The 72,089-nt window shown below is 40.1% G+C and overlaps 1 long non-coding RNA gene across 1 annotated transcript; it reads left to right on the top strand.

Annotated features, from left to right (window-relative positions):
- Positions 1–41,769: 41,769 nt before the first annotated feature.
- On the top strand, positions 41,770–50,387 carry LOC119474949. The gene is made up of 3 exons (XR_005203688.1): positions 41,770–41,847; positions 43,437–43,438; positions 50,317–50,387. It is a non-coding gene; the product is annotated as an uncharacterized LOC119474949 (long non-coding RNA).
- The last annotated feature ends 21,702 nt before the right edge of the window (positions 50,388–72,089 follow it).

Here is a 72,089-nt window from a genome sequence, read left to right as displayed (position 1 = left end):
TTATTTATTTATTTTAGAACAATGAACAATGCCACATCTTCATTTCGATGCGTGTTACACCAACTAGTGAGAATGCTTACTTTTTTCTTGGAGTCTGTTTGCTTCAGTCTTTTCTGCATCATTACATAGCGCCAAATTTCCATGATATCATGTATGCAGCCATCAAATTAATATATGACCCTTTTCAGGGTATTTTCATCAGCTGGAAACATTAAACACGAGACATGTTAGCTAACTAGCTAGCTAGCTACAGCAAGAAAAAATATGCCAACTAAAGTTTTCATTCGGTTGGCAAAATCAGTGGTTAACTGATAAAAATGAGAGGCCTGTGTTTGTCTGCATCCGTCTAAAGTAGAGATCCATTGGTTCAAAAATGAGCGCAAATTTCAAGTTGTAAATTGGCCTCAGTTATCATTGAAAACTACATGTGTGCAATGTCAGAAACTACAAATACAAGAAAATTAATTTCATAATTACAGACTTAGCCGTCACAGAGACCTTGTTTATCAGAACTGTACTACGTTGCTGTTCCAATCTCAAAAGGAACCGTTGGCTGAGGAATTTCTGCAAACGCTCCACAGCCTCTCCATCATCCAAATGTTATTTGCTGCTGGTATTGGGACCATAAAACCTTTGACCCCTAATCACACTTTTCAATCGACTCCATCAATCAGGTGAGCTAATAACGCCACAACAGATTGCTGTGTTGTTATTATTCATTTTCCCGATGTAAATTAGATTTGAACCCTATATAGCTCCCGAGGGAGAATGAGCCCTAGCTGGCAGCAGCCATTTGCTATAATGCTCCACCTGTGTCCTCCATCGCATAGAGAATGTGTAATCATATTTTGTGAGACAACCACATCAGGAAGCCATTCCAGACACATGCGATCCTAACTGCAAAGAACGGCAAAGTTCAAAGTCACGGTGCCCTTTTACAATTGTCTGTGAACACTGAACTGCTGTATAAGTGAAAAGTAGCAGGGGAAGAAAATAAGCACCAAGGAGAACAGGAAGAGATGTTTTAAGAGGGATTAGAGTGAGCAGAGGTGAATGGAGGTTACTCAGTGAGACTGACGTAATACTTGTTGACAAAAAATAATCCTTAACCTACAATGGATGAGGGGTACAGACGCTACTGTTCTGGCTGAAGAGGAAAGGTCAGTCCACCATTGGGGAGCCATTATGTTGCAGAGTGGAGGCCAAATCAAGAGGGCTTTACAGGGAAAGAGGATCTAGGAGTGGTAGAACCAAGTTCATGTTTTGTTTGAGTGTTGTGTGGGAGTTATACTATGAAGGCCTTTGTACCCTTTTTTTGTGCGACTAATTCACACGTCAATATATTTTTTCAAACTTCAGTGCCTTCACACAGAACACGACTATAACCAGGTCTCCACCAAAAGTTTCCGTGACTTTTAGTCCCTTGAACTATATTTTAAGGAACTATAAGGTTCCTTCAGCCCACTGCTGTCTGCATTTTCACCGTGCTCTACAGACCTGCAAAGGATAGGCAAATTAGTCCACGGACGTATGAAAAAGCAACATGACATAGGACAAGGGTTGCTCGTGGTCACAGCAGTAAACACACTCTGCAGTTCAGTGTGTCCGCCTGTTTCATCTAAAAAAACATGTTAAACCTTTGAAAAAATAAACGTAGGTTGTCTCACTGCGACAATGCTATTTACTTCTGCATATATTTACTGATGCACGTTGGATGGAATGAATGAAAGCAGAGGAGGAAAATTAATCAATCAAGCAATCAACGACGGTCAACCCTGCAAACTCCACCCCAAACGTTCTGGTACTTTCAGAAAGTACTACACCCCGACCAGGGCCTTTCTTGGGGGTAAAAAAGGAGCCATAACATGTCCCCAGAACTTAAATTAGACCCTGGTCCCTGCGGTTGAAACGCAATGAGTTCCTCAAAATATTCTTAGTTTAGGGGGAAAGTTCCTGCGGTGGAAATGGGGCTTAACATGCAGCAAAATAGCATTTTTGGGAACAAGGCTGATTTTTTTCTGAGCTTTTGCAACACGAAAGGAGTATTTTGCATTTTCATGTTGTTTATTTGTCGCGCCCTCAGTGTATAAAAGCCTTTATTTACTTACCCCGTTACACAGGGTGAGTCAGTTTTTTGAGTCACTTTATTGTTCTGTTCTGTGGCCTTTTGAATGGGCTACTACCTCATTAACACTAGGCTATATTTGTAATGTTTAGCTTCTTTGTAAAGAGGTATTTTAGTTTAGAAAGTAGGTACTTTGAAAAGGATAAGTTTTGTACAGTACAGCTACCATTATCTTAAACAAACTGCGGCACACAAGTGATTTAATGCATTCATGAGACATGCTAACATCACTCGGTTGCTTGTAACAGCAAGTCATAATGATTTAAAACGATGTACACCTTTGAAAGAAGTAACACATTCTCCTTACGAGTGGCACATTTAATTCATCAGCAACTGTTACAGTGAGTTTTAACATTTACAGTTCTAGTCAAGGTCGTAAATTCCATATGAGAGACGTTTACAGTTGATTAAGATGTTAAATTCAAATCAATTAAATTTTATTCATAGCACATTTCATATCATAATGACTTAAGGCATCATGAGCTGATTATGAATTTATTCGTGGTATAGTGAGGAGACCTTTAGTTGATGATCTAAGGGCTCTGACTGGTGTGTATTCAGTGAGCATGTCAACAACGTAGGAAGGAGCTAAGACATTCGTAGATTTAAAAACAGTAAGAAATATTTTTAAATCAATTCTTTGTTTTACTAGGAGCAAGTGAAGAGAAGTTAAAATAGGAGTGATGTGTTCAAACCTTTGGTTTTGTTTTTTTAGTGCTCTGGCTGCACCTTCAGTTTTTACCGTACGCTCACAGCAAATTGCTTTAAAGCAGTAGAGAGCGATTTGCAGCCTTTTTTTTGCCCTGCATGGATTTTACCTCTCAGTGATGAAGCCTTTTAGACACCACTCAGAGCCGAATAAAGTCCCGCCGTGACACCTCAGCATTTTGGGGTATATTTATTTATTCATGATAATTCCCATAAAACGATGATAGGGGTGATCTACAATCAAAGATAAGCTAATGGTAAGAGAAATTTGAATATACTTACGTTGGGAATAGCAGTCTGAATTTTTTGTCAACCATTTTTTATATAACATTATAGTTGTGAAGTGCTGCCACCCTGTGTAAAAGGCAGATGAGGTGGTTTGGCAGTGGAAAGCTTTAAAAAAAAGGATGTTGAAGAACCAGGTTGATAAGCAGGAGTAGTGCAAAGGGCAAAAACAAAACCCTGGAAATTCAATAAAACTAAATTAAACAGAAGAAAAAGAACAACAAACAAAAGAAAGGTGCAGCCTCACGGCAAGCTGCCAAGTCCTTTTTCCTCCAGTGAATGGCATTTTACTTTCTCAGCCTCTCCTAATTGGAGCCTACCACCTGCCCAGGTAAGTATAGGGTGAGTTAAACAAGCATCCAAATTCACACAGAATAATGAACATACCATTAATACACAATCTCCCCTCCCTGCTCAGAGGACACAATGAGGCAAACCTGTTTGCACTCTCCTTGATTGAGCTGCTGAGCAGCTGATCTACTGCAACATCCAGGCAAGAAATCCTATGAGCCCATAAAATAAACAAACTAAACAAGTTTGTGTCATTTATACACCTTAATTGTTAATGTCTCAAATTAAAGCAGCAGTAGGTAGAATTGTAGCAGATTAAAAAAAGTATTTTTTATAAAATGGTCACTATATCCTGACAGTAGTACTTGAGACAGGTAATCTGAAAAAAATAATGTTCCTCGGGTGTCCTCCGGTGCTCCTAACGGCATCTGCAAGATTTCACAGACCAGAGGAAAACAACCAATCAGAGCAGAGCTGGAGCCTGCCGTCTCTGAGCAGCTGTCAATCAGTCATGATGGTTAAACTAGGCAGCACTGATCAAACATGAATCAATATTCTGTTAGTGTAATGCCTATTTCTCGCATAAAATGTCTACAGAAACATCTTGTAGTGTACTGTTTAACTATAAAATGAGAGTTTGTGACCCGGCCGCCATGTTGAGATCAGTTAAGGAAATACCAAGCACTGCCCACCAGGCTAATAAGCTAAGCTAAGCAGCAGCAGCTTGACTTGATGTGTCACAATCATATCAGAGTTTCTATTGGCCCAGAGCTAACATGGGTCGCAGTAATGGACACAATATGCTTGTTTTATTGGCGCAATGGTCAACATCTGTAGATATGCACTTTTTAATGATACAGCACAATTTAATAATTTGTATAAATGTATATAAATGCAAGAAATAGCATTTATATTACTTTTTTTTACCCCTACAGGCTTGATTCCAGAAACAAAGTGCAGCACAATTAAATTAGATTAATATGAGAATAATACGCAATATTTAACAAAAAAAGTTGTGTTATATTTGCTAGTTTTTTAGGGACTTTTATTGAACAACTTATTGTATTTGTTCTAGTTGCCTTCTCCCACATTACCCAATTGCTGCACAGTATAAAAGCTGTGCACCGGTTCCGTAGCAGTTTCAGAACCCAAGTGTCTGTTTTGGCATTTATTCAATTACAACCACGAAAAACAAGGAGGCTAAAAAAACGTGTTCTGTCTGTCTGTCGATCTTCTCTGCTCTGTTTCAGTTCTACGGACAGCGCTGCACCTACGCGCACACACAAGGTATTGAATCCACGCAAATAGGTACCAGAACACAGGCAGTCAAAAACCGAAAGGAACAGGATCCGCAACAAATTAAGCCCTGCATTGGCCGTTAAGCAGCCACGGTGCAACTGAACAAAGTTTAGTGTGAAACTTGAGCAGAACAACAGTGTCTGTGGTCCTGGAGGGAAGTGGCAGTAGAGCTTTAACCTATAAGTTAGAGATGTGAGGGTGCAAATCCTTTTGCAGCCTTGTACACCAGCACAGGGGTTTAGGAATTGAGCAGCCATGGGCCACCATTGGAGGGAGCATAAAGAGGAGAGCGAGATAAGATAATCTGTGGGGGAAGAAGGGAGGGGGTCCTGCAAAGGTCTCAATAAGCCGCGGGTCAGTGTTTCAGGGGGCAGTTGCACTTTAGATTTAAGATGGCTAAAGCTTGAGGTGCAGCACACAGAGTGTCTGATGATTAGATTTTCCCTACTTTAAGCTTTGTAGGGCGGCTATAAGTCACACCGTGGTAAAAGAAAGGAGTGTTGAGCGTTGTTGCTATAACTATAGAATGAAAAATTGGGGATGACACTGGATGGGGATAAACGTTGCGGATGCAGGATCCATTTTAACGAAAGTAGGGAAGGGGGTTTAGCCTGGAGGGGCTCCAGTGAAACAGATGTGCAGACATTTACCACAGCAGTCGATGCAACAATGCTTTCTACCATGAGCTTAGTGGGGATTCACACAGAAGCCCAGTTCGAGTGTCAATAGGATAATTTACTAACCCACGGTGGTGACAATGGAGAACATCAGGGTGTGCCATCATCAATCTGCAGGACCATTAAACAGGCAGCACCATTCAGCAGTCACCTAAGGTAAATGTTACTAGGTTGAGTGTGTGAATGCGGGCATCACAGATGCTTTATTGAATTAGACCCATGGCACCTCCACTATAGGCTCAGCAGTGATTTCTGGCAACACAAAAACACTGTTGTGCAGTCTGAAGCCAGTGCTGATGTAGAGGCTGTTGTTGATATTGGCATAGCTGATCAAAGTGGGTTTGGGGGGGTGGGGTGGGGGGCTTGTTCAGTCTTAGGGAGGTGTTGATATTGAGAGTCAGGTGGTTCAGCAGATCAACAGCAATGGTCCGGAGAGGGACTGGGCAGATGGGCCTGCTGGTTTAAGTAGGCTATATTAAATCCTTAAACCCGCATTAATAGATTTATTTGGTCACTTAGGGGTAGTAGAGCAAGCTGTACACACAACATTGACATAATCCCCTTATCAAGTCGCTGTGGCTGAAGTGTTAGCAAACAGTTGCCTACTTACACATCACACAGTTACAGAGCACCATTATCATTCATTTGGAGTTGGTGATTGTAGTGAATGTAAGTCCAATATTCACTCTCTTTTAGCTCTGTTTTTGGTCTCCACCAACTCCAAAGGGAAATATCTGTCTCTTTAGCTGCTGAATGCTCCACTACATTCACCAGCTAATCGCTAACTTTGTGTGTCTACTGTTTTGTGCTGGGCAGGTAGTGTATGGTTGGTTTATCAGAGCTTTTTGGGTGAGAACCAAACTGAAAGAAGCTAAAACGCTCTGTAGAGTTTAGGGAAGCTGCAAAATCAAACGATATTATGTGGGTTTGTCACTAAGAGCGATCCCTTTCATAATACACAGTAATTTTTTTTTCTAACACGTTCTCATCCTAATTTGTCACATACCTTCGCTATGTCACGCCGCTTGGCGTCACTTTATTTTCGGCATCAAAACCACTATAGTTAGGTTTAGGAAAGAAATACATGGTTGGGCTTGAAACTACTACGTTTGTAAAGTGAAAATTACACTGAGCGTTGTGAACACGGGACACCAACAGCAGTCTCCTGGATGAAAGCCTTGAGTAGGCTTCGAGCACTCTATACAACATCATCAAACAATACAATGTGTTGGCCAATCAAAAACAAGTGTATTTCATCCTCTAACTGGTACCCGTTGCAACATGCACACACCGACACATGCATTTGCATTCTGTACATCTGCTTAAAAGGATTACACCTCAGCAAATATGCAAGCGAGGAGGTGATGTAACATGAAGGAGAAGGTATGCAGTTCCAACTGTGGAACTGGAATAAACTTTACTTCTACTTGCATAGTAAAACAGTTCCTGTAATGTAACCTGCAGCACGCTAATGCAGTGCAGAGGCCAACAGAAACAGCTAGTCCATTTGTATTCATAAACATAAAAATAAAGGGTGGTAATGATTGCTGATGTTGAAAGGCTAAATGCAGCGTCTTTATGTGAGGTTAGATAAACAAGCTTTGGAGGCAGAGCTAGAGGGTAGCTGGGAGAAGCAGCTTTGAATGCCATTAAACCTCTCACACACTTAGTGATGAAAACAAAGGGACAAAGAGGGTATAGAAGAGTCAGATGCAGAAGATCGAGTGGGAAAAGACTGATAGCAGGAGAGAATGAAGGACTGAAAGAGAGAGAGGTCAGCCGATGAGCCGGGCTTCTGCCATTTTCTCTCAAGTGTTCGCAGCCCTGTGAGTTCAGTTCACAAAGCTTCAGACTCTCGGGGCAGGTAGGGACAGATGGAAAGGTCTAGAGGAACAGACGGAGGAGAGGTAGAAAAGACAGGGAGCAAATGTTATGCCCCGTGGTGATGGCATGAAGGTAGACAGTAAAGAAGAGATATTAGAGGTGGGGTTGGCGATGAAAATCCGGTGCTAGCGAGAAACTAAAAGCACCGAGAAGTAACACCACTAATTTAAACTGTTTTTACACTCAGACGTGCTCTGTCATAAGAGATTACTGCATGCCCACTGCCAAGCAAATTCATTATTTTGCTTATTTTATGAGTTTATGATCTCTGTGTTTTCATTCAGACACAACATAAATTGGTTTTGCTCAGAAACAAAATAATGTGCTCATTATTAGTTTTTGATTGCTCGCTTCCCGCCGAGGAAAAAAATCACATCTCTTTGCCAGTTGCTTTTTGATTGTTTGGGGGATTGCTTCATTTGTGCCAGGAATTTGATTTGATAAAGCTTTTTTTTTTTTCTTCATTTTTAATTTTTGACAATATAAATTAAGACTCAAACTAACACAATATCATGATGCTGTTAGGAATAATGCCCCAAACACATCAATAGAGATCTGGGCACATATTTATCAAGTGTCTCAAAATCAAGTTAGGACTATTAATGACGCTTCCTACACTGACTTTCAGCAAGGGGGACTACTTACTTTTGGAAGAGAGTGTGACATCGCTGCTCTACAACACTCAAATTAGAAATTATGATGTGGTATTGTAGTTTTCTGAAATTTTCGCGTTCAATAACAACGTCTTTGTTGCTTTTGACGTGTCATGTGTATGCCATGTAGTCTGTACTGTCACATAGTTAAAGTGTTGTTAAGTTATTTTATGTTGCGCTAGTGACGTTTTTGACTTGTTTTCCATACTTATGTTACGTTTACGTATGTACTTTACTTATTTTACATACTTATTTGAAGCCCAACCATGATGTTTTTCCTTAGCCTAACTAAGTGGTTTTGTTGCCTATACATAACCACAACTGTTTCATGGAAAGAAGTAGGGTGGGGAATTGTTTTGCATTTAGTTTTGTTTTATTTATTTATCATGTTTTAATATGTTAAATTCTTTAAAATGTTCCTCTTTGAAATTATTGTACATTTATACAGTATATCTTATTTTAACGTCAAGTTTTAAAAAATGTTCCTGTTTCCTGTTTTAATATGTATAATATATAAGCGGTTTAAAGTGTTCATATTTGTTTGTAATCTTTGTAACAAATTATATATACATATGTTTATCATATTTTTGCTTGGGTGGATTGACATTTATAGTATGTTATATTTGAGTAAAAAGAATCCTTTAGCCATTATTTTGTTGTCTATTAGACATGTATATATGTATATGATGGCTAGGCTATACTTGGGTTATGGTTAGACGTCTACTAAACCTTTACCTTTACCAACATTTAGCTGTGTTTTAGCCTAGTTGGAAGATAGACGGCAATTAGATGAATATTAGACAATTCCGTCCATAGACCAGTTGGTAACCATAATAGTTGTCAGCACACCCAGTTCAATTTGAGCAAGAAGTGAATCCTATAACCATTTTTTTTTGTATCTATTAGACATATATATGTAGTTGTTCAATAGCCGTGTAATTGATTGAATATTTTTCCATGGAAATGTAATTGAGAATGCAATTTAGTTGTATGGGAATGTAATTTTGGAAGAGACAGGGGTTGGGATATCCACTGCCTACACTGGAACCCCAGAAATATAGCCTCTTGCCCCCAGAGGCTTATATGTCGTCAGACAGATAGCCGATTGGTTAGGAGAGTGGAACACCTCTGGGGCTCTCCTGAATATCAGCAGAGATAGGAGTGATTTGCTAAATTAGGAAACTTGATGGAATGCTTTTAGCTACGGGCCTAAAAGTGACTGAACTATACTCCGAGAAACCTTATAAATATGGGCCCAGATTAATTTAGTAATAAATCTAATGTTCAAGGAATATCACTATATAGTTTAAACAAGAGTGAGTGATCCAAATCTACTTACACTGTGGTCATATAGCTGGATATTTCATTTGGCGACATGTATCCAAGTAACATGTACAGTATATGTAATATACAGGCAATGCTTCTAAACATTAAAGAAAGTTCTTCAATCAGAGCTACAGCCTCTGTCCTGTACATTCAGCAATTTTCCACCTAGGAATATTCAGCCGCCACCTTTATTTCTGCTGAAGTGCTTCCTTGTGACAGAAAGTTTTAATAAAAGCACTGGAGAGATTTCAAGGCTTTGGGACTGAGTCACCACTATGACAAGATAAAGAAATCCCGCTACAAAAGTGCTGAATTATGTACATGCTCAGATTCTGAACGCCTCTCTTCATAACCCTTGAGCCCCACCGCAGCACATCTGTGACAGATACACTTGCGATGCAACAAGCCCCCTCGGGTGGGGGGGTTGGGTTGGAGGAAAGGGGAAGTTGCGGTGCTTACAGGGACAGTTGAGTCATGAGGGACAACCAATGGGGCGAGACACCCGTCTTCCACCAACTATTAGCGCGCAGATAGATGGCAGAGTTGGGGCGAGGGTTTGTGGGTAATATGGGATGATGTGTGAGGGGGATGCCAAGGTGTTTAACCCTTTTCTTTAGAAGGATCGGTTCTTTTCCCAACCCGCTGGGTGAATAGAAGGACGTATACATCATAACGTTGCTTTTGGCCCTGTAGGGAATACAGGCTCTTTTGATACTGGCTCATGGCTTGAAACTGTGTGTTTGCATTACCGGGAGATTTCTTGTGTCCCTGTGTGCTTGTCTTTTGGTTTGAGTCTATAGTAGCATCATGGAATACAAATGGCAGTTATCATTCCACCTACCTCAGACCCCACCCAAGTACACACACACCCTTCACACACACACACACACACACACAGTTACAGAACACCATGTCTAATGGTCCAAAGCTAAAAATCATCAGAATCAGAATGACTCCTGCACTAATGTGAAAGGGTTTCACTTTTGGGGACCTCATTTTTTGTCCCCATATCTTCAGAGGTCCCCACAACGTGACTCTGTAAACAAAGCGTTGTCCCCATAATGTGATAAATACCAACTCACACACACACACGCACACACAAAAACACCATAGCTGTACTCTCTCTACATTGCTACCTACTGTACCTGGCCCTGAACCGGCAGGCTGCTTTTCCCCACACACCGGGATTAACCACACTTCCTCTGCCCTGAGGGCCTAAAGAAATCGCCGGAGGGGAACTGTGAACTCAGTCCGCAATTTACTCTGCTACGTTTCCCCACAGCTGCCACATGCTGCCTGTAGCAAATGACCAAAGGTCTTGAGGAATGAGCGGGAGAAAAACATTCCTCTTGGTCTCATTCTCTACCTTGTTTTTTCTCACATGTGCATACCTAAGCTTGGACAAATTTTGTCACATGCCCAGCCATCACTCTTTATCTCTCGGTGTCCCCAAGTGTGTCTGTCAGTGCAGAGTGTTAGCTTAGTAACAAAGGCAAAATAAATACCTGAGGCTTGTTGAACTGTTTGTAGTGCGGTGGCTGCAGGTGGTGGAAGTCACAGGGGGCTGCAGAGATGGATGGATGCACAGGTGCGAGGTAGGCCTCCGTGAGCTTGGGAGGAAACCACAGCTTTTTATTATTTTTCTTTACTAAACCTTCTGTCACCTTGTATGAAAGATTAGAGCTGTGTAAATGATGCAGAAAAGATGTCTGGCGAAGACACAGACAGCCAGGGTATGATAAAGAAGAAAATCTGTCAGCACCAAATATTTTATTTTTTTAAAAAATGTTTGAAGAGCTAAATTGGGGTCCAAACCATAAACTGTATATAAAGAGTGGACGTAGTCTCTGTGATGTCACCCACTGGTTGGTGGACTACAGTCTTGAAGCCTATAATTCATCATTTTGGCCATTGCCATCTTGGTTTGTGGCTGTCGCCATCTTGTTTTTTTGCAACCAGAAGTGATAGGAGAGGGTGAAGCTAGGTACAACTGAATAGGACATTTTTAGGCAACCAAAATGTTACAATTAACTTTCATGAACTGAAAACACACTGTGAAAGGGTTATCATTTTTAAGACGAAAACAACCCACAGACCCCAGACCCGACCCGACCCAATGCAGTGGTAGCAACTGGGCACTAACAAGGTAGCCATGCCCTAAAGCATACCCTGCTTTATGGTTTACTTGACTCTAAATGGGACCATAATTTACTAAATGAACATCATTCTGTATTGAAGAAGACTTGAAACTAGCGATTGAGACCATAAACTCATTTTTACAAAGTTTACTAAAATAAATATAAACAAGAAGTAGGGTCATTTTCTCATAGATTTTTATACAATCTTTTTGCAACCAGAGGAGTCGCTGCCTGCTGGCTATTAGATGGAATGCAAGTTTAAGGCACTTCTGCATTGACTTCACTTTTCAGAACCGGAGGTTGCTTCCTGGTCCAATCCAAAGCCAATACTTTATTTGATATCCAATGCAGCGATTTTTGGCCACACTAATGGCTTGATTGTAGGGATGGCATTTTCGGTAGGTCAGTCGGTCAGTCAGTTCGTCGGCCCATCACTTTGGTAATGACTGAAATGTTTCAACAATTATAAGATGAATTGCCATGATATTTTTACAGACATTCATGGTCCCCAGAGGATGACGCCAACTGACTTTGTCAATCTCCAGACTTTTTCTGTTGCACAACCAGCAGGTCAAAGTTTTCACTTATCCAGTAAGATATCTACTGATGGATTGGCACAAAAGCGCAGGCAGTAATGGTTTCCAGATAATTTATTTTCATGACTTTAATGTTCCTCTGACTTTTCTTCTAGCGCCACCAATACGTTGACTTTTATTGTGGGTTTGAGATGAATGTCTTACGTATTAAGTGGATTGCTATCAAATTCGATTAAGACATTTTTGTTCCCCTGATTTTTATTCTAGCGCCATCATCAAAATTTTAATTTATCCAGTACTTTATGACAACTAATGACATTCCCACCAGCCTCGGCTGTTATTTTGTGTTTAGCGCTAATTGGCAAATGTGAGCATGCTAAGACACTAAACTAAAACGTTGAACATAGTAAACGTTACACCTGCTGAACCTCAGCATGACAGAATTATCATCATGATCATTTCTTTCATTTTTTGTCACTTTATGCAAATCAGATGAACTGTGACTGGGCTCATCTACAGCTTTAGTCTCAGTAAATACTGCACTAAATTGAAAAATGATGGTAATTAGCAACAGGCTTGGTAAATATCTCCCTTCATCTTGTTAATACAAAATGGGCTTCTTTCAGTCTCAGTTTCAGTTAACCTCACATACACAGGGGACATTTAAAAATACACCCAATTTGAATTGAAGAATAATTTAATATTCACATATATCTCAACAATTCTTGATAAACCTTTGTCTCTAAAATATAAGTAACCTAAATTCCTATTCAGCCCTTTTATTCGGACAGAATGTAAAAGAAAAAAAAGTCCATAATTAGATGCTTTGGCTCACTGTGTTAACACAGGACCTGACAGGATTTGATTAAATTAGGAACAGTTTCAGTGCAGAGAGAATTTGTCAGGTACCCACAGGGGAAATTTATTTTCACCATCTCACCTGGTTGAATCGTGCACCTTCCTGTATCATAAATGATTCCACATTGACTATACCAGATTAAGGCGAGACACTACAGGTAAAAACATTGTTTTTTCATACACTGGTCAATTCTGAGGTTTTGGGCTATTTTGCTTTCATGACATGTCTTCTTTCAGACTATAGTGGAAAGACAGCATCTATTAATGTAAGTAATCAACTGGGGAAGTTTCACTCTGATATCTATTAGTTTTCTGTATCCAAAATCCCCTCTGTAAAAACCTTTGAATCTAATATATCAACAAACTGAAAGAAGAATTTTGAACCTGTCTTTATCCAATGTTCAGATTTAGGTTGTGGAAATGTATGCAAATTAGCACATATTTATATATAAGAGAGTACCTCATTTGCATATTTAAACTTAACAAAAAAAATAATCTGTAGTACAAACAAAAATGTCTTAATGTAAGTAATCAACTGGGGAAGTTTCATGGTGATATCTATTAGTTAATCTATATTTATTAGTTCAAATCTTCACCTTATTCACCTTTGTCTACCTTTAATGTTCATGAGCAGTGTGATCACAAGTGGGGTGAAGTTTTGTGACAATCCTTAGGAGCTCAGACATGGAGAATGTCCACAAAAACATGTACAATTCAGTGGCATAATTTAATTTCAAGATTTTATTAATTCAAGGCTCTTTACATTTCTTTGACATGAGGAACTACTGTATATAAGTAACTTACTCTACTAGTCACAATTATGCAGAAGTATTGATGTATGAGGGCATATAAAACAGTCAAACAGTGAACACATAATTCTTACCGATCGCAACCATAACAGAAAAAGATAAGATACATTTTGCTGTCCTGGGAATTATTGATGAAGTAAAGATTTTCACCTTGGGCTTGTTTTTTTGTCATCAATAACAAGCAGTGTAAATTATAGTCTACAAGTTGTTGCTATAGTGATGAAAGAGTCACTCACTGTCATGCTCTGCTAAGCCAGGGAAATCACTACCAGATATAATTGTGGACCAAGCGGAGTGCGGGTCCATACATTTATCTTCAAAAAATACTTAATCGATTACCTAAATGCTGCATGAGATAAATTCTCTTTTGGGCATGGCTGCAGGTATAATCCTCTGAAAGAACATTAGGATTTTAATCCCTGGAAATGTGCTCCGGGGAAATGAGGTTGCCTCTCGGTAAGATTTAGATTGTAGATTGGTATGCTATGTAATGTAATTTCCTTTGATTTGGTCCAGATGATTGCCTCTTAGAATGGGACCATTATTGGCTGGAGGAACTTCCATGTGATTAAATTATTCATTCTGAAACAAACTCACATAACCTTTTGTAAGCAGGCAACCTATATAAAATGAGAGTTATAGCAGCCAAGATATAAAATGAGACCAGAGTAGAATCCCCAGATGGAGGGAAGATAAGCAACCCTTATAGAGTCCTGAAGGCCATCGAGATCATTATTTCTTTTCAGGACAAACGAGTTGTCTCATCAAAGCTATTTTCAATCTGAAAGTGATGAAAAAGCTGGTAATTACAATTATGCCATCCTCAGAGAGACTTCTCGCACTAATCAGACTGAGAAGAGCCCTGAGTGGACTCCTCTTGTCCATCAACAACGGCAGCTTAACGAGCCAGAGGTTCCACTGAAGAAGCACATCTGCCGGCATGTTTTGGATGTGGTAATGGTCCGGTAGAGAGGAGCTGGCACAGGGGAGACTGCAGACGGGAGTTTTAGTTACACACACAGTTCTCACATGCAACTGCTGCACAGGCCGAAATAACTTTATTGTTTGAGTTAAAAATAAAGAGCCAGAGCCAGAAATGGACAAACAGAGGAGGAGGGATTGTCACAAGTACATTGAACTATCAGTTGAAGGGTTGTCCATATCAATTACGGTACTAAAAAAGTTAAGCAACACATTTGACACATCTTTAGATTGTTAATAGCTGACATTGCAGAAAATACCCTTCATGTGAAAGACAAATGGGAGTTAGAATTAAATGTAATCATTGAGGACAGGACCTGGGAGGATATCTGTATAAGTAGCCACAAAGGTATTAACAGTCATCTATGGAAAGAATTTGATTGGAAGATAAAAAAATGTAGTTTTGGAGACTGGAGATCATTCACATACCTTCTGGGACTTTCCAGTACTGCAGGGATTTTTGGCAAGATATAAAAAAAGGAGATACAAAAATAATGAAAATTGCTATCCCAATGGATCCTGTGTTGTTTTTACTTGGAGAACCATCCCAAAATGTAAAGGGTAAAGACATTTTTCTACAAAGATAGACTCCAGTTATGACATACTGGACTAAATACATGTTAGGATGAGGACAGATGTACTCTGAAAAAAGAAAAAAATGAAAAAGAAAAAGAAAAAGCCATTTGTCAAGGAATGTTCAACATTGTCATATGTTGTCTAATACTGACTTCAATTCAATGAAACTTGAATAAAGTAAAAAAAAAAAAAAAAGATGGATGACATGACAGCTAAAACCAAAACATCTGGATTGCCCCCTGGTGGCTGGCTACAGTATAGGTCATAAATCCTGCCCCCTCCATGTTAGTGGATGGGACATGGGCCAAACTAAAAAGTCAAAGTACACGTCAAATACATTTTTCCCAAAGAAGGTTTCTGTCAACTTAGGTAGTTCTTATCATGATGTATGCTCAAGTGTTAATTTTTCTGACAAGTTTGGTTTTAATTCAACACATTCTCACTCCCGGCTCGACAAATACCGCCGCTTGGTCAGTGCCCCTCGGCATCAGAGACCGACGCAATGTGTACCCCTCTTGCGTTACTTTTGGACGGACCAGGGACAGCATGTCAATATAAGCTTGTTATATGCATAGTGTCCTTTTAAAATAAACTTCAGTTTTCACAGGAAGTTAGGTCCTGTAATCGCCACCTTAACTGAATAATTTATTTACATATAGCCTTGCTTCCATTTTTTCTAGTGGCCATTCGCGGTAAAGAATTGTCTGTATTACTGTTCACATGACACATCAAACTGCAAACAAGACCCATTATGACTCATCCCATTGTGAATTTTCGATCCATGGAGATTTTATATTCGTAAAACTTTCCTCGTGCCAAGAAAAGCGATTGTAAAATCTGTGACATGAGTGATCTGAAGTCTATGGGCCAAATGGGAACTCGCGGGCTGGGCCAAGGAGAGAAACCTACTGTGCATATTCAGCGGGCTGCATACCCCGGAGGTAAACCCAGATGCGCCAGGCGAGCTTATCGGTCTAATTAGGCGCCATCTACGGATCCGATATCCAGTTCTTAGAATTAGGGATGTCAAAGTTAATACAGTAAATGCATAAATGCAAATTTGCTTTAACGCCACTAATTTCTTTAATGTATTAACGCAAATTGTGATTTTTAGGTTGTAGTGGGCTCAGTTTTAAAGATAGAGTGAAGCTAGAAAACCTAAAGAATCCATTGGTATCAACCATGTTATACTAGCTTGTCGCGGAGGAGGCTAAATAACGCTCCAAACTCACGCTAAATTTTGGCGAGGATAAACTGTCATTGCCATTTTCAAAGGGGCCCCGTGACCTCTGACCTCAAGATATGTGAATGTAAATGGGTTCTATGTGTACCCACGAGTCTCCCCTTTACATTATGATAATCATATGCAGTTTGGGGCAAGTCATAGTTATGACTTGTTATGATTTGAATATATTTTTTATGCTAAATGCAGTACCTGTGAGGGTTTCTGGACAATATTTGTCATTGTTTTGTGTTGTTAATTAATTTCCAGTAATAAATATCTACATACATTTACATAAAGCAGCATATTTGCCCACTCCAATGTTGATAAGAGTATGACATACTTAACAAATCTCCCTTTAAGGTACATTTTGAACGGATAAAAAAATGTGCGATTAATTTGCGATTAATCGTGATTAACTATGGACCATCAAACGATTAATCGCGATTAAATATTTTATAGATCGACAGCCCTACTTACAGTACATCCATGGGCTAGATTCCTGAAGTTCTCTCAGATGAGTTAGGAAAAGCCTGCGTAGAGCAGTGGAAGGAGAGAAAAGACAAAACTGCATAAAAATAAAGACGTTGCCCAGAAACTGCTGAGGCACATTGCAAGACTGCAAAAATGTTGCAGGTCTTCAGCTCAGCACAGCCTGGATGAAGCTGGAAGGATGACACATGTCAGAGTTAATTCTTTGTCGCTGACTCAAATGGAATATGTGGCTGTTCTTTGTTATATGCACCTTTATTCAATACAATTCCCACCTCCTTAATTGATTTGCCCATTGTATGATGCTTTGCTATGGACATTGGCTTGTTTACCACAATGGGCAGATCAATGCTTGCTATAAGGGCAATCTGTATGTGTTAAACAGGTGCCAAAGCTAGGATATGTCTTTAGGCCCATGCTATTTATTGATTTAATGATATTTTACATGGACTAGAAAATACATCATTTTAGAAAAGAACATTTGAATGTGCTGGCTTTAGCTGAAAGTGCCCTTAAGCAACAGTAGGTGACGAACTACGCTTTCAACTAACTATGTAAACCCATCCGCGGCGTTATTCGAAGGTAAGAGCAACTGATGTAGTATTAATAGCGTGAGAGTCCGCCAAGGGCGGGCAGGATTGGAGGTGGATGGGTCAAACAAACACAAGACTGGTGTTCGTGTCCCGTCTGAAACTAAAAGTAGCGTTCACTTATTTTGTCTCGTCAGTCTTTAGTCACCTGACTTGGCGGTATCGTCAGTTCCGTTAGTCAGGTCCGCAAGAGGGGTACCCCATGTGTCGCTCTCTGATGCCGAGGGGCGCTGACAATCTGGCGGTATTTGACAAGTTGGGAGTGAGACTGTGTTGCAAAATGTAGTTATGAAATCTAGTTGTCTAGTGTAACACTAGTCAGGTGGTCTGCCAGTTGAACACTATTAACTTTTTAGACGAACCAATCGGAACTTAGTAGGCAGGATTAATGAATCTTCCTACATAGCTAGCAAGCCCCAGGGCACAAGTGTCTCTTGATACAAATTAACCTTGTAAGTGATTGGTATTTGCTATCTTCGCAGCTGAACTTGCCAAAGAACCTAGGGAGATGGATTTTTCAAATAAAGTTTGAATAGTAAAAATCTGTTCAGCCACTGTGGAGATATCAATGTCAAAAGTCAAGGAAATGGTCTTGTGGGTGTATTGAGGAGTGTAACATCAGTAAGCTATAAGCTGTGGGTGATTTCAACATATTGACCCAGCGAAACATACACTGAACATTTGACCTATAGGGAATAGCATTGCTGAGAACATGAAACCGTTTGAAAGGTCTCCTTAATGTGTCATATTAAGAGGATACGGAGCTGGGGAACACATAACCCTGGGAAAATAGATATGGTCCCTAGCTAGTCAACAGAAATAACGATTCTTAAATCGACATATTTCTTTGATCTTTGTAAAAACTTTAACAGCTCTTAGTAACCTCTACTGCAGCTTCTGTGTGAACTGAAAAGGAATGGGATGGAGACGTTGGCCTACTTGCTACTCCTGCATAACAAAACAAAATAACCCAACACAAAATCGGCGAACATGAACACAATGTCAGGCTGAATTCATGAAGTGAAACTATAGATGGTATATAATAAGTGGGCGTAGTCATCGTTACCCCCATTGGTTTGCGGACTGCCGTTTTGAAGCCTCAAGTTTGGCATTTTGACCGTCGCCATCTTGGCTTTTGGAACCAGAAGCCGGATGAGACACGAGAGGGTGGAGCTACAACGTAACGCTGAATAAAACAATTTTAGGCGACCGAAATGTTACAATTAACTTTCATTAACTGAAAACACACTGTGAAAGAGTTAAAGTTCTAAGACGAAAACACGGACAACTCCCAGACCTGCGACCTGTCAATCACAAGCTACACCCTAAATAATACCCTGCTTTATGGTCTATCTGACTCTAAATGGGACCATAATTTACTAAATGAACATCATGCTGCATTGAAGAAGACTTCAAACTAGAGATTGAGACCATAAACTCTTGTTGACAATGTTTACTGAGGTAATAAATCAAGTGAGAAGTAGGCTCATTTTCTCATAGACTTCTATACAATCAGACTTCTTTTTGCAACCAGAGGAGTTGCCCCCTGCTGGCCATTTGAAAGAATGCAGGTTTAAGGCACTTCCACATTGGCTTCACTTTTCAGACCAGGAGGTTGCCCCTTGAGTGAAACAAAATAGCAATTCAGTCATACTGATTTCCCCCATTTACCCTTCATGGAGGCTTTTATGTTTATTGTTCGGCATGTTTTCTCAAAACTCAAAAAGGAAGTGATGATTTTCCTGTTTGTTTTAATAAATAAAATAAGAACAAGGTAATTAGATTGAGTAGTGATAATTACTGGAGAGAGGATAGCGTGCCACCTAGAGAAACTTAAAGCAGTGTCCCAGTGGTTAGTATACCTGTCGAAATGTGGTCAAAAGGTTTATCTCTGCAAGTGGCAAGGGTATTTTTAAAGTATCCATAAGATCCTGACACCTACAGTCATTTATTGCCCCCTTGACCAGCTCAATTACTTTGGAAAAATGTAATGCTTTCATTTAAAAGGCTTAATGAGGACGACGGGCAGACAGGGCTCATCGCTTCTCTTATCCATTAATTCAAGTTTCTGAGGCCTGGATTATTTACAGTTTTTTTATTAGGTAGGACATCCTATTCTGTGCAGTACTCTTGTGATAAATCTGACTGAATGGTACTGTATGTGATAAAGACCCATTTTGCTATGTGTCGGATTCTGCTGTGAAATTATATTTACATCACAATTTCATTCTCGAAACAGTGTTTTCTCTGAATCTCAAGCTATCACTGCCATATATAACACTCCTTTTTTTATGTTACACATTTCTTGCCTGCTTTCAGGTTTTTGCTGACTTGCTCCTATCTGAGTCTTGAAGGATGTATTCAGTTAAAGTTTAGAGTTACATCACCACTTCTCCTGGCATTTTTCATCTTTAGGGAGGCATTTATTTGACACGGTGGTGTCAACCTCGGAGCTTTCTGTTACAGTGGCAATAAGATAGAGAATGTGCGTGTATGTGTGTGTGTGTGTTTTCTTGAGACAAGGGGAGGGAGGCGGAGAGAAGGAGCACCCTTCCACCTCATCTCTCTCCCCCTCCCACACACCCATCTTCTCTCCTCCCACGCCATCCGTTCCATTACAATGATAATAGGATTTGGAGGGCTGCATTATTGCTGCTGTCTGAGCCGGGCCTTGTGATATCCCTGTCCGCACCGCTCCTCCTGACTTGCATGTTAGTCTCCTGATTCATACCCTATTCGCAGAGGCCTCCATTAAAGACTGAGGGGAGTCGTTTGGTTCAGGGTTGTTATAGCCCTCTGCTATATGGACTGCTGAGTTTTATTCTTGGCACACTGACCACCAGTCAAAAAAAAAAGCTGGTCTGAGCTACAGGGGACTCCTGTTTAATGGCTGCTCTGCTGCTGCAGCTCCCCAGCGAGGCATATTTGTTCAGATGGAGGTTATGTTTATGGCCATTCATAAGGGCAATTTTGAGCAGCCGTAATTTCCAGCGAACAGTGCTGCCTTTAGAATTTTGCACTCATTTTTAACAACTGAGAAGTGGAGCGGAATGGCCAAGGTCAGAACTGAAGCCAAATCCCAGCTGAAGTCAATATACAGTATGGTGACTAGTGATAACATGGCAACAGCAGAGAGCAGCCTCACAGTTTGCTGCGTTACAACATGTGCCTCTTCTTATATTTAGACAGAGCCATGTATTTTTCATGTTACTTAAAGGTTTATTTTTTTTTTAATTTAATTTACAAGGTTGACTTCTTTTCTGTTATGCAGTACTTGCAAAAAGGTAAACGAAAAAAGAAAGAAAAGGGAAAAAAAAGAAAAAAGAACATAACATTGGCTGTGTTCAAAATCACTTCACATACTTGTCGTACTAACGTAAAATTGAGTATGTAGTGCATTGACACTGCATTGTATGTGGATTTTGTGTATGTGAACAATGCCCTGATGTGTACATATAGTCTGGTAATAGTCAATACTGTATATATTGTTCCTATTTTTTATATTTCCCCTTGTTTATATTTTTCCTATTTTTATATTTCCTTCTATTTATATTGTTCATATTTTGTTTCACTTTTGTTTTGCTTTTTGCACCGTGTTGTATCTTGCTTTTTGTTTTTTACCGATGCTTCTTGTTTTTTGCACTATCCCCTTTGCTGCTATACACTTCAAAATCCCCCCCGTGGGACTAATAAAGGAATATCTTATCTTATCTTATCTTATACTACATTAGCAAGAATTTTTGAGTATGCAACGTGAGCTTACTTGGGCGTGTCTGGAAGGTAATCCGCAAATTGCAAAAAAATGTGCAAAAACCCTTGTCAGACTTGCTGCCCGACGACCTATCCTAACCTTAACTATTCAAGGTCAATGCCTAACTTCAACCATCTTGCGAGAGTTTCCCAATTTATGGGTTACCTTTTTGACACAACCAACTTACTGCACATACTTAACTGCCCCACAATGCATTGAGTCTGGGTGCCTTGAGACCGGGTGTCAAGTCTTGGGAAATGTTGAGACAGGCTGAAGGCTGTTGTGTCACTGAAGTGACTTAAGTTGTAATATGTCTTCAGGCAAGAAAGTAACCATTTAGATTCCCAATACATGCTCAGTCTATCCAAATAACTGTTTGGAAAATTTGCTGCAACGTTGTTGGAGATGTGATGGAGCCACTGGCGTGGTGCCTTGAGAGCGGCCCAGCTGTCATGAGATACATCTTGATTGAGTATACTTCAGTGTTGACAATCTGCTGGTAAAATCATACTTATTGTTCATTAAGAAGAACAAATCCAGTGAAGCTGTAATTTGGCACTATAGAGTTCTGCAGGGAGGACATATTTTTGTAGGCCAACCAGGAAGTTAACATCGCCCTGGGTTCCCTCAACAAAGAGCCAATGGGACTTTTCCATTGGGTTTTGGATTATTGCATAAAATAAGTTCTGTGGCAAACACAAGTTTTCTGATACTTACATGTTTTGTTCAGCAAGATAATCTTCACAAATGAACACCACTTTTATGATTTTTGAAGTGTGAATGCAATTGCAAGAAGTAAAAAGCCAGCGTTAGGCTGTTTATTCGTCATACCCCTGGTGTGTAGCTAAGGACCTTTACCGTGGAAGATTTTATCATGAACATTTTCCAGGTTGTTTTATTGTCCAGCCCTAGTTGTTGTTGGATATGTCCATCAGGACCAGTTGGTGGATCGACTGACGAATCAACAAACTGAATAGTGTGCCTAAAATTAAATGAACAGACAGAGATTTTTTCCTCTTCAAGCTGGATGTAACAACACTAGAACAGCAGTGGCTCTAAAGCTACACTTTCATTGTGGCGGGGATCGCACTGTTGAAGAATGTCATGTTGCACTCCAGCTAACAAGTAAAGGGGTAAATCATCTGCACAGAACAAATATTGTTGCTCTTAAACCTCTCTTCTTCTTCTTCTTCTCCCAGTCACTGTGTAGTGGCCTTTGGCACTTCTAGCTATGCTCACCAGGCTACTTCCTGTCCACGCCATAGCTAGATCAATCACTGCTGGCCTTACACTCAGAAAACAGCATCTGTGGCTTGTCTGCTGTGAGAGGAATGGACTGTTTTTTTTAGGGCTCACTGCCAGCTCACAAGCCCTTCCTAAAAACGGTTTCCAACTGGATATTTTTTATAATTAACTCAGTGGCAATTTAATTCTCATTGTGGGGAAAAGGGAAATATATTTATATTCAGGTATTCAGGCTTTCATGTCATCCTTGAAGGGTCTGTTCCTTTCTCCAGCTCCCCATGGCAGCCACCTATTTACACACAGAACATTGGTGGTAGCTGTCACTGTACTCTACTGTACTGTACAGTGTGTCAAGTCTATAATATCCTGCAGCAGGATTGTACATTTTGCCCTTTCTCACTTTCTCAGGCAATAATGAGCAGACTGCAGCTCAACAACGCTTCACAGAACCTAACCCTGCTCGTCCAATATAACGGATCTCATGAAGTTAATCAACTGGCTCCTTTATTGTGACACAATAAGGCAACTCTGAACGCCAATCCGGTTTCAGACCTCGGCCACAAACTCAATTTTCAGTATTTTCAAACTTAACTAGGCTTAGTTTGACTTTATAGACAGCTGGTGCTCTGAAACAGAAGAATAAATTGTTTTACAATTTCCATTTTTGCACCTTACAATTTATCCTTCAGTGGAGACACTAATGGTACGTGTCCACAGGGGCCTTTTTTCTACATGAGGTGTCGCGCCACATCCCAGCATTGGACGCTTGATGCTCGTGCCACTAAGTAGGCAGCTGATTGAATGAACGCTTTAACTCGTGGGCTGCTGCTCCTGCAATTCAAACCAGACCAACATGGCGGCTCGTTTGGAAACTTCTTTCTCCAACACATTCTCGCTCCCAACTCGTCAAATACCACCGCTAGGTCAGTTCCCCTCGGCATCGAATACCGACGTACGGGATACCCCTGCTTGCATTACTTTTGGACGGACCAGGGATGGCGTGTCAAAATACGCTCGTTACATGTCTAGTGTCCTTTCAAATAAAACTTCCGTTTTCACAGGAAGTTAGGTTTAGACAGTTCGACAGTCACATTATTTTGTTCTAATTTCTATTTTTGTAAATAGTTGCGTAATGATGTCGCATATATGCAGATCAGCATGTGACATTGTCTAGTAACAACTACCAACTTTTCGAGCAGGCTTTAGCTATTTCATTGAAAATAGTTGGTAAAAAAACGGAAAAAATGGCTCTCACAGTGCTATTTCAATCAATACAATTATCCCTCAGTGCAGACAACAAAGGACTCCCTTTCGTCCGACCTGTGAGGGAATATTCAAGTAAGCCTAATGTGGCACTTGTTAAAGCTTCTCCAAATGGTTCCAGACAAAAAAAGAAAGACATTGAGTGTGGCACAAAAAAAGAAGAAGAAACAAATAGCCAGACTCCCAGGAGGTAACATTCTGTTTTCTCTACAAACATGCTGCTAAAGAATAAATTGTTTCCAGTACAAGTGGTGCTGCTTTGTGCTAATACATTCTCGCTGAAAATCATGGCGAGACCTATTTCCCTTGTGATAATGGTGATGCTGACATAGTGTTCCCTCTTGAACCTGTAAAATGCTCTTCTCACGTTATAAAACACATTCCAGAAGCACTGCATTTTTAAACCAAAATCAGGTATAGTCAAACTCTCATGTGAATCAGTGAGAAATGTAGCCATGTGCAGCCATAATGAGGGTTAATATAGCTTTGTTTTAAGATTCCCCAGTGGAATCCAATTATGTTGCCTTCTCTGAGCACATACAGTTTTTTTTATATTTTCTCTCAGATGAAATACAGGATATATACTGGGTCTTGGAAACCTTTGCAGCACATCATCAGTTCAGCAGTGCAGTGGAAAGATGTGACACAAGCAGGTGTGATTGTTAAGATAAATGCGGAGAGAAAAGGGCAAGAACACAGAAGGTAAGGGAGAGTGGTGGGCTGAAGAGTGTTACCCCTCAGGTGACAGTATAAATAAAAGACAGGACAGAAAGCCTACATGGTGGCAAAGGTTGGAGATAGAAACTGATTAGTTTCATTTGGCAAAGGACACAGACTGGGACAGGATTAGATTGGAAAGGTTAGAAAGCAACAGAACAGTTTCGGCCTACCGAAGGAAATAAATTGAAATCTGCTATTGTTAACTAAAAAGACGACAAAGGCAGTAATGGTATCTAATCCAAGAAATGCATCAAAGTTCGACTGATCTCACTGAAAAGTAATCTGTACATTAGGGCCTATTATTCCTCATTCGTGAGCCACATTTTGGAAATTAAAGGTCCAGTGTATAGCATTTCGGGGGATCTTTTAGCAGTAATGAAATATAATAGCATAGAATGAGCCCTTCATATCTACATAGAGAGCAGGTCCTCCTCACGGAGTCCGCCATGTTGCTCTGCCATGTTTCTACAGTAGCCCAGAACAGACGAACCAAACACTGGTTCTAGAGAGAGCCTTTCATAGTTTTACTTTACCTGAAGGCCACCGTAGTTCTCCAACATGCTTGTGAAACTGGGGTAACGTGAGTCGCAGAGTGCAAAACCGTGGTACCGCCAGCCACCGTTGCTCCTGAAGTAGTTTTATTATCAGGGCTGTTGATCGATTCACATATTTAATCGCGAATAATCTTAAATTAAACACTTGTTTTTTAATCTTTATAAGGGAGATTTGTCAAGTATTTAATACTCTAATCAACATGGGAGTGGAAATATATGCTTGATTTATGAGAATTGAGGTATAGAAGAATATGCTAAAATCATAACATGGTAAACTGCAGCCCAACAGGCAACAACAGCTGTCAGTGTGTCAGTGTGCTGACTTGACTATGACTTGCCCCAAACTGCATGTGATTATCATAAAGTGGGCATGTCTGTAAAGGGGAGACTCGTGGGTACCCATAGAACACATTTTTAGTCATATATCCTGAGGTCAGAGGTCAAGGGACCCCTTTGAAAATGGCCATTCCAGTTTTTTTGGAGCGTTATTCAAACTTCTTGACAAGCTAGTATGACATGGTTGGTACCAATGGATCCCTTAGGTTTCATATAATATCTGTATCTGTAATTTGACAGCCCTAGTTATTATGTTAAGGATGGCCTCTGAGCAAGGTGAACAGCATTACTACGGTTATGCATTTGGTGGCTCACGTTAGCGCAGTCTTGGAATGGGAAAATGGGTTTTCAGTTGGTTGCAATCTGCAACCACACCGCTAGCTGGTGCCAAATCCTACACACTGCGCCTTCAAAGCACTGAGTGAACGTTAGTGTCATCACCAAGGCTTGCATTAGTAGCATGCTAGCTAGATTAGCTTTCCTTGTAAACAAGTTATTCCTGTCACACATTCAGCCACATGCACTCAAGGTTATGAGAAAGCATCTTGTAAGGTTAAAGACAATGTAACAGCATCATGTGCCCTCGCAGAGCACTCAATAAAGATTTAGCCTGGGATTAAAGTAAACACTGTCTGTCCACTCTATCTTCTCTGGCAGTCCCATCGCCTCGCGCAGAACAAAGAATCCCGCCGAGAATGTCAAGCTACATGTCCTAACCATTAAATACAGTATCACAGCAGTGATTGAAGCAGGCAAGAGTGAGATGCACATAAATGATTAAGGTGGATCCTGAGAAAGACGAGTCTCCCTTAGGATACACAATGCATGCAAGAGTGGTTGCCTTTTCCCCTATAACTAGACAATTATGTAGACAACCTTCTGTGCCAAAAATAACTTGAACTTGTTACAGTTCAATCAGGAGAGACACCATATGGAATTAACACTAATTTATTACAAGGTGCATGATAAGAAGAATAGTGCAAAGTCTTTGGCAATTAGACTCCATCGTGACGTCAGTCAGCTTGGTTCTTAATTGGCTATCGTTTTTTCCCACATAACTGCGTCATCTGCTGTCCTCGGTGTTCCACACACAACAGGATATCCGATCGTAAATATTGAACATGTTTAATATTTAATTTGAAATCGGTGCGGCCAGGATGGAGTTCCGAGCCGATTGGAAGTTGTAAAAAACACTCTTAACATACCTCACACCACAGGAATGTCTTGAAAGATAATCTTTAGAACCATCAAAAAATCTGGGCGTTGCTGACCATTGCCGGGAGGGAGGAATCGGGCCCAAAATCGGCTTGATTCTCGTGCAGTGTGTGCCCGGCCTTAGCTAGTCCTCTTTTTCCTTTTTCTACTTTTATTAATGTGGACATCCAGATTCATACCAGAACTAAATTAATCAATTATTCAGTAAGTATGCCTTGCATGTGGTACAACTTTGTAATTCTGTGTCCAGCACCAACAAACAGTCATCTTTGGTAAGAGACTGCCTCGACTGGGGCTGTATATTTCTGCCTAATTAATACACACTGTTTAGAGGCAAATGTGCAACTGACATGTAATTCTCATATGTTTAAATACTGTTTATTATGCACACTGCACAACTACAAATTACGTATTTACAGGGCTTTCCATCGACTCTGAAGCTATTAGAGCGGTTGAATTGGCACACAGTTTATTTAAGGTATGTAATTAGCTGCATACTTTTTCATTGCTGATAAATTACATGCACAAGAAAGCATTTTGATGAGGCTACGTTTGCTCCCGCATTCCAGCGATTAATGAGGAGTGCAGCGTCCGCCCGGCAGCTCCGCCAACGTGTTGTTCCTCATTATGTCATCCAAGCAAAACATCTCTCCCATTTGCCCGGATATCTTGTCAAAGCAGTTCAGAAAAGCTCAAAACATCGCAGGAGGGAATATCCATCAGCTCAGAAGAGTGGGCCAAAGGGTCATAATCAAGGACGAATCCAACAGTGCGTGAAATTGCAGTAATACACACGGCTAAATTAAAAATGTCTGTTATCGAAATGACAGTTTTTAAAGTAGCTACAGTCTACTTTATTGAACAGGAGCTGAGCACTGGTGTGTTCTTTTGATACTTTAGATGACAGGAAATTAGCCTGTTGATGCAGGTATTACATTACTGCTCACACGTTCACATGGCATTTCAAGTTAACATGGCATTTCATGTAAATGACACATGTATATGACATATTAACAGTTAATATTTACTTATGCTTTAACATATACGACTGTCGTATATGTCGTAGGTAGTATACATAGGCACATCATTTATTATCTCCGCCAGGCGTAGATAAGAGGAGATTATGTTATGTTATATTATACATTGAACTGCAGTTTAGCTGCATGGAGCCGTGCAAACAGCTGCAGAGATTAAAATGAGAGCGCATCTGTTGCATGAAACGTGTCTGGTACACTTGCGGTCTAGACGGGGGGGCAATTGTGGTTTGTATTCATTCAATCAAACATTACAGCAGTGATCGTTGCAGATTCACTTTGCAGAGATCTGCACTCTATTGAGTGCACTTTTCTAGTATTATGAATAAAATCCGCGTGAAGCTCACATATCCTTGAATATTGCTCCATCATACTGTATACTTCATGTAGACAGTTCTCTTCATCTAAATCCATGTCCCACAACAACAAGAAGTGCAACTCAAAGGTAGTTAAAGGATTTCAGTCTTCTTTACTCCTGCCTCGAAAATCTACAATCTTAAGCCTGTCCATCTGGAGAGGTTGTGTATTGATCACTGCTCTCTTTGTCGAGTGTGGAGCTGTGCTGTGCCGATGCAATCAGCTCTGATATAATGGGCCCATGCATTTAATTGGGCCTGGCCTCAGTGTTCTCCTCTATTGATTGAAATCTCTGGACTAAACCCTTAATCAAGCTCCAGCATCGGTCAGACCGTCACTTCCTGACAATACCATACGAGATGATTTTTTAGAAAATTACTGTCATGTTAAGGTGGATCTTTATGGTCTTTAAAGGCCACGTTTGTATATTGTTAAACGTTGTATATTGGCAAAGCCTATATGGTTAGAGTAGACATCTTTAAAGGGACTGTTTGTAAGAATCAGAAATTGGTTGTAACATCGACACCTTTGGCCGTTAAGCCAACGAAAGTCAGTGTCCTGTTGCTCAACTGTTACAAACAGTCCCTTTAACAATCAACATAAATATGGTTTGGATATAATTTTAACTGGTATTATGGGAGACCGAATGTTAAAAGTCCCCAGAAAGAGATCACATGACCACACAGTGGTGATTTTGAGTACTTTACCAGTTATTTATATTCCTGTCTGTCTGCCTGGACTGATTTTGTCACCTTGATAGCAGTCATTACCGTGCAAGATAGGGATGCACCGAAACCGATACTGGATTGGATAACGGGCCGATACTGATTCATATAGCTGGATCAGATATCAGTGACAATAGAGCCAATCTATCCAATTCAATTTTATGTTGATATACTATATACATTATATACTGTAATTTTAATTCCTGTTTAAGTTTTGACCAATTTGTATTAAAAAAAGGTTTACACTCCAATTGTAATTCCTGTTAATTTTTTATGATTTTTTTACCAAGTTGCTGGTGTGCGATTTGCTATTTTAATAATAAAGAACAATTAAATATATTTACATATGTTTATTATTGGTCACATTTTGTTTTACAAAGTTAAGAAAGCAATGTTTAAGTCAAGCCTGATGTTGCCTTATACATAAAAGAATGATCCCAGTTACTTCCACACAGTGAGGCATACAGCTTATTGACTAAACACTGGTATCAGATTGGTACTTGGTATCGGCCGATACCCAAAGCACAGGTATTGCTATCGGTATTGAGACTGAAAAAGTAAAATCGGTGCATCCCTAGTGCAAGATGTAGTTACGAAACTTTACAGGTGTGTTCACAGATAGGTGTGGTCCGAGCAAGGGTGCTGAAAGTAGAGGAGTAGGAAGTGGGGAAGGGGCCATTGGCCCTTGACATTACACCCCCAGTTGGATTTGGCGTCGCAGCTGGTGTGATCCCATCGCAAGATTGTCTCTGTTGACTTCTGTATGACTTTATTCAAGAGAATGTGATACACTTTAATCTGTATGCCTACTTTCTTTCAATTGTAGAAAGGAAACCAGTCAAATGCACCTTAATCTGACTGAAGAGAAAAGACAATAAATGCTTTCAACACACTCGTGAACAAAGAACAAAGGCCCTCCTGGAAGGGAAGGAAGAAGGAAGAGAACCTCCTCAATCGAAGTGCAAACAGTGAATGAACTCTGGGCACTCAATACACCTGTCAGCTGCCCAATTAGCACACCTGTTACTGCTTCCAGAGAGTGTTCTCCCTAGTCAAGCAGTCATGTGACCTCCACTTCCAACACCAAAGGTAAAATGAGAATGCACTCAACTATGCTTCCTGGAATTGGGTAATACCCCAGTAGCAATAACTTCTTCACTTAAAATAAAAAATAAAAAAATAAAAAAAATAATATTACGTCCAAAAGGGAGTAGGAAGAAATATACATTTAATGGTTCTACTCCTTCGCCATAACTCCAAAAATAACTCAATATTCATCATATTAACTTTGTGGTAGACTCTAGGTTATTCTTTTTTTTTAAATTTTAGTTGAAGTGATATTTTTCCCCAGTTGTCCACGTTAAGTCAGATAACCCTTTATTATATGTTGATGTAAAGTGTTCCAGCAGCAGAAGGACCTGCAGTATCTCTCTTTCACGCTGTAGGTGAAGCAGCCTGTCACTGAAAGAGCTATTTAAAAACGTACGGGGGGAAGCAATGCCTTTTGTAGTCAATCTTCGGAACATTGTAGTTTCACCACGGCAGAACCACGACACCTGTCGCCGTTCCATCATAATTACAGAGCCTAGTGTAAGTGCAGTCAGATTCTCTTAACACCACGGTTGTCTTTTCCTTAGTCCTTTAATGAATTTTCTCTCACATCATTCCTTGACTTCATGACTTTTTCCATAGAGGTCAAGGAAAAGTGGTTAGGAAAAGACATTAGGACGCAATTGTTTGACTTTTTGACCGCAGCCTAGTACTGCGTTCCCTACCACAATCACACAATAAAACAATGAAGGCATACTGTATGCAGTGAGCCTAACAGCTGACAATCAAACTTCCACAATAGACTTGTCTAAACTCGTCATCACAGAGAAGTGATTCGTAATGCAAAAATCTCTGCCATATTGGATGTCAACTGCTCTACTTCACAACTGTACATGCAATACAGGCATCAATTAGTAACATCACTAATAATTGGCTGACCTGCTGACGCGGTCATCCATGAAAAGCTGCTTTAGTAGAGAAACTTCACACTTTTTCAGCATTGCTGACCACAGCAATCTCCCCAATCTCCCATCAGATATAATAACACACTTATATATGATTATTGATCCCTTCCAAGAGATCCAGGTGGACAGTTAAAAAACAATTTAGCTGCAGCCATTTCCAAAGCCTCGCTCTTGATTGTTTTTTAAAAACTCCGTTCACCACCGCATGTCATCCTTCGGGGAGGCATTATCGCCCCAGCGTGGACCTCCGAAGAGCAGAGCAGACACAACATAATTGCTCGCAGTGCACCAGCTAATAATGTGCACTTTAACGGGAAAAAAGCCAGGTAGTTTATTGAGCATGGAAAAACAATTACGCCACCCTCTGCCGCTAGGTTGCCATATGCGCCGAATATGCTTTTGTATTCACAGAAATGTATCTATTTTTCATTAAGTGCAGGCTTTCACTAGTTTATACAGTCATTACCCTGCATAAGCTCCTTTATGCTTTGGAGTACACTAATGGAACATTTTAATGGTCTTAGTAAATCACAATGAAATTCTTCTAAATGCACTGTTTACTACTGTATTTGCGGTGAATACAGAGCGACTAGGCCTGTTGCCAGCAACGGAACAACATCAACAAGAAGTAATATGAAAAAATATTACACAGTCGGCACGATTTAGACGCAGAATAAACAAGCATAAATATCATTTTATTCCACTCTGGACACACAACAGATGGAAGGAACTGTTACATCAATTATTCATCAGTACATTGAAGTAAATAATCCTAAGCGACTTCTTTGAAGTGGGATTTGAAGAACATTGCGTTTACACGCTTGATGAAACTCTCCATAAAGCTATTCTTTATTTTTCAGAGATGCCATAACTTGATCTGAGTACCGCAGAGGGTTTAGTATGATAAATGAGTGCTGTGTTAGCATGACCATGCACTGCATGCTGACCTCTTTACTTCATATTGGCTTCACACAACACAGACGCAATGAGTAAATCGTGGTTTTCTGCTGGTATGTCTGTTTTTATAACATTTATCTTTCATCTGCTACCCCAGATGTCACCACGACCCCGTTTTAAAATTGAGTAACAAAATCAATACTTCAATAAATCAAGAGATATTGCTTCGGTGCACCTGGTGATTATTTCTTTCACGCAGGTCTCAGGTCAGCGTTTTTGCGGTCTGTCACAGACTCCGAGGACGGGCTGCAGAGAATCATTTGTTATCACGGTTGCATCTCAAAAATGTATTAAGGTCGGCATTCTTTCCTCATTAACTATGTTGACACTTTCCATTAGTCATCTTCAGATAAATTGATTTGGGAAACTGTCAGAACTTTCAAACTTGGGAACCTTTTTTCAAGGCCCAAAAACCTGAAGTATAAGGAGCTAAAAGCAGCACATTATTATTATTATTTTTTTACACAAGCATATACAGCTTATTGCCACCCAAAGAAATTCACAAAGAATGGATTGACGCCACCGGGGCCCAGAAGCTGTCAGGGGCCCAAAAATCACCTTCCTACACCATGTCCACAATAAATCTGTTATATGCATGGATATGTTCTGTTGCGTCATGTAAACAAACCACGTAGGCTACGTATCAGCTGTGCACTCGAGATCAGACTGGAGACGTAACCACTTATATTCCTATGTTTTTAAACAGAAAACACACGTTTAATATTGTGATATTTACTGGAAATGATATACAATATAGCCAACAGCAGTAGGAAGCTTTCAGCTCTCTGGCGATCTCCCTCCAGCCAGCTGCAACCTTATTAAGGTTTTTATAGTGAAATGAAATGAGAAGTTATCTATACGATACCTCCTCTCCTCATCTCAACTTCACCAATCAGCCACTCCTGGTCCATTGAAGCAATTTCAAGGCGAGCGACGAGAATGAATAGAAACAGCTGGGCGTCTGACAAAAGTTCAGCTCCAAACGATGTGCTACGTTTTGCTGCTTCACTCACGGCCAGAACATTCTAATAAAAAAGGACATGGTTCTTAAGCAGTGTTGTTAATGACTTTGTACAAGGCCTGTAGGATAAACTTCTAATGGGTGAGCAATGGTTCTTTTTTGTTATTATGGAGTGGGATCAGGGATTTAAATCTATAGCACTGTAATTGTTATGTTACATATGCTGAAAAATGTGCATCTACTGTAATCTGTGTCTGTGATAACATTTGGCTGCTGAGTCCAGCGCAGGCTGTTAAATTAACGTTACCTCTGGCTGCTGTCCGTGGTGCTGATCTAAGGCTGGTTTGCAGGATGGGAGTTGCATGATGAGCCTCTCCATGGTGGCATAGCAACTGTCTGCTTTGCAATTGTCTGGAGTCGTTCTGTGTGTAGAGGAGTGTGTGTGCACGAACGTGCACTTGTGTTTGGGGCGAGGGCCCAAGAAAAGAAATTGCACCGGGGCCAATCACAATTATGTTAAGCTGCTGCTCATAGCATCATGAATTGCATATCATTTGCAACTGCTATCTTCCCTGTCTCAAGGTCCAATTCACAAAAGATATTGTGCTAATGATATCACAGTGCAAACACGCCCATAAAGTTTCACAGCTGAGTGCAATTTGCCCTTTTTTTTGCAATTGTCCATGTGACAAAGTAGGCAGAACAATGGCAGAGAGAAAAAAAACAAGACTTGATCAAAACCGAGTATATGGCTGGACCGTGTATGGTTAGTCTGTGATTTTATGGCTAAATTGTTACACAAATCGTCAGTGGTCATGTCTGTAATCTTAAATCCAGCAGTATATGTCCACCAGGTCTGGCAAGGACACTAGAGGACACGCCGCTCCACTCAACTGGCTGTTCAAGCGGTGACATACCCAGTCGTGGAATGCACCTGATTGGTCCCTTGTTTTCTGCTTATTCCACCTAAACAATCTACCTAAATCTACTCCTAAACCATTTTAAGCAGAAACAGGCTATGCCACTGCTGGATCTCGTTTCATTTTAGAACTAGATGTCAGGGGAACGGGGAGAGGGACGCAATTGCGGACCAGGGGAATCTAAAAGTTAATCCCGAAGGTTAAAGGGAAGCGATTTAAAGTGAAAGGGGAAACACCAAATGAAAACAGGCCTAAAAGGAAGGTTTCCTAAACTCAATATATCCTGATAAGACTAAAAAACTGCTGCCGAGCAGCTGACTAGAACATAAATGAGGAGAACCAGCGAAGGCAGGCCACACAGACCTAACCCACTCCAAGAGACTCCAGCTCTAAGAAGAAGCTAAATCCCACAGATATGTTCACATGGTACTTCTGCAGATTCACACAACCCTATACAGATAGAGCAAAAACAGGACAGCACTCTCACTAGCTCTGACAAAGAGACAATGAGTCAGCACCTGAGCACTGAAACCAGGAGTAGATATAGGCTTCAACCACCTGATCCTCATCAGGGACTATTAGGCTCCACAGCTGCTTCTCCTCAGAGATAATTAACCCCAACCAGCCCGCTGAGTGGCAAGCGACCGTCACACTAGATCGCCTTGTTTTACAGCTTGGTTCTGTGAGTCAGACGCGCCGCACTGGACGGGCTTATTCGCATTCAGTTTAACTGTGTAACTTCATCACTCAGTCACTCAGTGACTGTCTTTTGATTTTTGTAGGGCGGGCCCTCTGTGGTCCAGTCAAAAATTACATTTTCAGACAGTGACCTACTGGTCCCGACCGACGAGTTGCAGAGGCATTCATCAAAACTTCAGGCAAGAAATTTAAACGTGACAGCAAAAAAACATATTTGGGATTCAATATCTCAGTCTGTCAGTGCTGTTGGTGTTTTCAAACGCACACCCTCAGAGTGTAAAAGAAGATGCCATGATCACTGTAAAGTCTGGACGTGTCAGCCCTTCACTTACCACCAACTCTCTGAAGACGCTAATAATTTCACTGTAACTGCGTGCGGCTATTAGTGCCAATCTTTGTGAATCGGACTGTTTTTGCAATGAGGCTCATTTATATGCATGGAAAGGGCCCAATTTTGTGCCAAATCTTTGCATATTCAACCTGGTCTCACAGGAAGGCTTATAAATGCCACGATATTACACGGACATTTTCCATATCATGAGTACACATTTTAGCCTTTTGACATGTCATTTGAACACCATGCAGACGTCCGTGGTTATGTTTAGGCAAGAAAACCACTAACTTAGGTTCAGGCAAGAAAACCACTTAGCTAGGTTAAGAGAAAACATCATGATCTGGCTTAAAATAAGTAAACTAAGTAAAATATGTACGGAAACAACGTAACACAACTACAGAAAACATGTCACAAACATCAATAAAAAACATGTGACAACTGACATGACAAACGTCACTAACGTAACTTAAAAAACAAAACACCGGTCAACAACTGTCTCGAACACGGGTCTCCTGGTTAAAAGTCCAGTGTTTGTTGGACCCATCCACCTCAACACCCGCCCACCATAAGTGGTCTTTCTCACTTTTTATACCACGTCACAAACTCTTACCGTAGCATTTATATGCAGATGCATTTACATTGCAGTCAGTACAGGATACATGGCGTACAAAAGACACGCGGAAATCAAGAAAGGCGTACTTATTGCACACTAAATGCCTTGCGCGTTATCGTGGCATTTATACACCTTTTTGTGCGAACGGGCTGGCATATTACCTAATTTAAATATAGCATTGGAGCACCGAGACGCTATTTGCTTGGCTTGGCTTGGCTTGGGGTGCTTTGAGAATTACACGGTTTCTTTTTGTCTTATTTGTGCAGGTTTAGCGGCAGCAATAGCCACGCAATCCTTTTGTGAATTCACCCCCCCAGTGTCCAATCACTTATGGAACAACAGTGGCATGAGATGGCAGATGGTATGGAAGAAAGAAATTGTCTTGACCAAATAAAATGCAGGGAAGTCCAATTTGATCAAAGTGTGAGAGACAGTACTTTGAACTCACCCCTGAACTTTTTTAAGGACGTTACTTCTCAGAACAGACCAGTTCGCTGGCAATTGTTCCTGTCAAATCTAATAGGAGCGCAAAGGACAAAAAAAAAAAACTCTTGGTCAAGGAGGGTTTTCTATTTGCAGGGACTACAATTATCTCTTCACATAGCATCTTTTTAACTGTGGTATTGAAGGCAGTGCAGATTTCATGTATTTTTGTGGTGTGCTGTCATAGACTTAATGGATGTTAGTGGATCATTTTAGCTTTTTGATTGGTTTACCAAATTAAAACAATGTGATTAGGCCGAATGAAGCTCGCAAAAACAATTTTAAATTAAATTTCAGGCTTTCATATCAATTGATTTATCTTTCTATGTGCGCAGAATTCATTTTAACTGAGTGTTTACTCTCTAACATCCGTGACCTACATTGACATCTTGCTGTTATACAGACACATGATACCAATGCGCTATATCCCCTAACCTTAGAGGGCCTCACGTTCTTGCAGAATCATACATGCCTCCAGCATCCCTGTCTCCTCTGTTGAAATACTGTTGAGTTTAGGTTTACACAAAGTGAGTCAACTTGACCATGTGTGTCTGCAAAAGCTGCTCTTCAAATTGATGCGTTTGAGACCAGAGATGGAGGTCAGATTAACAGCAGTTTATTCGCCTCTTTGCCGTATCATAGCTCAGTTATATCGCGCCGTCCAGCCTTCTGAAACTCCACTGAACTGCATCATTCATAAATGACCTCAAATGCTTTCCTATTCAGCAAGAAGAGCTACTTAATACTAAGAGACAGAAGATAGAATTATCATCCCAAATGCCAAACCCTGAGCTCTGAGTACCATCTCCAACATTCCAGACAAGATCCATCAACCAAAGGAATTAACATAAAAAGAAGGCATGGAACTGAAGTACTGAATTATTTAATAATGACATTTCAATATATTTCACTCACAGACAGTAAAAGTACAATTTTACAGAAAAATTCCCTGCTGTTGCAATTTGTGTTCCGGATTGCAAAATGCTGAAAGTACAAATAAAGATGAGAAAGTTTTTGTCTGTTATTATGGAGAAATTGCCCATTCAGTCTTGATGGATTACATTTTCAGTGTGCTTTGTTGGTTTCCTATCTATATCGGAGACACATCTTTATGTCCTTAGACTCTGGATGCAATGGAACATGTAAATAGTAAAGCAGGAGAAAATCTATTTAGTTTGATATTTATTTACTTTTTAAAGATAGAAACAATGATGAAATTGCCAAAGTCAAGCAGTGTAATGCCGCAGAGACTAAGGCCCTGTTCACACCTGGCATTAAAGGTATGTTACTTTGTTTGGTTGCTGTTTGCGAACACACAGCATTCAAAGTTGGCCCCTCCTTCCCGACTCAACAAGCCGAGAGAGAGTGAGCAGCAGTGGTCGAGCGAGCTATAGAGTGAATGAAGAGAGGGAGCGGCGTTGGTGAGAACGAAGCAGTGAATTAGAGATATAAAACATTATTCTCTTTGTGTTGTTTCATGGCGGTTACGTTCTAAAGCACAAATAAACATACCCACACCTCCGCAAACCTCCGTGGGAATGTGCCGCATTGCCTGATTTTGAATGAATGCTGCCAAAGCTCATGCTTTGTATAATGTATAATACCAACCTGGTATCACGCCAAAGCGTGTAATAGACCCGCCTGTCCACCAGAGGATAGCGTGTCAGTGTCACGTTTTTCACCTCGCAGAGACCTGAATATTACACGCCTGTATTAACGTGCAGTATGAGCGGGGGGCAACAAAGCCACTGACTAAGGTTTGGGAACGAAAACCACTTTGTGAAGTTAAGAGGAAACGTCATGGTCACCGACCACCTACGAATGTGGTCTGAGGGATCACAATCTAAATGCGTCCTCAATGCGTCTTGGGTGCATTCACACCTGTACTTAGAGCTGTCCACTTGTTGTAACACCTTGGGCCAAGTGATAATAGGGGCTAAGACTTGATTCTGGACCTCTGTTTACCACCTGCAGCTACTTGGCTGTCTTCAATGAGGGCAAATGGGTAAATGTAGTGCACACAATAGTAATAGAGATTGATTTTGGACACAGCCAAAGGAAGCACAAGCACACAGTTCTGTCTTTAGAATCTCCTGCAATGTACTCCATGAAAGGCACAGAGAGCAGGCCTCTTCCAAAGGTTAAAGATCTATTACTTATACTGAAATAACACAGCCAAAACCTTTCTGACAGATTCTTGGCATGATGAGTTCAGAATGAAGAGGTACCTTTCAGTGAAATGCAATACTGCACAGATTGACCTCTGATTGGAACTTTGAATATGGTGATATATATGACTGTATGTCATCTTTAAAGTAGAACCATGATGTAGAAAGGGTAAATATACAGTAAACACAAGGAATGAGTGCAAAGTCAAAACTCAATGGATCAAATGACAGAGCTCCAATAACAGTTTAATGGAATGCAGTGTTGTAGTACTCAAGACTGAGACCGGTTTCAAGAGCACTTTTTGAAGGTCTGGGTCTTGGAATTGACCACATTTTTAATCGGTCTTGTCTCAAGAAGGACTCTGGGTTTTATTTGAAGACCTGCCAAGGCCACAACTGAAGGGGTTTCACTAAATTACCTGTGCATTGTTTGATTTATTTGTTCACATCATTACTGTGATTGCTCAAAATTAAAAAATTCCACACATGAAATTCACCTCTGCAATGCCCTCTGATTATTTTATGAAGATATTTATCATGGTTCACTTACACATACACACACATATACAGTATATATGTCAATTAAGAGGTGAATAAAGAGGAATCTTCAATTGTTTTCTGTGGGTGTTCTTATGGAAATGTGTATCTTTGAGATCTATTTTAGGAGTGCCTATGGTTTGCATTTTCAACATTTTATTGTAAGTGTTTTCATGCAATGTGGGACTCCAGCCCGGTCGCACGAAAAGGCATAAGAATGACACAATCTTGCTTTTGGCGTGTCATGTGTACGCCATGTAGTCTGTATTGACTGCAATGTAAACGCATCCGTGTGAAAATGCTATGCTCAGAGCTAGTGATGGAGAAATAAAAAGTGAGAAAGACTGCTTATGGAGGGAGGGTCCAACAAACACAGGACTTTCAACCAGGAGACTGGTGTTCGAGACCAGTCTTTGTTTTGTGTGTTTTGCGTCACTACAGCACATAAGGTGGCATGCAGCGCTGCCTGACATCCCTTTTTACTTTTCAGCAATCGCTGATGGCCAATTACTGTTTGTTTTTGACCTCTGCAGAGTTAGACCATGGCTTTACCTACATCAGTTGTGTACTATCTGAGGTGGCTAGGGCACCCTTCTTCTCCGCTGCAGCGGTCTAGGTTATAAAGTAGTTGGTGGGTTGCGGTGTCTAATCCTTAGCTGTTTTGGATCAGTGTGGTTAGGTCGATGTGGTGGCGCGGCAGGGTGTACATCCATCCAGCACACGGGGTACCCCTCTGAAGTGGTAAGTGGTTTTGCTGCCTAAACCTAAGTGTGGCCGTGGTAACACTTCATTTTACAGGTCAGCAAATGTCATTGTAATTAGGTAATAATTAGCAAGTAACCTATTTGAAATTTATTTGGAATTACTGCCAAATTACCCCAATATTTACCTCAAAATTTATTGAAAATTACTTTATTATAAACATTATTCAATAATTATATGCTAAAATAGCATATAATGGTTAAAATAGGGCCCCTAGGCTTCCATGCCGTCCCTCCTCGCTTCAGATCCATTCCCTTGGTAACTTACCTGCCTGCTCACTCTCAGACGCCATTCCACCTCTCGGATCACAAATGGATTCGATTTACCATCTGGAGGATCCCTGGACACCCCTTCCCCGTGCCCCTCGACTCCTTGATCCCCTTATAAGACATTACTACTGCTACGTCGGACTTCCAGGACCCCCCAGACCTGTCTACTGTACCTTTAATATTTATAATAAATTATCTTTTGTTACACCTTTAAAGACTATCGTTGTGTGTCTGCTTTTGAGACCACGCTTTGTTAAACCAGAACATAACATTATAGGCTGATGGAAGGCGAGTTCTTTGTGAAATTTGCCAGTTATTTTTCAATTTCACACAGGAGGAATATGACATGAAGCGACACAATTCATGTGAATCTCACAAGAAACGTGCGGCTCAGAAAGAGATGTGCCGATCTATGGATGCATTCTGGCAAAGCATAGAAATGTTACAAGGTACAGTAAGGCGCAGAATAGAAATGTTTATTATTTAAGTTAGAAAGACTTTATATCAAAATAGTAGACTACCTCTCAGTCTTGGTAACGTGTCCCACATTGTCCCATATTTGGTTTGTTGGGATATGGTCACCCTATCAGGTGGACATGACCCGGTCTCTTGATTTTGGTGGTCTTGACTAAAACACTGGTCGAATGGCTGAAGTAGAATTGCATAGACCAGTCAGGTTTTTATATTCAACCTGATCTTTGCCCATTCTCACACCAAACATAACACTTTAAATGATCCATCTATCACACGATGCAGGGGTGCAACATCACAACAGCTTTAGAAACTCTTTTTCCACAAGGGCCTGCGTTCAGTCTTCAATTACTTCAAGAGACCTAAAACAGGGTAGATACAATAACTCTGATTGGCAATGGACTCTGCACTACTGTATTACTATAATGCGCATCACGCCCAAACCATTTGTCTCTCTCCTTCTTTCATAGCTGCACTTAATCAGACGAGACAGGTTAATAGTCAGTGGCCTGTGGTAACAGTAATAGCTTCACATATATGAAGAGCCAATGTAATGACTGCATCTTCATGCCTATTAGGTTCCGACATATTACTAATAACCTTCCACTTGGAGCTGCTTGATTCTTCATGCTCGGTGCACGTATGAGGGATTTGCAGTGGTTCTACTGTATATAAAGAGGTCATCAACACTCATACATGGGGGAAGCAAAGAGATACATAAGAATCAGTGTTTATTTTTGTTATTCTTAAATGAAATTAAGTGAGGCCAGGCTTAGGCGTATCAAACTAGTACCGTGCTCGTCTAGTGTGAATAGAGGTGAATCAAATGGTGTTTAAAAGTTCAGACAAATGTGGTTTTCTCACATTTTATTTGATCAAAATACAGAGGAAGAAAATACATGTATTAGATTGTGTTGACTCTTTCTTTGCTACCTGTGTTTTTATTTTTCTCTTTCACATCTCCGACAATTTGTCCAACAGCTATTTTTCAATAGAACGGCGGTATGTATTCATACTTTCTGAAATGAAATGCACGGCATTTTGTTGTGAGCTGCCACAGTTACAAAGTCTAAGTGCACACTATTCTTTTATGTAGAATATTGAAATGAAAGGCCTGTTACAGCCAATTGGTATTAAATTACACTGTGACCTTTACTTCCCGACTCCACTAAACTTAACTCACATGTGGATAACAAGAAGCCTGAACTTGCTACTTGAAAAGAAATCTTCAAATATAAAACCACCTACAAAGACGGCGTGGAGAATAAACTGAAGTGAAATCTTTTTTTTTTTCTGATTTTGTTAAATCAGAACATAAGGCACATTATATGAGTTAGCCCTATATGAAGACAAATGACCCAGTAAATACAATCCACATCATTACAGATCAGTCCTAACTATGATAGAGAAGGCTTGTGCACTGGTACAGGCGTTGCAGTGTAGTAATGTTTCTAAGGGTGCTTTCAAATTTAACCTGTTTGGTGCAGTTAAAACGTTTATTTTTGCCATTTATCTAGGCTGGTCTGAAAGTCTCCAAGTGGACTCTGGTGCAGTTTATATTTGTTATTGGAAATCACTTAACAACAGAAAACAATGACAAATATTGTCCAGAAACCCTCAGTTGGCATACATTCTTGGCATCTGTTCGAAATGTACCTTAAAGGGAGATTTGTCAAGTATTTAACATTCTTATCAACATGGGAGTGGGCAAATATGCTGGCTTTATGCAAATGTATGTATACATTTATTACTGGAAATCAATTAACAACACAAAACAATGACAAGTATTGTCCAGAAACCCTCACAGGTACTGCTTTTAGCATAAAAAAATATGCTCAAATCATAACATGCAAACTGCAGTTACAGTTACAGCAACTGTCAGTGTGCTGACTTATCATAAAATGGGCATGTCTGTAAAGGGGAGACTCGTGGGTACCCATAAAACCCATTTTCATTCAGATATCTTGAGGTTAGAGGTCAAAGGACCCCTTTGAAAATGGCTATACCAGTTTTTCCTCGCCAAAATTTGTCGTAACTTTGGATCGTTATTTAACCATTTTTGCGAAAACATTAGGTTTTCTAGTTCCATGTGATACAGTATCTTCACTCTAGCTTTAAAACTGAACCCGCTGCACCCTAATAATCGCAAGTTATGTTAAAGAAATTAGTGGCATTATAACAAATTTACGTTAACGTGTTAACTTTGGCAGCCCTAATTATGATATATATTTAGTATAGTTAGTATGTGAAGTTATGTGAGTAGTTATGTGAATAGCTATAGATAGTATATTTGATTTTAGCAAGAATTCTAAACCTAAACTACTTATAAATCCATCTACACTGATGGCAGAGGCTGCCATGCAAAGTGCCAACCTGCCCATCAGGATCTAATCTAAATACTCATTCACACACCGATGGCACAGCCTTCAGGAGCATTTTGGTATTAACTGTCTTGCCCAAGGACACTTCGACATGTGGACTAGAGGAGCCGGGTATCGAACTACCAACCCTCTTATTGGTGGGCAACCCGCTTTACATCTGAGCCACGACCGCCCCTAAATCATTTGGTAACCCTGGTAACAGATAGGTCATACGGCTACATGTGATTATTTTCCCTGATCAATATAAAGCAGTTCAAACTGAGGTCTGTTGTATTGTAAACCGTGTACGTTGGTGGTCCATTGAATTCATTAAAAAGTGTGAGACCCCCCCCCCCCCCCTCCTTCCCCCCCCGGTATCCTGTGGAATTTTTTTGTACAATTTTCTCTTTTCTGTCTGTTAGTCATTATTCATAACATGTGGTGGAATTCAGTCTAATTATACACATAATGGAGGTGAGCTCTTTGTGACACAAGAGGTTACATTCCCCGAAAGACTCCAGGGGATAAGGGGAGTAACGATGAAATTAAACCGAGGGGAAATAATCAAGGAAAACCGAAGGATAGGCAAAAAATATATGGAATTTATTAAATAACCCCCAAACAAAAACAGATCGGTAGCTGCAATCCACAGTGAAATTTTCATACAAACACGTCTGCTGGCCCACTGGCACCGTTCGTAGCTCCCTCTCTCTTTTATTCCCCAGGCCCTGATAAGTGATTGGAAACAGCTGCATACGCTGCAGCTGCTATACGGGGGGAATGTGGCACCTGGAGAGGCCCATGGGAGAGCAAAAACACAGAACATCACGGCACATAACAAAAGGGAATATGTATAATAAATTTGTGAACATACACGAGCGGCAAACTCCGGTTCTGAAAAGTGAAACCAAGGCGGTGGTGCCTTAAACTTGCATTCTTTCTAACAGCCAGCAGGGGGCGCCTCCTCTGGTTGCAAAAAGAAGTCTGATTGTATAGAAGTCTATGAGAAAATGACCCTACTTCTCACTTGATTTATTACCTCAGTAAACATTGTAAACATGAGTTTATGGTATCAATCGATGGTTTCAAGTCTTCTTCAATACAGCATGATGTTCATTTAGTAAATTATCGTCCCATTTAGAGTTCATAAAAAATAGACCATAAAGCAGGGTATGCTTTAGGGCGTAGCTATGTTGTGATTTACAGGTTGCTGCCATGGCATTGTCTGGTCTGGGAGTTGTCCATTTTTTCGTATTAGAACTTTAACCCTTTGAATCTGGCACACCATGTGATATTGAATCACGTGCTACTGTACCCTTTACTCACACGTACTCGCTGTAGTCATATCACATACAGTGTCATCTTGTATTGCAGTAGCATGGGGCTGCACCAGTAAAACAGCCGGATCATATTATTTGTTAAACACACGTAACCCCTCAGTGGGGCCATTTATGAATTTCCATAGCATGCATGCAGGATAAAGGTCTTGCTGGGTTGGTGATGGAGGGGAGGGTCTGAGCTGAGTGGAGAGGGAAGGAAACACACAGTGAGGCAGGTGGTGCAGCCTCCCTGGTGGCCTCGGTCTTTGTCGGCATCAAAGCCTGTGTAAAGATGGAGAAGGGAATGCAATGCAAACTCATCTTAGGGTGACTTTGCAGCAAGGCTTGCAAGCATATCATATAGTGTTATATCATTATGTGTTATACAAAATTGAGTTTTTTTGTCTAATCCATAGTATAGTACTGAATTAACATCTTCATACGTATATCATGCTATAGTGAATAGTATTACTGCATACTATGATATCATATTGTGACATTATTTTTTCGTAGTGTATTCAAGAAATTGGTATCACGTAGCTTTGTATTGTAATAATAATTGTAAAATTACTACGAATTTCTATGGTAAATCTGCCATGATTTATCACTATGAACTGCATATGTGATGTGTGGGAACCAGGGCTGTCAAAGTTAACGCGATAATAACGCACATTTGTTTTACTGTCACTAACTTCTTTAAAGCATTTGACGCATCATAGCTTGTCACGAAGAAGGCCAAATAACGCTAGAAACTTGCACTAAATTTTGTAGAGGAAAGACTGGTATGGCCATTTTCAAAGGCTACCAGCTGTTTTCCACTGTCTTTATGCTAAGCTAAGATAAGCTAAGCTAATCAGTTGCTGGATGTAGCTTTACATTTAGTGCACAGATATGAGTGAATCATCAATGTAATCTGTCAGTAAGAAAGCAAATAGTGTATTTCCCAAAAAGTCCAACTATTACTTTAAGATGAGGTTATAATCAGCCAACATATTTAGAAGTAGTATTTTGTAACTAGTATTTAGTAGGGCGGTCCAGGTCAATGCGATAATAACGCAATAACGCAAATTTGTTTTAACGCCACTAATTTCTTTAACGAATTAATGCAACGGGCTCATTTTTAAAGCTAGAGGGAAGATACTGGCTTTTGGATGTCATACTAGCTAGTCACCAAGGAGGCTAAATAACACTCCAAACTTACGCTAAATTTTGGCGAGGAAAAACTAAACACAGTGAGGCGACACACGTCAGCTAAAACCACAATATCACTCTATATTTCACCTGCTTAGCAGTAATGTTAGCTGACCAGACGAAGGTCTCTCCATGAATCTATGCTGATCCATGAATCAATGCTGATCCTAGTGTTGGCTTTTCCTGCCTCAGCCTTCTGACTGCGGTCAGAAGGAACAGGGGAGACATCGGAGTTTTGCTTGGAGACGATATCGTTTCTCGCTGCGGAGCCCCGCCACTTCACAAGACACGGGAAACCTCTGTTGGTCTGAAGGAGCTGAAGCTTTTATTTCTGCACAAACATCCACTGTACATTCACTAGATATTCTCAGTGCTAAACTAACTCTTCTGCAGTGTGTAGTGTGCGCGCATAAACGTGAGAGTGGAGCGAGAACGAGCACAATGTGTGAGTGAAGGCAAGCAGGCAGAGGAGCAGAGTACAGCAGAGACTCCGGCCCTGGAGACCAAAGCTACGGTCTCCCCCGCGTCCTCCGACCGCGGCCAATACTGTTTACAAGACGGGCTTCACCAGATACAACTTTGGGGTTTTGGTGTTTCCGTGTAGTTTGTGTTGGATTCTGAGTCTGAACAGTGTAGCCACACACGAACGTTCATGGGACACCGACCCGGATTGATTTATACGTGTAAGAAGTTACAAACAGTCCCTTTATGTCAGCATACTGACACACTGGCAGCTGTTGTTGCCTGTTGGGCTTGAGTTGGTGACAGAGTGTCGCTGCTGGACACTACAACTGAACTCACTGCATATGTTTCATGCTTTTTTGTGTGTTTTTTATGATAATCATTCTCTCCCGTGACTGAAGTAAGGGAGTCAAAGTGCTGTTTGGCAAAGGTTTAGCTGGAATAATGCAGTAAAGTGGAGAAGCTCAAGGATACCAAAGCAGTTGATGATAGCACATAAAAAAGCAGAAATGCATTATGCAAATGTTACCATTTCCACTGCTTACAGGTGTGGAGAAAACTAAGACACAGACAGATCAGGCTATCAGCATCACCTTTGGCGCCTCAGTGTACAATATCTTCTGGTATAGAGAAAAACAAATGAGTGTGCATCATCGACAGTGGCAGTTGGCCCATAAGAGCAGCGGGAGATAAGGGAGATGTCGAGGCTGGATGGCTGAGAGGCATTGTCTGAGAAAACAACCGTGTAACCGCTCAATACCCAGAGCTCAGATTCCCGGACAGCGCCTAATAATGAATGTTCTCCTGATAATATTCTGCAGTGCTTACACTCATTTTATGAGAGCGAAGAGGGTTTCATCAAATTACACTGGCGTGTATTGTGCATGCAAAGCAACAAAGCTCTGATGACTAAACAAATGAGCGGCGGAGTGGAGTCTGCAGTCTCTCTTTCTCTCTAACCAACCGTAGAAATACACAGAAATAGGCCTCTTTTTCTTTCTTTCTGTCTTTCTTCCCTTCCTTCTCAGCACCTGTTCTCTCAGATACACCTGTGCCCCTCTGTCACTTTAACTGTTTTCATTGTTATTTTCCTCTGGTTCATAGCCACAGCCAGGGGACATATTGTAGTGCTGCAGCACACGCCAGGGCACCGGAGGTGTTTTAAAGTGGGCCGCTAACTTAATCAAAGTCAGAGGCTTCTATGTACTTGAGTCTGAAAATGATTGGTGGGAAACTGTGTCTAAAGGCAAGGAACACCTACAGTAGATAGTTTGCCAGTTCATCCTAAGGCAAACGAGTACAAACACACACCTCTGTTGGGCTGTTTAAAGCAGCAATATACTATACATTAAATCAAACCTGTTCTTTATTATTTTGGTTGCCAACCAGCCATTTGTAAAGGCACAACATGCCAATTTCAGTTTTTGTTGCTTGTATAATTCTGTCTTGGGTTGCCCTTCTTCGATATGCAGCAGGAAAGAAGGAGTGCCCAGACAAAAACCAACATTGAACTTGGCAGAACATTAAAATTTCATGCAGGAAGATGGAAGATTGGTGTGAGGTGACCGTGCTAGCCACTGACTCACTGTCTGCCCTCACTGTCTTTATCCATGTTCTGCAGCAGGTAGCCTATATATAGTACAGTGACCGGACGTCACGATTTGTCCTGGATTATACCAGTTTCAAGCTGGGTGTCCTGAGTCCCGCACTTAACATTTATCATGTTCTGTCCCTCATAATTACCTAACCAAATATAAAAGCAAACAATGCACCACGCACCTGAATTCAACACTTTTTTTCTGTGTGTGTCAATTAGGGATTGAGACCGGTCTTCGTGTCCCGTGTGAAACCAGAAGTCAACGTTGATTTATTTGTCACGTAAGTTTCGTACTAAAGTAACGCCACTTCGAGAGTTATTTTAAGCCAAACCACGATTTCTCCTAAACCTAACCTAACCTAAAAGATTAGGCAACTAAGTAGTTTTGTTGCCTAATCTTAACCAAGTCGATCTTTTCCTAAGCCTAACTAAGTAGCTTTCTTGCCCTAAACCTGAGGAAGTTGTTTCCTGTGAAGATGGAAGTCTTTTTTGAAAATGCAAATAATGAACGGAAATTGACACGTGTTGCTGGACATTCGTAGGAAAACGAACGAAAAAGCAGGAATAACTTTTTCGTCAGATATCATACGAATCGTTGTACGAGAATATGTTGACCACAGCAGTTACAACCCATACAGCCGGGACCTCCTGCCTGCACACGGCTCTGAACACAGAGATGTCTGAGCGAGCGGCTAGCAGCTAACGGTGCTAACAGCGCTAAACAACGGTGCTGAGAGAGCTAACAGTTTTAACCAGGGAGGGAACCGGAGGCTTCCGCGACCATGCGGTCCCGCCACCACTGTATGAGCACTGTGCAGTGCGGCGACGATTAAGCTAACTTTAAGTATCGCTTTAAGGGTACCGGTATTGATAATGGCATCGTCATTTTTTAAACAATACCCAGCCCTAGTGTTAATCAATCAATGTGTCCTTGTCATGGCTGTTGCTATGACGCCTGCGACTCTTTCTGACAGAACCTCGGTTAGTATGCTAACGGTTAGCTGAAGCTGTCATGCTGAAGAAAAAGACAGTCATTACTTCGTAAAGTACCCCTCAACGAGAATGCTGCATTGTGCACAGAATACATTTTCGGATGCGCACAATGCAAATGCCGATATAAAAGATAACTGGCGGATAATTTGTCATAGTTGGCCATTTAGCCGGCAGCCTGCGCTTGTGCACACTGGCAAATACCATGTGTTTTTTTTTTTTAAAAGGTATCTGACAATCAGTAATTATGTTATATTACACCAATGCAATCCTTGTGTTTGTGTTTGCTAGTGTTATTATACAGTTTTCAAGTAACTATTGGGAGACCAAACATCATTTTTCATCTGCTGAGGCGCTGTCCATGGTGTTGAAAGGTGCTCTCGGTAGATGTGCCAAGCACTGAAATAATGGTCCCCCATCCTGATAAAAACTCCCATGGTGTGTGCATAAGTGCATACCTGTGTCTGCATGAACTTGCGGTACAGTTAAGGTTGTCTGAAAAAATGATCACCCTGATATAGGCTATAGTGTTTGCACACATGACAGATGGGCAGCTGCATGAATAAGCAAATAAAAAGTCTTCTTATTACAATGAGATCAATCAGCTGGAAAGCACAAATAGATGTTAGTTCAGCCTGCTCCGTGTTCACTAAGCCACGGCCACTCTTGAGCGATCCAATGAAATCTGAAGGATTACATTTCGTTCCCCCTCGTAAACACAGCTTATTGTGTTTCACCCAGAAATGCGTCACATTATAGATGGTAAAGTCGCTTTAAAAGTCGCTTCACTGTGCCTTTAAAACCAGTGTTGATTGCAGGACACAATATTGTCTGTTTTTCAGTTATCAGCTTTTCTTATAGGGCAACACTTTCCTTCTTTATAAACAATCACAAGTCAATTTATATGCATATGGTTCCACAACTGGCCCTGGTCCTGAAATCAACACTTTGCTGGGCATCTACTGTATATGCTCAATGTAAGTATTGAGTTTATCATTAATTTGGTTCAAAGTAACAGCATATATCAATCAATATGTAAATCAGCTGTTGACTGGATGTTAAATAAAGAAGCAGACACGATGGCTGGGTAAAACTGAAACACCTAACATTCCATAAACACCTTGCCCATCTCTGCACTCAACATTCAAAAGCACTACAGTGCACTTATCTACCTTGTATTTACACTTACAGCTAGTTCACAGCCAAACACAAATGGCAGTGAGTCAGAACCTCTCCACAATAACTTAGTCAAAGCACTTTACTCCCTAGGAAGCCCTCTGCATGCATTTGCTAAGAATCACTCCAATAGCAGACACAGCGACTGAAATCACGCTCACTGATTGAAAACATTATTACATTTCTCTCACCTCTGTGCACAAATATTTTTCTCTGCTCTGCATTTCAAGCCAACAGGTGTGCAAGAGGCCAGTTTGGGAAGAAAAATAAATAGATACCCACCAACAAAAACCCCCAAACTTTAGCATAAAGTCCAAGGACTTACAATTGTAAGCTTCTTGGCAGAATTATTTACAACAGAAACAACTTGCAAACACTTTTAGTGAGCTAGAATGTCGATGTTTTTTTTGTTTGACGTAATTTCAAATGCAGAGTCAAAGATCTTTACCCAAAGTTCATTGAAGGGAACTGATCTAAACTCTATCTATCTATTCATCTATCTTTAGCAGGGAATTCCAGACGTCCCTCTCCCCAGTAACGTTTTCCCAGCTCTTCCTGGGGGACCCCGAAGCGTTCCCAGGCCAAATGAGATATATAATCTCTCCAGCGTGTTCTGGATCTACCTCCAAAGGGAGGTGTCCAGGAGGCATCCTGATCAGATGTCCGAACCACTTCTGCTGGCCACTTTCGACGCGAAGGAGCAGCGGCTGTACTCCGGATGTCTGAGCTCCTCACCCTATCTCTAAGGCTGAGCCCAGCCACCCTATGAAGAAAACTAATTTTGGTCACTTGTATCCACGATCTCGTTCTTTCGGTCATTACCCAAAGCTCATGACCATAGATGAGGGTTGGAACGTAGATGGACTGGTAAATCGAGAGCTTTGCCTTCCGGCTCAGCTCCCTTTTCACCACAATGATCCGGTACAACACCCACATAATTGCAGCCTGTCCATCTCCCGCTCCGTTTTACCCTCACTCGTGGACAAGAATCGGAGATACTTAAACTCCTCCCCTTGGGGCAGTGACTCACTCCCAACCCGGATGGCGCAATCCACCATTTTCTGGCAGAGAGCCATAGTCTCAGACTTGGAGGTACTGACTCTCATCTCGACCGCTTCAGGCTGCAAACCGCCCCAGTGCGTGCTGAAGGAATGCAAGAAGTAACGTGATGTTCGTATGTTGCAGACATAAGTAATGGTGTGGAGGGGAACTACAAAGCTTTTGACTTTAACACTAGAGGGTTTATGTTCTGTCTCATACAGGAATTCATGATGACAATCTTTTCCTAACCATAACCAAATGTTTTTTGTTGCCCATCACTTAGCATACGTTAACCATACTTCAATGCCAGGATTTCAATCTTTCTTTAAAGCTGAAGGAAGTTTTTCCTCGCCAAACTTTTGCGAAAGTTTGGAGCGTTATTTAGCGTCCTTCGCGACTAGCTAGTATGACATCCAGAAGCCAGTATTTTCACTCTAGCTTTAAAAATGAGCCCGCAACAACCTAAAAATTGCAAGTTGCGTTAATTCATTAAAGAAATTAGTGACGTTAAAACAAATTTGCGTTATCACGTTAACTTTGATATCCCTTTTGGTTGCCTGAATACAACCACATCTTAAAGCAATAGTTCAACATTTTGGGAAATATACTCTTTGCTTTCTTGCTGACAGTTAAATGACATTGATACCTCACTCATATCTGTGCACTAAATGGGAAGCTACATCCATCAACCAATTAGCTTAGCTTAGCATAAAGACAGCTGGAAACAGCTGGTAGCCTTCATTTTTGCTAACATGAGCTAACTGGCTGCTTGCTGTCGCATCACATAGGCATGAAAGTGATACCTATCTTCTCACCTAACTTCCAAAAAGTTTCCTTTATTTCATTTGTGTCAGTGAAATTCAATGCTGCTGTGATTTAGGTATTGCACATTCAATTTATAGTGTGAGATTATTACATTTCAGACTGGCTGTAAATTTCCTTATCATCGCATTTACACTGTTACAGTCAAACTGCCGAATGTTCCTCGAGGTACTTTTTTTATTCTCTCTCTTTATACAGTATATAAATCCAATTTTATTTCGCTCTCTCCTCTTTTAGTTCATAGCCCTTAGACCCACGGGAGGCAATTAGAAAATCGTAAGACTTCACCTGATTGCTCTTTAATTAGCTCCCCTGAGTCTGTTGCTTGTTAAATGAGCCAATAGCAGATATAGTCACCACTTGAGCCTTCAGTGGCAACTCTGAGCGGCTGGACGGAACAATAGATGCCTCACTCACAGGTTTGGCAGCATTTGTTTGTGATATCTCACTCGAATCACATGGGTCTAAGTGGTAGATTTAACCCTTTCACTTCTCCACAAAGAGCTCCTCTCTCGTGTATTTCCCCGGCGAATTGATTTACATTGAATTAGCAGTGACGAATGAGGAAATATTTAATGGTCCGCCGTGCTGCCGTGGAACACTTTTCAGATCCTTTTTACATAGACGCATGCGAATCCTCTCCATAAATCCTTTAGTGGTTGAGCTAAAAGGCTTTCCAACTGATCAGGCAAGGAAGACAATTGAGTCAAGTGGTAGAAAGAATAATTGCACATTGCAGGCTAAAGCCAACAGTCTGAAAATGATTGATGGTGTTTCTCTCTTATTCCAAATAGCACAAAGAGCCTACGGTTCAGAAATTGCTAATGAACAGTAGGAAAGAGTGCGCGCTGCATCAATCTGCTCTCTACCTCCAATCCTGTCATGTTAATCATACGGTGACGTCCTCCTCTCGCACCATTCTCCAACTTGCTTCATGAAAGTTTGCAAATCTATTTCTGCCGCGCAATTCAATAGACCATAGTGTGCCGGCTGATTGAGATAGATGTGTCGAAGGATGAGAGGGAAAACTAATAACCACCTTCCTGGGGATACGCTGAGAGAATTATTGACTATATATATTATATATATATATATATATATACATATATATATATAATATGTATATATTTTCTGCTTTTCCAACAGCTTTAATCATGCATGGACTATATCTGACTTTGAGGCATTGCTTACATATGTCACAAACATTTTCTTCATTGGACAAGACTAGCAAGTTAACATCATCTCTATGGGTTTATTATCATGCAAATAGCACACTTGGATGGATGAAGCAGACTTAATTTTTTCCTGCCTCCTGCCAGGTATAAAGACACACTAAGGTAACTATGTTTCTACTCGTCAGCAGCTTTAATCAACAGTTAGATTACCTCAAGACCTGTAAAGTGAGGTCCCTGGCCAACCCTTTACCACCTATCTGTGGTATCCATGTAATTTATGACCGAATTTATAGCCATACAACATCAACTTTCTCCAAAAATTCTGTTCCCTATAAAAAATATGTGCATGCACAGCCAAACGAAAATAACAAAAACATAATTTTAACCTAAATGAAGAAAGTTACACTTGACGGATGCAGTACTTTTTGTATTTAAGAGATATCTGCGTTCTTTCAACCCAGTCGCCAGAAAATTATTTTGGCATTGTACGTTTCTACAAAACACGGATACGTTGAATGTCGATGTTTCTGAACCAAAAATATGTTTCATATCAGGCTCGTATCATGCTTGCAGAAACGTACAATGCCACGTGGTTAAAGTTGTGAAATGATAGATTAAGTTTAGGCAACACAAACACCTTGGTTGGTGGGAAAAAAAATCATGGTTTGTGTTCAAATAATAATGTAACAATGTAACGTAACAACGTGATGTAAGAACATAACATAAGAACATAACATAACAATGTATTGTAACAATGTAACATAACAACATAACGTAACGTATCGTAACATCACAATGTCACATAATGTAACATAATGTAACATAACAGTGTTACGTAATAACGTAACGCAACAACGTAATGCAACAACATAATGCAACAACGTAATGCAACAATGTTACGTAACAGCGTAATGTCACAACGGAACGTAACATAACAACGTATCATAACAATGGAATGTAACATAACAACTTAACGTAACAACACAATTTTTGGCCACTTTGGGGCAGCAGAAACAAGTTGTGGACACAAGCCTGACAAATTATCATCAGTTAAAGCTAGTATGACATGGTTGGTACTAGTGGATTCCTTAGTTATTTTTTTGTTTCATATGATGCCAGTATCTTCACTCTAGCTTTAAAACTGAGTCTGCTGCAACCTCCGAAAGATTGATTGCGTTAATGCTTTAAAGAAATTAGTGGCATTAAAACTAATTTGCGTTAACGCATTATAATCGCGTTAACTTAGACAGCCCTGATAAATAACCAAATAAGGTTGGTTGGCTGCATTTCAGATATTTGCATCTTACTTTAAACTGCATGAAAACTACTATTTCTCAAACACATTTTTCACAAAGCACATAGTAAAACAACAAGCACACAAATCCTGTTCTGTTTAATACACAGTGCTGGACAGTGGTGAATGACGGAAGATTCCCAGCGACACCGTGACCCGGATCATGTCAGCCTATCAGCTCACTGTCGCCTCCAATTAGTTCCCATCACATTGCTGGATGCCCTGTCTGCTCGCACAATATGTATCCCATCATCATGTAACTTTTTTATTAGAGTGTGGACAGACTGAGACAGGAGCAGCTGGCACGTCCGCATGGCTCCAGTGGAAAAAAAAAAATAGTCTTTAATAAAAGCCCTCCTCCTCCTGAATGTCAGCATACCTGCAGCTGATCAATAATTGGGTCCGTGTGGTAATTACATTAGGATTGAAAATTAAATTAGGGAGTTAAGAGAGATGTGGATGTCAGTCGAACTCGTTAAAGCTAATTAACCGCTGGTGTCTGAACCTTCCAATCAGTAAAATAATCCACTTGCATACAGTCTATTATGGGCTAGATTAATTAGTTCGGAGGCGTGAAAGCTCCTGGTGAAATTCACACACATACACACAAACCTAGACCAAACTTCACTCAAACAATGCAAGGAAGATGAGTTGTTCTTTCCTGCCACTTATAATTTGAGATGCATTTGTACACGATTCAAATGCTCCTCACAGTTCTGGAAATCCACCGTAGCTGCTGATGAAAATAGCATATGGGTATCATCGTTATACGTGGAAACTATACCGTGCGTCTGTTCTGACAGACGCACGGCCTGGTTTGTTTTTATCCCCAACGTGCTGAGAAGTAATTACTTAAAATGTATCACTGACAATCTCTCCAACAGTTCTCTTTACCTCAAGGTACCTGCTACTCTTCAGCAAGCACTATAATTATCTGTCTAACTCTTACGCTGTAAATCATTTTAATCATATTAATTAAGTTTTTGTTTGCTACGTGGTAATGTCGTTTTCCTCTAATTAATTACAGTTGAAAGATGCAGTAAACTATAAAAGATATCTGTGTTCTTTCAACACAGTCGCCAGAAAGTCGCCATTTTTCTACAAACCACGGATACGTTGAATGTCGACGTTTCTGGACCGAAAATATGTTTCATATCAATCTTGTATCACGCTTGCAGAAACGCACAATGCAACGTGGTTTAGCATGAAACGATTGGATAGGTTTCGGCAACAAAACCACTTGGTTAAGGTTGGAAAAAAAGACCATGGTTTGTGTTTAAATAATAACGTAACAACGTAATGTAACAAGTAACAATGTAACATAACATAACAGCGTAACGTAATAGCGAAACGTAACAGCGTAACGTAACAGCATAATGTCACAGCGTAACGTTACAACGTAACCTAACAATGTAACCTAACAATGTAACAATGCAACGTAATGTAAGGATATAATGTAATAACATAATGTAACAATGTAATAACACAATGTACATAACAATGTAATAAAACAATGTAACGTAACATTGTAACAAAACGTAACAATGTAGCATAAGTTATTGTAACAATGTTACGTTACAATAGGCCATAACGTAAAATAATGTAATGATGTATACATAACAACCACCCATAGCGGATAGCTTATGTAATGTTACGTAAAAAGCAAAAAAGTCAACATCAACTTTTGATTTCCCATGGGACACAAAGTGCAGAGAAGTAATTACTTAAGATGTATCATTGACAATCTCTCCAAGCATTCTCTTTACCTCAAGGCACCTGCTACACTTCAGAAACCACTATAATTATCTGTCTAACTCTTATGCTGTCAATCATTTTAATCATATTAATTAAGCATTTGTTTGGTAATGTGGTTTTTGAAAGAAAATATATCTCAGTTTTACATTCACAAAACCTCACATTTACTCGATGATGATAATAACTGTATCATTTTATTTGCTACTACTAGTCTGGCTCCACTTCTTGATGCCTTAGTGAGAGAAGATGATGGAATAGACAGTTTAATTTCAAAACTGAATCCTTTTTTATCACTTGAAATGAGAAAAGAGAAGTGCCTGACTGCTGCTGACTGCAAGCCTGTGTATTGATCTAATGAAGGCTGTTTTATTCCATCCTGCTTTGCCTGCTGAGAATCCTTTTGGATTCAAAATCAGTTTCTGTTTTGTTTCAGTCATTAGGTGCTCAAAAAATTCTCAAATAAGATGTGTTTTAAGATGGATCAGAGACCTCCCAAAGAAAGTAATTGTTCTTGTGCTTCTAAATATACTGCACCACCAAGTCCTCCTACCTAGAGGACAAAATAGGTTGTCTTTGGGTTATAACATGCCTGTTATAAAAATGATTCATATCAGTATTTTTCTAATCTGCACCTCTATGCTTAAGGTTGGTTAGATACCAACAGGCACGGCAATACACTGGGGTTAGGTGGTGCTATAACCACGTCACAACTCTGTGTAGCCCCAGTTAAGCCCCCTCAAGCAGTTAATAACTAGCCATTGTGTTCCCAATTCGATCCCTGGCTCGTGCAGCTTGTGTACCCAGTGACGTATGTGTGTGTGTGTGTGTGCTTGGGCGTATCTGGTGTGTGTGCATGGGCACATTAGGCCACATTAGCGATGGACCGTTTTCTGATCATGACAAGAGTGCGGGTAGAAAATGTAAGGGCTACGTTGTTATTCAGATGTTATTGTGATAACATAAGTTTCTTTCTTGTGTATTATAAACCGTATGGATGTAGCTATGAGCGAGACGATTTTTAGTTGTGATAACATTAGGGCTGTCAAAATGCAATAACGTAATCAATCGTTCATATGCTGTAGCAGGCTCAGTTTTTAAAGCTAGTGGGTGAAGATACTGGCGTCATATTAAACTAGAGAACCTAAAGAATCCATTGGTACCAACCATGTCATACTATTGTGTTGCGAAGGAGGCTAAATAATGCTCCAAACTTATGCTAAATTTTGGTGAGGAAAAACTGACCATTTTCAAAGGGGTCCCTTGACCTCTGACCTTAAGATGTGTGAATGATCATGGGTTCTATGGGTACCCACGAGCCTCCCCTTTACAGACATGCCCACTTCATGATAATCACATGCAGTTTGGGGCAAGTCATAGTCAAGTCAGCACACTGACACACTGACAGCTGTTGTTGCCTGTTTGGCTCGAGTTTGCAATGTTATGATTTGAGCACATTCCTTTATGCTAAATGCAGTACCTGTGAGGGTTTCTGGATGATATTTGTCATTGTTTTGTGTTGCTAATTGATTTCCAATAATAAATATATACATATGTTTGCATAAAGCAAGCATAATTGTCCACTCCCATGTTGATAAGGGTACTCGATACCTGACAAATCTTTCTTTAAGATAAATTTGGAACAGACAAAAAAATGTGTGATTAATCATGATTTGATATTTTAATCACCTAACAAAATGAAACATAAAAAGAAATCAAATTCTTTTTCATTAGAAAACACTCTGTTCAACATTATTTATAATCCCCGATGTTGTTTGTACGTGTATCATCCCGATTTGGAGTGCTTGCTCAGCACAACAGAGATATAACAGAAGTGCAAGTTAGACATGTAATTGCAAATGTAAAGCCCTTTCTATTCCAAATTTGTGCTGCCTTGTAGTATGAGATTAGGTAAACAAGTTGGCAGCAACGGATGAGATTGGACTGTTAATGGCCCGCTGATAGTGACTGTGGCTAGCAGATGAAAAATGAAAAAAAGAGCTAATTACATTTCCCTTGGCATGGAAAAGACGGAAATTGAAAAATTAACTAATGATACCTTATAACACCGCTAGATTCCATAGCGAGCTAATTATGAAAGCGTATGAGGAGGTGTCCAACTGCTCGGCTCATCTCGCACATACCAGCCGCATCCATGCATTGTGTGAGCTGTCATGCAGCAAGAAGCGGTTTACCCTGGACAAATTGCATTTTTCAAATTCAGAACCGTCCTCGTGCGCCTCGAGGTCACTTATTGCATTTCTTTCTTTCATCTGAGAGAATCACGAGTCTGCTGTCTTTGTTTGGTTCCTCATAATTTGCACCCAGACACACAATCTGTGTGTGTGTGTGTGTGTGTGTGTGTGTGTGCTTTGCTGCTGTGCTGAGGTGGCTCTTAATAACTGCTCTAATTTCTCATAACCCAGAAAAAGGTCACACACTAAGATGTCAGCATCAAAAACAATAACAGGAGGCAATTTTTGAACCCTGGCCCTATTCTCTCCCGCTCTTGTGGCTTGATTATCATTTCAACTCTGGTGGCCCTTTATTGCTATTGTGACATTTTTTAAATAATAATAATGAAAAACAGAAAAAAATCCATTTATTGTATTATGGTCAGATTACTTAAGAAACATGGTAAGAAACATTATCCCAGCCTTACTGTGTGCTTTCATGGCTGGGAGCGTTTGAGTGCATATCTCAAATGCTTGCATGTGATTCTACGGTAACACTTTATAATAACAATCAATTATATATGGTAAATTGATAGTTAATTAAACTTAGATAACAGTTATTTTACTGTTAACAAGCAACAAAATGATAATTAATAATGTTTACTAATAGTTAATAATGCTATAATTTATGTTATTTTATCAGTTTATTGTTGTACACATTTTTAGGGCTGTCAAATTTAACGTGATAATAACCCTTTAACGCAAATTTGTTTTAACGCCAATAATTTCTTTAACGCATTAATCCAACTTGTGATTTTTAGGTTGTAGTGGGCTCAAAAAAAGCTAGAGTGAAGATACTGATATCATAAAAATAGAAAACCTAAGGAATCCATTGGTACCAACCATGTCATACTAGCTTGCGGTAAGGAGGCTAAATAATGCTCCAAACTTCTGTTAAATTTTTACAAGGAAAAACTGACATGGGCATTTTCAAAGGGGTCCCTTGACCTCTAACCTCAAGATATGTGAATGATCATGGTTTCTCTGGGTACCCACGAGTCTCCCCTTTACAGACATGCCCACTTTATGACAATCACACGTGCAGTTTGGGGCAACATAGTCAAGTCAGCACACTGACACACTGACAACCGTTGCTGCTTGTTGGGCTGCAGTTTGCCATGTTATGATTTGAGCATATTTTGTATGCTAAATGCAGTACCTGTGAGGGTTTCTGGACAATATTTGACATTGTTTTCTATTGTTAATTGATTTCCAATAATACATATATTGCATAAAGCAAGCATATTTGCCCACTCCAATGCTGATAAGAGTATTAAATACTTCACAAATTTGTCTTTAAGGTACATTTTGAAGAGATAAAATGTGATTCATTTGTGATTAATCATGATTAACTATGGACAATCATGTGATTAATCGTGACTACATATTTTAATCGATTGACATCCTTAAACATTTATATATACTAAATATATAAGTGTCTGTTAAAGTTTAAGATATTATTTGTAAACCTTAAGAAATTGTTTGGAACACTTTTATAAACATTACATAGATTGCTATTTGTAACACTTTGTTAATGGTTAATAATTGGTTTGTAAACCATCTATAAACATTATTTGGATGGCTATTATAAAGTTGCAACTGATGATTATAATACCTTGTTAAATGGTTAATAAATACTTTGTTAAGCATCTATAAACATTATTTAGATAGATAGTAAATACTTTGTCAATGGTTAATAATTGGTTTCTGGTCCATCTATCTATGTAATGTTTGTAAATGTTTTGCAAATATTATTTTAAATGTTTATAAATCATTTGGTAATCACAAACTAATACTTAATATAGTTTAAAATGTTATGATGTGTGCAACAATTAACTGATAATAAATTATTTACTAATGTAATAACAATGCAATTGTTATTGTCTCTTATTGGCTATGATACAATATAGAATATATAACTAGTTATTTCATATTACACAAAGTAATGAGGAAATAACAGAAATTATAGCATTTCTAATAATTACTAAACATTATTAATTACGATGTAATTGTTTATTAACAGTATAATAACTATTAACTAATTTTAATGATGGTTATTATAAAGTGTTACCGATGCTGCACGATGTGATACTTTTGGTTCGTGTTGAAGTCCAGATTCAGTGTATTTTTCAGTTCTTGTTCCATCTCTGGGATTTAATCAACTCAAACCACAAAGCTCAGCTGAAGTTCTCTTTGTCATGCTGACCCCACAATCTGAGCCACGACATCCTTCTCTTTCAGACAAGAGTCTGGAGCTAATGCTGCAAGCTGGGAAGCCACTTTGGGTTGTTCCCCTTAAGGCATAATTACAAAAGAGGAAAAGAAAAGGTGCCGTGGGTAGCACTACCTTGGGCTATGCTCAGCTCTGACCATCTGTTCCCTCTACAGGAAATAATGGAGCCTGAGGGATGGTCGCCGGCCTGATCGGAGAGCAGGTCGAAGACGATGAGAAGGTTGTTGGTGTTGTACCGCAGTCTGACTCGGCAGGATTCTGTTGACCTCTGCTTGGCGTGATGTGAGATTACAGTCTCAAGCAAGGAACAAACTCTCAGAAGACTTTCTCTGAGTGTTGTTGGTGAGATGAGCGATGTGGACTAAATAAAATGAGTGCATCTTGTCCTTGTGACGGCAAGTCATGAATTCTAATACTCATATCAAATTAATTGCCATTAATTGCCACATTTGCATCAGATGGAACAACAGAAAGACTGTAGACCTCCCCTGTCTGGGGACTCCCAACTCTGCAAGCCAGTGGGTCAAAAAAGGTAGGGTCCTCAGGCCTGAGGTAGCGTCACTTCCGTTAGGGTCCCTAAAATTGAAACTCATCACTTGCTTATCCGTCACAAAGGTATAAAAGCAAGTAAGATTACTCAAGTTTGCTCAGGATGACCGAGTACTGTAACTTTTACAGCCATGCTAGCAGCTCTTTTAGGCTTTATTTAGGCACAGCAGTGCCTTTATACCTAAATGCTAACGTTACAATGCTAACATTAACATGTTCACCATCTTAGTCAACCCGTTCTCACTCCCAACTCGTCAAACATCGCCGATTTGGCAGCGCCCCTTGGCATTGGAAACTGACACGCAGAGGTATCCTTTAGCAACAATCTGTGAAGAACCAGGCTTTCAATTAACTCCAATGTAAACCCACCCACAGTATCATTCGACGGTCGGAGCAAGTGACGTAGTATTAATAGCGTTGAAAGTCCGCAAAGGGCGGGAGGGAGTTGTGGTGGATGGGTCAAACAAACACAAGACTTAGTAAGTGGTTGTGTTGCCTTAACCTAACTTCCTGTGAAAACGGAAGTTTATTTTGAAAAGACTCTATGTCCTACTAGGACGATGGGCCTAATGGATGCGGAAGATCGCCAGAGGATCCGGGTACTTTACCAGACGGAAGTCGAGCCATTTCGGCATCATGCGCCACTGAGCAACTTTCCAACGCTGAATCCAGTTCTCTTAATACATCCATGTGTGAATGTAATATCTTAGGCATTTCCTGGTGGCCCCTGATTGGTTGACACTGGATCTGGGCGGGAACATTTTAAGCCCAAGAAATGTTGTCGGACGATTTTCTGCCCAATTGAGCGGCTGGATTACGTCGATAAAAACTAGCTTGGGTGGGTTGACAAAATTTTGGCCTGGTTTGTCATATTGCAGATGTTTTTCTTATTTTGTTTTCAATATTCATATGCTTTTCTGGCTAATAATGATGTTTTTGAACCAACCTGGCAACACTTCAGTAGCTAAAAGGCTACTTGACCAGGCTACTCCGCCTGTCAGCAGCGATGGCTAGATAAACAGTTTGCAGAAAATAGTATTGCGTTTTAAGATTACAGGAATGTCTGTCGTAATATCCTATATATTCTTAAATTTGAGTACATTCTTTGTACCTAAAAATATAAGGTTATTTTCGACCTGCAGTTCCCAAGGAAGCCGCCAACAATAGTTACATTATTGTAGGTAATATTGTATACTATTTCTTTATCGTGCATAATTTACTACTAGACAGAATATTTCTCTACTTTTTGTCAGTTGTGTAATGCTACTTTAAGTCCTCAGCAGGAAGGGAACATTTTGAAATCTGGTTAAATAAAGCTCTTAAGGAAAAAAGGCAGCTAACGTAACGTACAGGTGAAGGGTTAGCCTGTCTGGATTCCACAGAAAATATGAGTTAGAACTCAACATACAGTATATAAAGAATATTACAACAACAAAACAATAAGGAACACAATCATGACAGTGTACAGAAAATTATTATTTTATTTTAAGATTAGATGCTCTTCAATTAAAGAGTAGCAGACGTGTAAAGCTAACAAGATTTATAGAAGAACGGGCGCCTGGGTTAGCTCAGTTGGTAGAGCGGGCGTCCATGTATTAAGGCTTGGTCCTGACCGCGGCGGCCCGGGTCCGAATCCGGCCTGTGGCCCTTTCTGCATCCACTCTCTCTCTCTCCCCCCTTTCAAGACTCTATCCACTGTCCTGTCATAAAAAAAAAAAATGGAAAAATGCCCCCAAAAAAATAACTTTAAAAAAAAAGATTTATAGAAGAACATTTATATTTTCACAGAATAAACAACCTTGAAATAAAAGAACCACACTAACAACTCTGCTATTGTCTTTCTTGACAATTGCACAAAAAAAAAAAGTTACGGCCTTGTCCAACTTGATTCTCCTCCGTAGAATAATCTCTCACTTGGACATGTCTGGGGGGAAGGTCACAGTGAGTATTTTAACTCTGGTGCTGTGCCCGGCTGTGGCGTTCACGGCCACTGGTGTGAGTCAGCAGCACCCGGGCACTGGTGGTCGCTCAGATTATCCTCCTTCTCTGTAAGACTGGAGACTTTGGCTTTGGCCAATGACTGAGGAGCAGTCAGAGAAGATTTATTAAATCAGGTTTGATGTAGTCGCTCCACCCTGGCCCAGCTTGTAAGGCATGAAATGGTCCAACACACACCGAAATTGAAGTTGGTGTGTGATCGGCCAATGGGAGTTTAGCTCAGAGAGGAGACACGAGACTGAGCAGCTTCAACTCATTTCACATCAGAATACTTGGTCCTCTCTTCATAACTTGTTTCATAAATTATATTTGGAGAAATTAACCATATATATATTGTTAAGAAGCTGTAAAGACAATGTGGCCTTTACTAAAACAGTATTTCCATAGTAATTATAAGTTTTTATGGACATAAAAATCTTTATAAAAATATGGGTAACAATTTAATAATCTCTAGATTATCAACATTATCATTCATAAGCAGTATATACAATTGCTTTATAACATTTATTTATTTATAACATGCACCCTCACAAAACACAAATTAACGTATTACATGAAATGTAGTTGTAAGCACATACAAGGTCATGTTTTAAGTGTATTAAATGTTACAAACAAACACGGGACTCTCACTCAGGCTGCCGGCGTTGGTGCCCCGTGTGAAACCAAGTTAACGTTGTACTTCGACAAATCATGATCTTTTTTGTAACCCTAACCAAGTTGTTTTGCTGCCTGAACCTAATCGTGTGCGTTGACCACGACCTTTTCACAACGTTAACCACGCGTGAACCTTCTCCGTCAAGATACTACTCAAAAGGCTGCCCGATGCCGGGAGCTTCTGCCCAAGTGGCAAAATATGACAAGATCATGTTGAGTGTGTTATAAACAATGATGTGTTTCTATAAACTGCTTATTTCATTTCATTTTTTATTTCTTCCGCTCACGGTAGTGCATAATAAAAGAAAAAGAGTTGTGTTTCTATTGATAATTATTTCTTTTTCCATATTCCATGAATGAAAAGGAGCAGGAAGAAGAAAGAAAATCACATTTTGCCTGCTCCTTTTTAAAAACATAAATAAACAATAGAAATAGGTCTGTCAGTTACTCTTACTTAACATATAAACAACTAAGGATATTTAATTATTTAAATCTTTTTTAAACATTTAAAGGGTTACCAACGATTTTGTAATAAAGCATGAACACATTTGTAAATATTAGGGCTGTCAAACTTAACACGATAATAACGCGTTAGCGCAAATTCGTTTTTTAATGCCACTAATTTATTTAACACTTTATCGCAACGATTTTCAGGTTGTAGCGGGTTCAGTTTTAAGGCTATAGTGAAGAAGATGGTAACTAATGAAACAAGACAACCTAATGAATCCATTGGTACCAACCATGTCATACTAGGAGAAAAAAATGGCATGGCCATTTTCAAAGGAACTTGACCTCTGACCTCAAGATATGTGAATGGAAATGGGTTCTATGGGTACCCACGAGTCTCCCTTTTACAGACATGCCCACTTTATGATAATCACATGCAGTTTGGGGCAAGTCATAGTCAAGTCAGCACACTGTCACACTGACAGCTGTTGTTGCCTGTTGGGCTGCAGTTTGCCACCATATGTTTTATGCTAATGCAGTATCTGTGAGGGTTTCTGGACAACATTTTTCATTGTTTTGTGTTGTTAATTGATTTGCATTTTTTGCCCACTCCCATGTTGATAAGAGTTTTAAATACTTGCTACAAATCTCCCTTTAAGGTACATTTTGAACTGATAAAAAATGTGCGATTAATTGCAATTAAGTATGGACAATCATCATTAATTGTGATTCATATTTTAATCGATTGACAACCCTAAAATATATGCAAGGCCTCTTCCTCATACAGTATGTGATGCTTGTATTCTCGCCTTGTCTGTACACATTTCTTTCTGTTCAGTCTTGAGATCACCTGACTCAGTTAACAGAATATGATGGCCTAGGATTGTGTTTTGTCCCTTCCGAGTCTATATATCCGGACACTAAATGATTAACTACTGATTTATTCTTGCAAGAGCGAACTATTGATAAATACAGATCCATATCATTTTCACAGCTTGCCTCAGTAATGGAACACACAACGTGGTAAAGTTCAACGAAACTTCTTTTATCGAGCTGATCTTATTTTCCAATCGGCTAGACAAGATTTTGCATTAATGGGATTCTGTTAGAGGCATTAATAAAAAGATATTACTGTATGGATTACTGTCCCGCCATGCGTCTCTGGGACCTCCGAGCCCAAAATGAGTAATGATTTTCTCATGCGTCCCACAATACTATCACTGGGAGCATCCTTCCTATGTATAGTAGATATAAAATATTACAATACGCTGTGTATTTTTGGATCTATATATTGCCCGGACGTACACAGGATCTTATCCTGTCTGCTGCTTGCCAACAAAAGGTATAAACTAATGCCATCAGGGCTTATGGAAGCTCATAACTGGACTGGTGAGCCTCATAGGTTTCAAGCAATATAAAGTAATCTGTTTTTCAAATGCAATAAGCAAATTCTCACCAGTCCTTGCACATTTTTAATGTGGAAAAAGGTTATTGATTTCATGGAGGCAGGCGAGCTAAAACAAGGTCATTCAAAGTCCAGTGCGACAAAAAAGTATAAAAATGTACAAAACTTTACCTGCTCCTTTTAGACTGTAATTTACTATGTCAGAGCTGTTTACTATTCTAATAACACCATATGCCAGATTTAGATTGCGTCAAGCACGTATATACTTTAGCGCGAGTCCTCACAAGAAAAATTCTGTCATCCTGCGTGAGCTCTCGGGGTGAAATTAAGAGATGGCGGTGCATGAAAACAATGTTTGATTGATGATTAATAGATGTAGTCAAAAGTGATCTCCTGAGGTGCACATCACCACTTCCACCAGCTGTTTGACTGACAGCATGGGCCTCCATTAGTTCACAAGATAAACACATCACACAACACCTCCTATAAGCACACACCTACAACGGTTGATAACGAAGCATGTTCTGTGTTTTAGGGGAGTATCCTTCAAAGCCTCCTACAGACCCACTGCATCTTGCGCTAAAGCAAATTAAGATGATCCTCTCTCATCCTCAAAGCTTTGTCACCTGGTGTATTCCCCCTGTCATTATGACAGCTATGAGCGGTGGCCTTTCCTTAATGGGATTATCCCACATGTTCACCATAGGGGATGTGAGTGTAGGCTGCTGGGAAGGATCTCGTCTGTGGACTCTGTGAGCACATCTGTCTTCATCATCGCTGCACAGGTTTCTGTTCACGGTGAATCGCTTTAAAAAAGAGAGTCCATCTTCCTACATATAATTCTTACATTTATTCACCCCAACCGCAGAGAGGACCAGACCTTGAGCTTTGTTTATACTCGTGTGAGGCACTGTGGTGCGGGGCCTTCACAGTAATCTGCAAAAATGCCAGAGGGGATACAAACTAAATATTCTGTGAAGTGTCAATGAGTGTGTTACCGGCAAAACCAAATTCCTCAATGCCGGGGAGGAATTGTAATTAACTGTAAACTTATATCTCCTATTCATGGACATATTTTATCACGTATTATACAATCCCTGTAAAGAAAGAGGTTAATTATTTTCAAGGTAAATCAACTTCCCAGTACAAACACTTAAATAGCCCTCATTTAAATCATCATTATGTCCATAAAGTTGTAAAATGAACTAATAGCTGAATCCAGAGTTATTTTCCTCGGCATAATGAACGTGCATCAGACTCACGGGACTGCACCGCCCTGCATGTTTATATGACATATCCGGTTCTGCCAGCTTCCTGTATGCGACTGTAATAATGGAGATATTGGCTGTAATTCATCACTTTTATTATCTTATAATACACCCATGGGCTGCATGCTGTAAGCCTGTACCGTGGTGGATGTATTAACGTCTCTGTTCCCAAACAACCGGCTATTGGTAAGTAGCTAGTAGCGCTAGTAGCATGACATCAACAGAATTTAATGTTTGGCAAATAAATAAGTAAGTAAATAGTTATAATACTGTGCATATTTAAAACATTTTTATTGTTCAACACAGGCCATTTCTGTAGAGAGAATAAATATCACAATAGTATAGAAATAATTTTGTTTTACTTTTAATATGTATTAAGTAATGTACGGCACTTTGTTGGCAGACGTTTTACTGGCGTCCGGTAGTCGCTTTCAGTCCAAAATGGCGGAAGCGTAGCTTTGTTGCTGGGTGCTGATGTTGCAATGGAATGACCAATTGACTTTGGTAATAATGCAGGACCCATCTTAGTTGATTTGTGATGAAAATTCTCATAGAAATTGGCAGTTAATCAAATTTCTAGGTGTTAATTTATAAAAAAAATCAATTAACACAAGGTAGTTGCTCCACATTTTACAGAAATACTTGTCTCACATATTAATTGCAGTCTATTCTGCTTGGCCTTTTTTTTCTTTCGGTGTTAAGACACCTTCACTGAAACTGAAAACTTTCTGCAAATCTCCACTGATGTTTCACATTAAAAGCTTTCCAGCACCTGACAAGGACATATTCCCTCCCTTTCCTAGTATGCTGATGGAATTAGTGATGTGGAAATGAACATTATGCTGATTTTACCATGTGAGCCATTATACTATAGGAAATTCAACCTCTCAAAAGTGTTTTTTTTAACCAATCTTTATTAGGGACCAGCCTTTATTGGCATGTGTCAGCCACAAATACAGGCTTTTATGTGCAAATTTATATGCCTGTATGGGATTTGATGAAACCTACAGAATTAAATGTTTTAAAAGGGACATATAGTCCTCAATGTCCTTTACTAATCCGTCTCCGCAAGAAATTCCGCAAAACTAATCTGGCAAACCTTGACACTCCAGGTGAAAGACAGAAAACCTCAGCTCCAGCAATTTGCTGCGTCATTGGTATCGATCAACAACCCCATCAACTCCTGCGGTTATATAGTCATTTTCTGCTAAGGGGGCAGGGAAACTTGCTGCCCCTTTAATACACAGTTCACCCAGCAGCTGGGAAATCATCTAAATATCCTGTGGCCCCACATCCGAAAAAACCACAGGAGTGTTTTCTCAATCTCTGAAGGACCCGGGGTGTTGTTTGTATTCTCATCACACGGTGTTGAACCTAGTCGTCTCTCTTGCAAGTGGGAAGTGGCACTGCTGTCTCCATTCACCGTTATTTGGTATTCCAGTGGTCATGTGGGCATCGAGAGCTTGTCCGCATCCTCTTGTCTTTGGCAACGAAGGAGGTTTTAATACCAGGGGATGGAACCGTCAGTGACAGAATCTCCCCGATGACTCTTTATGGAGTCTTCCTGCAAAACAAAGTCGATAAGGCTTGGGACGCTGAGCCATATTGATTATCTGTCTCTGACTATGAGGCAAGGAGGGGTGGCGTGGCATGGCGAGGGGAAAGGAGAGCGAGAGTCATAGAGAGAAACTGAGAAATGAGAAAACAGAGGAGGGAGGGAGGACGTTTTGGTGCTTTTGGAATTCACGGACATCAGTGAGATGCAGGTGCTGGAGGGGGAAGCACGCTGCTTTTTTTTTTCTCCAGTGATGATCGTGGGAGAGATTGAGCTGGAGGAGAAGGCGGGCTGGTACAAACCACAGCAATGTACAGAAAGTGCGAAACACTGCACTCTAAAAATAATGTGGCATCAATGTACCGCACCCTTGTATCTCCCATGTACGATAGCATCACAGCTATCAGTGTAGATCAGGCGTTCTCAATTGTAACACAGATTAAGCATATTGTTTACTACAATTTTTAGATTTTATTGGAACTATTTTCTATTCCAAAATAACCTAAATACTTCAGAACTGTTTGAAACAGAAACACAGAAACACATTTCAATTTGAATCATGTCTTTGATTTGCCCGGATATTCTGGGTGCTTTGTAATCAGATGTTGTTTTAGCTTGGCTGACTTCCCCTTACAAACAATAAGTTTATTCAAGTGTGCTTTTAGTACACTTCATTAAACTTAAAATAAGAGAGAATGCTTTCAGTTTACTTTTTATGTACTTATCAGAGATACAAGATAGAGATACCTACAAGTATATAGAAAAGTTTAAGTGTACTTGGCAAGTATACAGAAAAGTCCTAGTATACTTGGCTTATACTAATATGTTTACAGAAAAGTATATTTGGCTAAGTATTATAAGTTCACTTAAAGAAAACTTACGAGTATACTTGCAGTATAAACTATTAAACTAGCAGTTTACGGAGAATATACCTTTAATTGTACCTTCGTAAGCTAAGTTATAAAATATATAACTAGTAAACTTGTATAGGTCATATAATAGTTGCAGTAAAAAATACAATTTAGATGTAAACTAGATTTGTACTGAAAGTTTACTAATCTTACATTTAAAGTAAAAGTATACTTTTATAAACTAAAAAGTGGGCCAATTTAGTCCCAAGAAGTATACAAGTAGTACACTTACAATATACTACTAGTACATTGATACTAGTATTCTTATAACATGAAGTATACTTGGGATTATACTTGAACTATACTTAAGTTTACTTAAAATGACTTACTTACTTACATAAAATAAACTTGAAGTATACTACTTTTTTCGTAAATCATGGCTTCGTTTGCTAGCACCTGAAGATATAACGGTCGTCATTTTTTCTCAATTTGGCTAGTTTGGGCTTAGCGTCACTTGACGAGATGGACTGACTCAAATATTTGTCCATGCTTGCCAGCTATCTAGCTAGCTTTCTAATAAGCTAAGCAGCAGTGTTGAGAGTGAAGTGATTGATTCATCTCAGATTGACGTGATGTGTCACAATCATATCAGAGTTTCTGTTGGCCCAAAGCTAACGTGGGTGGGAGTAATGGACGCAATATGCTTGTTTTATTGGTGTACATGGTCCCAATCTGTACATTATGCACTTTTTAATGATACAGCACAATTTTATAATTTATAGCAAATTATATCGCGGAGTGTAACGGATGGAGTGTAACGGACCCTTGGGTGGCCCCGGACCCCTACCTGAGCAGAGAATCAAGTCACTCTCCCTCTGTGTGTGTTGTAATCAGAGCTTCTCTGGGCTTTGGTAGCTAATTTCATGTGTCTGTCTTGGTGCAAAAATGTATTTGAGAGAATATTACTTTGGGATATTTTGCTTGCTTGACCAGAGTGTCAGCCTGCTGTGGTGGTTGCTGCTACTCTATTTCACTTCGGCTACACCTAGGGTTTTTCTCCGTAGTTTCTCTGTTGATGTCCAAGGAAATTGCCTACTTGCTGTCAAGCTCTGGATTTTGGTGGACGCTGCCGTAATGACAGTTAGATAAGCCCATTCTCATTTCCAGGGCGTCAAATACCAAGGCTTTGTCACAGCCATCTGTGTTCAGTGCCGCTTCACAAGGCACCCTTCAGCACCGGTATGGAACGCACCGGTTTTCCCATTAACTACACAGTTAACCCAGCCACAACAACAGTAAACGCTCTGAGAAGGTGTCCTGGGAGTGTGGTGATGTAGTTTAAAGAGTGAAAAGACACACAAAGGTTGGGCGGAGGGTTTGAGGGGGCTGGGGGAGTTGGATGGGTCCAACAAACACAAGGCTTTTATCCAGGAGACCGCTGTTTTACAATCAGCCAGGGGCGTGATGCCAAGGGGCGGTATGTGAATAGAACGTGTTGGTTAAAGCTATCCACGGGAAAAAAATTACCCATATTAGCATTGTCATTTGCATGTGTGCTTGATTCACAGAGCTGTCAATTCAAGTTGGCATAGGTAGCATGTGCCAATTTGTTTGCTGAATTGTAAAAAAAGTGGAAATCACCACCAACTGGCACAAAATGACACTGTACTGATAAGGTTTTGGAGTTCATGCAATATCTCTACAGAAAAACAACTCATAATAGTGTTTTTTTTGTTACATGTAACCCATATGGTTAACGTTATAAGCAACTGGAAACTACTGGATACAAAGAATGGTCTGTGGTAGGAGGAGCGTTACTCCTAATCATCTGTATTATAACAGTACAAGGCTTCATTGGCAAAGATATTTACATGCCCACAAGCAGTCCTAGTTAGAAAAGTGTAAACAAAAGTTTGTTTTCATCATTTAAACCAATGACCAGTGCTATTGATTTTCTTGTGAGGGCAGTTTCCAGTGGGCGTACACTGTTTGATTGGCAGGTGATCTCATGAAAGTGTAGTGTAGTAATAGACTTGAGAGCTGAGCAGAGGTCAGCCCTAAACAGCTGCATCTTGCTATTTTCTCTGAAAATCAAGTCCAAAGACAAAATAAAATCAAGTGCAGATTCTGAAAGCCCTGCAAGGTTTTATTGTAGCATTGAAAGTTAATATAGGCATTTTCAAGGGGACCTTTTATGCTTTCACCCTTTCCTTTAGTGTGCTATTTAGATTTTTTTGTGCATGTAAAAGGTCTGCAAAGATACAAAGCCCAAAGTCCACACCAAAGGAAACAGAAACACTGGTCCTGAACTGCCTGAAATGCCTCATTTGAAGTCCCGCCTTTTCTTCCGTAACATGTTGATGTCACCAAGTAACACATTTGCATAATACCTGCCAAGCGGCTAGTTTGGCACGCCCTCAAACAAAGCTAGTTCGACCTGAGCTGGAGTGGAGTCCGAAGTGTTTGTTTCGGTTGACAAATCACAACAGAGCAGGCCAGCTGACCATTCACAGCAGACTGGGCTTTTCAAGAGGGTGGGGCAGGAGCTCAAACAGAGCATTTCAGAGAGAGGGTGAAAAAACGTGCCACAGCAAAGCCAGTAAGAGAAAAGTAAAGCATTTTTTGAACATTAAAGTATGCAAACATGTTCTAATAGAAACCCCAAATACAACTATGCACATGAAAATAAGCATAATAAGTCCCCTTTAAAAGTCTTTTGCCACACTGTAATGTAATATTTGCACACAGTATAGATGTAACACCCAATTGGGGGTACCCAAATGCAGACCACAGACTCAGAATGTGGAATGATAAAGGAAGGTTTACTGACTGGGTTCCAGGGAACAAAGACGGATGAGGAGGAAGAGGGTGAAGAGGGGAGCTGGTGGCTGGAGGAGTGAGAGAGAGCAAGGGGAGATGTCTGGCTGAGAGCATGGTGAGACATCAGGCAAGCAGGCTGGATCATGTGGCACAGAGAGACAGGTTGGAAGCAAAACTACAGAATAAACTTGAATACACAATTTAAGTGCCTGAGAACACGAGATCACTACCGCTGTAGCTGAATAAACAAAGAGTAAGTGAGGAACCGGGTTTGATATAGGGCAGGCTTGATGAGTAGATGGGTTGCAGGTGTGCAGGTTGAAGCAGGTGAGCAGCAGTCAGGGAGCTGGCAGCGTGAGAGAGGTGCCACACCCACAACACACACATATACATACACACACAGAGAAAGAGACAGGGGAATCCAGGAGACACAAGGGAAGGGGAAACCAAAAGAAACACAAAGAATGACTGGATGCACGGTCGTGTCCGTGACAATACATGGAGAAATTGAGGATCAGGCTCATATTCCTCACTTTAGAAGAAACAATATGAAAAAAAATATTTAAAATAATTTTTTTCTGTTCGATATTCAGAGCATTCATATGGCAGCAAACAACTATAGAGTGCTCCAGGGATGATATATTTTTGTAGGCCAACCAGGAAGTTAGCATCACCCTGGGTTACCTCGACAAAAAGCCAATTGGATATTTCCATTGGGTTTTGGATTATTACAGAAAATAAACTCTGTGGCAAACAAACGTTTATAATACTTACATATTTTGTTCAGCAAGACAATCTTCACAAATGAACACCACTGTGTGAATGCAATTGCGAGATTTAAAAAGCTAACGTCAGGCTATAAACGAATTACAGCACGGTCACATGAACGCGAGTATACTCAACGAGGTTTAGTAGTCTCATTTAGCCACCTGTTAGCAACCGCCTAGGGCGTTGCAATAACCACAATATCGACAAGCCAACAGCAGGGGATGGCAGGGAACCGCCACAGCTGCTATGTTCATGTTTTTTAATTTTTTAAATTCTTTTTAATGAGAGT

The sequence above is a fragment of the Sebastes umbrosus genome, chromosome 16 (assembly GCF_015220745.1).
Source record: "Sebastes umbrosus isolate fSebUmb1 chromosome 16, fSebUmb1.pri, whole genome shotgun sequence".
Classification (NCBI taxonomy): Eukaryota; Metazoa; Chordata; class Actinopteri; order Perciformes; family Sebastidae; genus Sebastes; species Sebastes umbrosus.
The sequence above is the reverse complement of the archived record's forward strand: the minus strand, read 5'-3'. Positions and strand labels throughout refer to the sequence as shown.